Source organism: Sciurus vulgaris (genome assembly GCF_902686455.1).
Source record: "Sciurus vulgaris genome assembly, chromosome: 10".
NCBI lineage: Eukaryota > Metazoa > Chordata > Mammalia > Rodentia > Sciuridae > Sciurus > Sciurus vulgaris.
Window position 1 is genome coordinate 21,668,173 of NC_136470.1, and position 72,089 is coordinate 21,740,261.

Below are 72,089 nucleotides of genomic sequence, written 5' to 3' on the forward strand. Positions count from 1 at the left end.
TAAATATTTATTTGAAAAAATATTGGCAATAATATTTTGTTTTTGGTTTAAAAAAATCTACTTTGAGCATTTATTTAATTCCTTACTCCCACAGTGTTTTATATCTGCCGAGAAATTCTAGTCTTTTTTGTATGTTTGAATGTACTTTCCTATATATAATCTGAGTTTTTTAATATAACCACTGGTCATGAAATATATTTAATTATTGTAGCTTCTATAAAAATATTCAGATATGTCATGTCCTTATTCTCTCCAAAAAACTCTTCAGTGAGACCTTTCTTTTAGTTGCATAGTCTTAACTTCCCTATTATTGCCATAGACTCGACATAGGTTGAACTCATCTTCCACAATTCTGAACATTTTTCTTGCCATAAATTCAATCAGTCAAACTACCAAATAAATATATTTTTCCCCATCACTGAGCATTGCTGGAGAAAGTAATAAAACCTTATTTATTGTTACTTAAGTCAATGGCTTTCCTTTAATGGAAACTCCTATGTCTTTATTTGCCACAATCTGTAAAAGAGACTTATTTTGTTGTTGTTTTTTTTGTTCTGTTTGGTTTTTGTATTAGTGGCTTTTTGTTTCATTGCAATATATTTCATTTTTTTCCCATACACAAACCTCTGACAATAACTCTGTTTGCTACATCATACCTGAAAGAGCGGTGAGGAAGTTTCTAGTTACCCCTCCTCCTCATCTCTTGCTGTTGGTACAGAGAAGTGAGTGAAGACTAAACCATGATTTACAAAATGTGCAGTCTGCTGAGACAAGTGCATTCCATCCAAATGTCTCCAATAATCTTAACTCCTCTAGCCTTAGTTCAAAACTCTAAAGCTTGAAGATGCATCAAAAAGCATCTATAACAGATACAGAGGAGACTCAAGGTAAACTCAACCTGAGGCAATTTTGCCTCTAGTTTAAGCCTGTGAAATAACAAAAATGTGCTTACAAAACTCAATGGTGGTTAGGATAGACATTCCTCTTCTAAAAAGGAAAAATGGGAAAGAAGAGAGGAGAAATAGTTTCCAAGTCACACCAAGCCAGAAAGAGCAAACGATATTCCATCTGAAGTCTTGAGAATAATATTTAGCCTGATGGTGTTCCTGCCTTCCAGACTTACAGAAGTCAGAGGTTCCACTTATAGGACACAGTGGAGTGGAAGTCCAACTTCTCCCACACCCTGGAATGGAAATCTGCTTCCATAACTTTGGGAAGCCCTATCCACCCTAGGTGATCTGGGAATGAACCCCTACCTCAATGTCTGCTCTGTGGTAGCACCACCTCCAAGGTGACTAAACCTAGGTTTCGTACCCACAGCATCTTCTGGTCTAAGTAATTCCCAGTGACTCTAGCAATCTGTGATAGTGAAGTGGCTTTCAATTCTGTTTCACTCAGTTGCTGAGGGTGGGTCTTGAACTTGTGATATACCTGTCTCAGCCTCCCCACTCACCCAGATTTCAGGGATGCACCACTGTGCACAGCTTTATAATAGGTTTTCAATGCCTACCAGGTAAAATGATTTGTCCCTCAGTGTTATTTTCCAACATAATTTTAATTAAAAGGGGCTGTGATTGTTTACATCAAATCCTTAGTGTAATCTTTTCAATGTCTACAAAATTTGCTGGGATTTTATTAGGAATTCATTAAACTTATCAGTAAATTTTGGGAGAATTGATACTTTAATTATGTTGTATCTTCCAATACACTAATATGATTTGTCTTAATTTATTTACATTTTTAAAAATCAATCTGCATTTTCTAATTTGCAGAATGTAGATTTCATGCATTTCAAATGTATTCCTAAGGAAGGATTTCATTTTTGTTGAAGCAATTGTAAATGATACTGAGCCTTTAATTTTTGTTTCCCACATGCTCATTTTTAGTGTATAGAAATGTGCATGTCTATTTGATGATCATATATCCTGAAAGTTTACTGGATTCACTTACTAGTTCCAAGAGATTTTTTGGTAGACTATTTGGGTCTTTCTATGTAGACAATCATATCATCTTCAAAGGAGAGCGATTTTATTTCTTCTTTCCCGTAAGTCCTTCTTTTATTTCTTTTTCTTGTTTAGTGCAGTACCTAGAAATTTCAGTAAAATGTTGAATAAGATTTTGGAGAATAGACATCCTTGCCTTCCTTCTCATATTTGTGAACAAGAATTTAGTCATTCATTATTAACTATTTCATTCTAATTTTTTCACTTTAATGATGTGAAAACTTAAGTTGTTGATTTTGGACCTATTTCCTTTATTATTATTATTATTATTATTATTATCATTATTTTAATTGTACTTATTTTTCGGGTACTGTGTGATAATCTATACATGTGTGCAGTGTATAATGATCAAATTGAGATAGTTAAGATTTCCAACTCAGAAACTTTTTATTAACATGTAATTATTGTTCAAATTGTGAAGCATACTATATGTGCACCTGTATTTATTAATATAGGCATTTCCTTAGCAGTTCCTTTATATACACGACTTGGTTTGAGAGGTTGCATTTTCATTTTCACTTAATTTTGTGGATTTAAAAAAAATTTATTTGATACCTCCTCTGACTCCTTGATTATTTAGAACACTATTTTGCTATTTAATTTCCAAGTATGTAGAGAATTTACTGTTGTCTTTTATTATTGATTTCCAGTTTGACTTCATTATCTATTATGAGGTTAATTATTTTATATTTTGTACATGATTTATTGACCATTAATATTATCTATCTTGATGTTTACTTCTGCTATTTTATTCTTAAGATCTGTAAATTCCATTTAATTATCTTGAGTAACTTTTAATTTTGCAATATTTTATTTTTTGTGACTTTCAAGATAACATTTTATTATTGGTTGAGTTATTTTCATGACAGTAACTTTATAATCCTTTCTCATAATTACAGTATATGAGTCCTCTTGGGTTAATATCATTGGATTTTCTTTTCTTATTTAAGTAGTGAGCTTCTTGGCCCTTGGTATAATAGATAATCTCCATTTTTTTTTTGTCTTTTAGTTATTTTATTAGAGGCACCTGGTCCTCTTTATTTTTTCACTTATTTTTTATATGCTTATTTTGGCTTAGCATACAGATCCTACCCTAATTTGATACTTGTGTTTCCAAGGACCATGTCACTCTTACAGAGTGTGTAATACTATTTTGTTACACTTTTTAAATCTTATGCTGCTGGGATCCAATTAGTCTGTCTCCTGTAAAGGCCAGTGTGGCTTCACCAGCCTTGCGTGCCATTGTCTCTAGATGGGAAAAAGTTTCAGCTTTCAGAGAGGATCTGTGGTTCCCAGGCTGGGTACCTGTGAGGAGGGTGACACCCAGCCACAGTGTCTTTTGATTGTGGAGGGAAGTGTAAGCCTGGCCAAAAGGTGGAGAGCTGTATTCTGCCACTTCCTTTTTTCAAAACCACTGTACTTGCCAGATGCTGAGGCTTTGACTTCCCTTCAATGCAAGTAAGGAGTGAGCCCACATGGACCACCTTAGCGTGATAGTTTGGAAGTCAGGAAATTGTAAATCAGCAATTGATTGACGTCTTTCCTGCATTCCTGGGACCCTTAACTGTTTTGCCTTTTCCTTTCCAGGTTTCTGAGTTCCTCACTTCTTTTTGTATTGTTCCCAATTTTTTTTATTATCATTTTTATTTTTATTTAATTAAAAATTAACTTTTCTTCTCTCTCTCCAGTACTGGGGATTGAACCATGGGGTGCTGTACCACTCACTGAGTTATATACCTAGTTCTTTTTATTTCTTACATTGAGATGGATTCTTGCTTAATGGCCAAGGCTGGCTTTAACTTGGAATCTTCTTTCTCAGTCTCTTGAATAGCTGGGAATAAAGGCCTATTCACACTGGCTCAGTGACTGTACTCCTTAATCCCAGTGGTTTGGGAGGCTGAGGCAAGAGGATCAAGAGGTCAAAGCCAGCCTCAGAAATGGTGAGGAGCTAAGGAAATTCAGTGAGACTCTAAATAAAATACAAAATAGGACTGGGGTTGTGGCTTGGTGGTGGTCAAGTGCCCCTGAGTTCAATATCCGGTACCAAAAGAAAAAAAAAGACCTATTCACAGCACCCAGTTTATGTCATCATTCCTGTTTGGAAGCCCTCAGTCTTAAATTTTAAAGCTAAATCTAGTGAATATGTTCAGAATAAACAAGGGTGGAGCAAGAAGTAAATACACCAGCTAAAGAATATTGTCATTATTTTTTTAGGGAAATATGATGGTATATTACACTCCTTGTAGAAGCATGTAGATTTTGGATGCTATATTCAGATTGAGGGAAATAGACTAAAAATGTAGAAATAAGAGAAGCAAAAGGAAGAGATTTGCTCTGTCAAGACTTGAGCAGTAATAAGAGCAGAGTTGCCATATAGTGTGACAAGGTAAAGAAAGGTGACCCTTTCGTTGGAATTTAGAGTCCAATTGTGGTAACTTTTATCCTGAAAGGTCTATTAGATGCCCAAGAGGTGCTACTAATTATAAAATCCATTTAGGACAGAGAGCTTTGAAAAAATTGAAATTGTAGATGATAGTACAAAAGAATATGTACAAGGCCAGGTCTAGAAAAGCAGCAGCCACCTGATACTTCTGTAATTAGCAACACCAGCTTAATAACAAAGAACCAGATAGTTATCTCTTTTGAAGAATTATCTACCACTTCTATATGAATTCCTTTGCTTCCAAACTTGGAAGGAAGACATATAGGACTAAAAGTACTAGACACATAGATATATGATTGAAATAAATACCTAATGTAAATGTCTGTCCAAGGGAAACAACAGACAGATATATTTGCTTCTGAAGACATATATAAGAATAACATTTTTATTTTTGCTTATGTATTATATATCTGTTGCTAACAATAATTTGGAATCATGTTTGGTTTTGTACTTTAGTTGAATTTTTTAATGTTTCTTTTTTAAATTTTAACAGACTGTATTTGGATTCATTGTACACAATTAGGATACATCTTTTCATTTCTGTGGTTGTGCAGATGTAGATTCATACCATTTGTGTAATCATACATTTAATAGGGTAATGATAGGGTAATGATGTCTGTCTCATTCCACCATTTTTCATATCTCCCTTCCCTCTCATTTCTCTCTACATAATCTAAAGTTCCCCCATTCTTCTCTCACCACCCCCCACCCTCATTATGTATTATCATCCACTTATCTGGGAAAACATTTGGCCTTTGGTTTTTTGGGATTGGGTTATTTCACTTAGCATGATATTCTCCAACTTCATCTGCAAATGCCATATTATTCTTCTTTATGGATGAATAATATTCCATTGTGTAAATATACCACAATTTTTTAATCCAGTTATCTGTTGAAGGACATTAATTTGGTTCCACAATCTAGCTATTGTGAATTGAGCTATAAACATTGACATAGTTGCATTACTATAGTATGCTAATTTTAAGACCTTTGGGTATAAACTGAGTAGTGCGATAACTGGGTCAAAAGGTGAGTCCAAGGAAAATTCATTGTATGGAGCGCATTCCAGAAAAGAATGAAACGTCAACAATTAAATGACCTAACATTACAGCTCAAAGCCCTAGAAAAAGAAGAACAGAATAACAGCAAAAGTAATAGAAGACAGGAAATAATTAAAATCAGAGCTGAAATCAATGAAATTGAAACAAACTATTCAAAAAATTGACAAAACAAAAAGTTGGTTCTTTGAGAAAGTAAACAAAATAGATAAACCCTTAGCCACATGAATAAAGAGAAGGAGAGAGAAGACTCAAATTACTAAAATACATGATGCAAAAGGAAATATCACGACAGACACCACTGAGATACAGAACATAATGAGAAACTACTTGGAAAATCTGTACTCCAACAAAATAGAAACTACCGAAGACATTGACAAATTTCTAGAGACATATGCTCCTCCCAAACTGAACCAGGAGGACATACACGATTTAAACAGATCAATATCAAGCAAAAATCTACCATCCGTGAAAAGCCCAGGACCAGACGGATTCTCAGCCGAGTTCTACAAGACCTTCAAAGAAGAACTTTTTCCAATACTTCTCAAAGTATTCCAGGAAATAGAAAAGGAGGGTACCCTACCGAACTCATTCTATGAAACTGATATCACCCTCATACCCAAACCAGGAAAAGACACATCAAGGAAAGAAAATTTTAGACCAATATCCTTGATGAATATAGATGCAAAGATCCTTAACAAAATATTGGCAAACCGTATCCAAAAACATATTAAGAAAATTGTGCACCACGATCAAGTGGGGTTCATTCCTGGAATGCAAGGATGGTTCAACATTTGTAAATCAATAAACGTAATCCATCATGTCAATAGACTTAAGGATAAGAATCATATGGTTATTTCAATTGATGCAGAAAAAGTGTTTGACAAAATACAACACCCCTTCATGCTCAAAACACTAGAAAAAATAGGGATAGTAGGAAGATACCTGAACATTGTAAAGGCTATTTATGCTAAGCCCATGGCCAACATCATTCTTAATGGAGAAAAACTGAAACTATTCCCTTTAAAAACAGGAACAAGACAGGGATGTCCTCTTTCACCACTTCTATTCAACATTGTCCTCAAAACTCTAGCCAGAGCAATTAGGCAGACTAAAAAAGGGATACAAATAGGAAAAGAGGAACGTAAGCTGTCACTATTTGCGGATGACATGATTCTATATTTAGAGGATCCAAAAACCTCCTCCAGAAAACTTCTAGACCTCATCAATGAATTCAGCAGAATAGCAGGCTATAAATCAACACACATAAATCTACAGCATTTTTATACGCAAGCGACAAAACAGCTGAAAGGGAAATGAGGAAAACAACTCCATTTGCAATAGCCTCAAAAAAAAAAAAATACTTGGGAATCAATCTCACAAAAGAGGTAAAAGATCTCTACAATGAAAACTACAAAACACTGAAGAAAGAAATTAAGGAAGACCTTAGAAGATGGAAAGATCTCCCATGTTCTTGGATAGACAGAACTAATATTGTCAAAATGGCCATACTACCAAAAGTGCTATACAGATTCAATGTAATTCCAATTAAAATCCCAATGACGTACCTCACAGAAATAGAGCAAGCAATCATGAAATTCATCTGGCAGAATAAGAAACCCAGAATAGCTAAAGCAATCCTTAGCAGGAAGAATGAAACAGGGGGTATGGCAATACCAGAACTTCAACTATACTACAAAGCAATAGTAACAAAAACAGCATGGTATTGGCACCAAAATAGACAGGTAGATCAATGGTACAGAATAGAGGACATGGACACAAACCCAAATACATACAATTTTCTCATACTAGACAAAGGTGCCAAAAATATGCAATGGAGAAAAGATAGCCTCTTCAACAAATGGTGCTGGGAAAACTGGAAATCCATATGCAACAGAATGAAACTAAACCCCTATCTCTCACCCTGCACAAAACTCAACTCACAATGGATCAAGGACCTTGAAGTCAGACCAGAGACCCTGCATCTTATAGAAGAAAAAGTAAGTCCACATCTTCAACTTGTTGGCTTAGGATCAGACTTCCTTAACAAGACTCCCATAGCACAAGAAATAAAAGCTAGAATGAACCACTGGGATAGATTCAAACTAAAAAGCTTTCTCTCAGCAAAGGAAACTATCAGCAATGCAAAGAGAGAGCCTACAGAGTGGGAGAATATCTTTGCCACTCATACTTCAGATAGAGCACTAATTTCCAGAATCTATAAAGAACTCAAAAAACTCTACACGAAGAATACAAATAACCCAATCAAGAAATGGGCTAAGGAAATGAACAGACACTTCACAGAAGAAAATGTACAAGCAATCAACAGATATATGAAAAAATGTTCAACATCTTTAGTAATAAGAGAAATGCAAATCAAAACTACACTAAGATTCCATCTCACCCCAATTAGAATGGCGATTATCAAGAATACAAGCAACAATAGGTGTTGGAGAGGATGTGGGGAAAAGGGTACACTCATACATTGCTGGTGCGGTTGCAAATTAGTGCAGCCACTCTGGAAAGCAGTATGGAGATTCCTTAGAAAACTTGGAATGGAACCACCATTCGACCCAGCTATCCCACTCTTTGGCCTATACCCAAAGGACTTAAAATCAGCATACTACAGAGTTACAGCCACATCAATGTTCATAGCGGCTCAATTCACAATAGCCAGACTATGGAACCAACCTAGATGCCCTTCAATTGATGAATGGATAAAGAAACTGTGGTATATTACTCAGCTATAAAGAATAATAAAATTATGGCATTTGCAGGCAAATGGATGAAATTGGAGAATATCATGTTAAGTGAGATAAGCCAATCTCAGAAATCCAAAAGAGGAATGATCTCACTGATAAGCAGATGATGACACTTAATGTGGGGTGGGAGGGGGACAAGAATGGACGAAGGAGGGACTGTATAGAGGGAAAAGAGGTGGGAGGGGTAGGGGGGAAGGAAAAAATAACGGAATGAATCAAACATCATTACTCTATGTAAATATATGAATATGCAAATGGTATGCTGTTACTCCATGTACAAACAGAAAAAACATGTATCCCATTTGTTTACAATAAAAATAAATTAAAAAAAAAAAAAAGGTGAGTCCATTCCAAATTTTCTGAGGATTCTCCACACTGCTTTCCAGGGCAGCTACACCAATTTGCAACTCTACAAACAATGTGAAAGTGTGCCTTTCTCCTCACATCCATGCCAACATCTATTATTGTTTGCATTCTTGATAATAGCCATTCTAATTGGAGTCAGATGAAATCTTAGAGTTGTTTTAATTTGTATTTCTCTAATTACTAGAAATGTTGAACACTTTTTCATATGGATTCAAACTAAAAAGCTTTTCCTTATCAAAGGATACAATCAATAATGTGAAAAGAGAGTCTACAAAGTTGAAGAAAAGATTTTCCATACACACTTCAGATTAGAGCACTTATCTCCAAAATTTATAAAGAACTTGCATAACTTTACACCAAAAATACAAAGAACCCAATCAATAAAGGGGCCAAAGAACTAGATAGACACTTTACAGAAGAAGACATATAGGCGATTACTAAATATATGAAGAAGTGTTCAATTGAATTTTTTGGTTGTTATTAGAACATGAAATTTATTGTATCAAAGTTCTAAAGGCTACAAATTCAAAACCAAGGTAGCAGGGCTATACTCATTGCGAGCCAGTAGAGGAATCCTGTCTTGTCTCTCCCAGGTGCTGGTATTGTGCAGCAAATCTTTAACACTCCTGAACTTGTAGATATCTAACTATAGTCTATGCCTTTTACACCACATGACTTTCTCCATATTTACATGTAGCCTTGTAAGAACATGACTCATTTGGAGTAGGGACCCTTCTACTGCAGTAAGACCTCATCTGATTTCAACAAATTATATCTGCATTGATCTTTAGCTCAATAAGTCTAAGATACTGGGATTAGAATTTCAGTATTTTTGTTTTCTTGTGGAACAATTCACTCCACCAGCCATATTCAGAAAAGATGTTTTTACTCAATATAATTGTAAACAGGTATGGGAAGAAATTGGTTTTTTTCTCCTTGGTTTTCAAGGATCATTTATACAAGAAATCCCTGAGGCAGTTTTGGAGATTTAAACTGTTTTGATAGTTGCACAATACATATGCTGCAGAGATTTTTCACTCTCATTCAAGATGGAAAATTAAAATAACTTAATGACTGGCTGCTTGTGAAATCACTTTAATTATGCTGCAAATTGTAGCAATGTCCCTGAATAGAAGAAAAACTACAATGCAGTCTTCATCTTGCTGTTCAGTATAGTCACACTTAGTGTCTCAACAAAATTAAGAATTTTCTCTTGGTAACAATAAATACTTGAAACGATTCATCAGTGATTGCAACAAACTTGCTGATATTTAAAGTATTTGATTCATGTTCATACTTTCTGAACTGAGCCTTGATTCAGTAGTAAGCATAGTTTATTTTGAATATTTATTTATTTTAATAGATAATGTTACAGAGTTCTTTGTCAAATTATCTTTCACTTATAGAAAGATTTAATTTGTTTTAATTTGGTGAACATTTTGTCTATTAAAGTTATAATTTATATTTCATTTTTGAAATGGAAAACCAGTTGAACTATATACTACATAAAGTAAACATCCTGTGTAATGAGATAATAATTGTGTTAAACTATAGACATTTAGACTAAAATTGTTTAATAGCAAAGTAATGGTTTGTATCCAAGTTTGCAATAGATATTCTGTGTATTTTCAAGGAACTGTGCTGAAGATAGTCTTAATAACCTTTTTCAATTTATTTTTTCCTGAGAATACTGAGGGAACTACACTCCATAATCTAATGATGCTGATCTTTATCTATACCATTATTATAAAAAATGTTGTTAGTTCAGGAATCAATGCCTGCAACTTCAACAATCTGAAGAAAAATCTGCTGAACTAATTTTATTTTAGTCAATTACGTTTGGGCAATGAGGAATAAAAGAGAGATGAGAAAAATTATGCAGTTTATGTTCGGAATAAAGCACTTAATTCATTTCACTAAATTCAAATGATTTAAAGGCTCAAAAGGAAAGTCATTTCTTCAGGGAAGTTTTTATTGTACTTTAAGAATAGAATAAGTAAAGTAGAAAGATAACTTGAGAAATACAGATTTATCATGTGTGTTTCCTATATGTTATACGATTTGACAATTTTACTCAGACAAAAATGGAAAGACAAAATCATTTACTCAAATGTTTTGAAAAGATCACTAAATTATAGTCAGGAAAAACAGACTTTAATTGTCTTTCTCTAAAAAAGGAAATTGTAATTTAAATACCTGCTAACTGTTAGAATTAGGTTAAATGATAATCCTTCAAGTTTAATTTCCAGTCTAACTTTCTATGATTTTTTTGTACAAAGATATTCAGAGAAGTATTTTTAGGCACTGAAATAAGTTTGTGTTTTATTGCTCTTGTTTAAATACATATAAGCACACGTTAACTGAAACTTGCTACTGAAACTGAAATCAATGCCAGATTAAATTCAATTTGGTTAATCACAGAACACCTATTTTTTTCCTAAGAGACATTCAAACATTGCTAAATATCTTAGTGATCTTTGTTGTCTTTTAAACATGAAGTCTCTTTTAGTAAAATTTCTTCACGGATTCTACTTAGTATCTAAATGATCTCTGGGCTAGATAGGCTTCAGTAACCATGGGAAAGGGGAACACTACTGAGTAACTGATTATGTTGCAATGGGTGTTTTATCTTATGTATTGTGATATATATATATTTATTATTCTTCTATGGAAATGAGCTAAACTCTTCATTAAACCCAATGGTATAGACAAAAGGCTGAAATTTCAAATATTTTATATAATCAACCCCTTTAGTCTTTTATCCATAAATATATATGTATTGGAACACTTGAAATGTTCTTCTGCATATGGACATCCAATTTTCCCCGAACCATTTATTAAAATTTTTCTTTTCTCTGACATGCATTTTTGGTACCTTTGTTAAGTTTCAGATGGCTGCAAGTATTTGGGTTTATCTTTGTGTCTCCTGTTCTGTTCCACTGGTTTTCATGTCTATTTCGATGTCAGTATCATGCTGTTTTTGTTACTACAGCTCTGTAATAATATTCAAGATTGGGTATTGATACCTCCAGCTTCATTTTCTTGTTCAGAATTGCTTTGGCTCTTCTAGGTCTCTTATTCTTCTACATGAATTTAAGGACAGGTTTATTCCAGTTCTGTAAAGAATGTCATTGGTATTTTGTTGGGAATTTCTTTGAATCTGTATTGTGCTTTTGGTAATATGCCATTTTGACAACATTGATTAATATATGTGTGTGTGTGTGTATTCTTCATCCAGTTCATTGTTATTATTTATTTAATCTAAAGCAAAAACACTTAGTTCACACTAGGTTAATGTATTCCAGAAACACTAAAATGTTGAAATGACTACCAAAATCTTCTCTGGTTAGTGTTATGTACAATTCTGTTGCAGGTTTTAAATGAATTGACTGTTTTCTTATTTTTAAAGTTTGAGATTTTCTTCTTCAAAACAAATTTTGTTTTTAGATAAATGTCTTTCATTTGTCAAATATGTGCTTTTGAAAATTTTTCTCCGACCTGTTTATTTTTCGTTATCTTAAAGATATATCTTCCTAAATTCTTCATAGCAGAGGTTTTCTTTCTATAAAATTAGAAAAGGAGTTGGTTCAGAATATGCATTTTGTAAGTATTTTTCATATTCATGCTTGTAATTTTTTCTGAGCAGCATATTTCAATGAGAAGTTTTAAATAGTGTTAATTTTTTTCTTTGTAAATCTTGTACTTTATGTTAATTTTTGCCTAATCTAAGGTTAGATAATATTTTTCTGTTATCAAAGGTTTTTTTTTAAGTTGGTACCTAAATCATTTCTTAATTTCAATTGTGTTGATTTTACGTAAGATAGTAGTGTTCATTTTTTTTAATTATATCTAATAGTTTCAGAAATGATTGTTGAAAAATATTTATAGTCTCCAGTGAATTGCCTTACTAACTTTATAAATTTGCTGGGGATTGTATACTAAAACATGACCAACCGGTTAATATGAATAACAAAAATTTATTTCTCTAGAGAATGAACATCCAACATGACAATGTTATCACATTTTATTTCTTCTTGTTGGCTTGCAAATGGACTGCTTTTTAGTGTCTTTTCTTGTGGCCTTTTCTCTAAACATAAGGATCTCCAGTGTCTTTGTCTTTTCATACGGCACTAGTCTGTTTGATGGGGACCCAACACTTATGACCTCATTTATCTTTAATATTTCCTCTAATAGGGGGTTAAGGTTTCAACCTATGAACTTTGAAAGAGTACTATGCAGTTCATAACATCAACTTTGTCAAAAATAAATTACTCAAATATGTATTTATGTTTGGGCACTATTCTATTCCATAAATTTATGATCCTATCTTTTTGACAGTACTACCCTTTCTACATTTCTCTAATTTTACAATAATCTTTCAAAACATAAGTGACTAATACACTTTTACTTTATGCTTTTTCTTTTTGAAAAACTCTTTTTGCTACTCTAATTTCTTTGCATTTGAAATCACCTGGTTAAAAAAGAAAAAAAAAGGAAATACCCTGGCACACTGAAGTGACCTGCCTGATTCTGGAAGTGAAAATGAGGAAAAGTGACATCTTAGTGATACCAAACTTTTCAGTCCATAACAGTAGAGAATACATTTATTTAGAGTTTTTATGACATCAATATTTTAAAGTTTTTATCATTTTGTACATTTTTATAGTTTATAAGCATTTGAAATATCTGGTACTACTGCCTGTGGTATCTCTTTTTACTTCTTTTATATTCCATTTCTTTTTTAATCACTGTAAGCATATAAAAATTGAAACATTTTTATATTTTGACATTATTTTCTGAAATACTGCTAAACTCATCCATTAGTTTGAAGAGTATTTTCTGAACTCTCTGTGATTATCTGTTTATGTAATCATGTATTTCATAAATTTATGTGCATTGCTGCATTGATTTGGACCTTGAGTAAAAATCTTGAGAAAGGTAGACCAAAATAAATATTGTTGCCTTGCTCCTGATTTAACAAAGAGCTATTTTTGTTTTCATCACTTTAAATAATGCTAGCTATAAATGCCTTTGTGAAGAAAAGGATGTCCTTTAAATTTTTTAATCTTTGGATATTTTGTTTCATTAACAAGTGCTCATTTTAGCTACTGAGGAGGTTAATGCAGGAGAATTGCAAATTCGAAGGCAATCTCAGCAATTTAGTGAGACCCTGTATCAAATTTAAAAAATTAAAAAAGGGCCAGGGATATAGCTCTGTGATAACGTGCCTCTGAATTCAATCCTCAGTACTGTGAAAAATTTATTAAAATCTAAAAATAATGTCTTTAGAGAAACAAACACACTTTCATTTTAGTGAAATACATTTTTTTTATTTAAATTTTTTTTATTTTTAAACATGTTAATAGACTTTGGAATACTATTATTATTTATTTCTTGTCTGCTTAACTATGGTAGTATATATAATTTAAGAAATTTATATATTTTACCTAATTCTTTAAATGTATTAGCAAAAGTTTTTAAACAAGTGTTTTTAGTTTCAATGAAATAGATTCCTCTTATTTTTCCAAAATAAATTTTTGGATTTTTATTGGATGTCATGTCTAGGAAATTTTGGTTAAGTAAGTTAAAATCACTTACTTCTATATTTACTTTAGAAGTTTAAAACATTTTAGACTTAGGCCATTATATATGAATAAAGGTACTATTTAAGGGTTATTTATCTATCATGTTGATGTCAGTTTTTCCAAAACTACTTGTTGAAAAAATATTTCATGCATTAAATTTCTTTCTAATGTGTTGAGAATTGGTTGACCCATATGTACATGGGTCTATTTCTGTAGTCTGTATTCTATTCAGTTGAATTACTTGTGTATAAAATTTTGGTAGTACCCCAATGTCTTTATTGTTAGAGCAGGTCTTGTAAAAACTATTGACATAGCTCTAAATTAGTATATTTCTTCATTGATTTAGTTTTTTGTTTTATAAGTGGCTTGTAGGTTTCCACATAACTACCTTTAACATGATTTGTTAGATTTATGACACATTTCATATTTTTGGTATTATATGATATGATACTTGACACTTTTAAATGTTCAGTGTTTCTTTCAAAAATATAGAATTGCAATTCATTTTTTGTATAGTGATTTTGTGTTCTATACCTTGTTAAACTCAGTAATTGTACTCTTTTTTTTTTTTGATAAAGTACAATCTCTTAAATTGAGTTTCTGGAAATTTATTTCTTGCTTTATTGAGTCAGGTTTCTTGAACTCTGTATGGTGATTATTGAGATCATAAAACTCATTTCCTTCCTTTTTTCCTCATTTTAAGGTGAAAGCATATAACCTTGCACTGTTAGTTTGAGATTAGCAGTAGCTATTCACAGATGATTTTATCAGATTGAATTATCTTCCTTTTGTTACTACTTGGGTAAAATTTTTTTATCAAGAATCAATATTTAAATTTATTAAACACTTTTTGCATACTATTGAGGCAATTAAGTATTTTGACTCTGTTAATATCTTGAATTGTATTGATTGACTTTCAAATACAAAATGAGAGATAAACTTCCCTTAAGTTTATGAATTATTTAAAAATATTACTTTATTTCACTTGTTAGTATTTAAGTAGAACTTTGCATCTTTTCTCCTCATAGTCATTTAGATTTCTTGGATTATTTTTGTAGACAAAATTTAATATATTTTTATCCCTTTTATATGTGAGTTGTTTTTATGTTATCTATTTTATTCTGTGTGATCTTTGGTATTTATGTTTTTTAAGTAAATTCATTTATCTATCTTTTTAAATTCATATAAAATCTTTCTTAAATTATTCTTGAAAATATCTTAGAATCTATTCGACGATATGTCCTTGTTCACTCCAGATAATGGCATTGTGTCTCATCTCTTGCTTACTCTATAAATCTGGACAGGTGTTTATCAATTGTATTGATCTTTTGATAATGAACTTTTGGTTTCATCAGTTTTAAGCTTTTAATATTATCGATTTGTACTTTTGTCTTTATTATATCCTCTCTCCTATGTGCTTTGTGCTTGGTTTTCTCTTCTCTCTTGCTTATTATAGTTGAAGCTTCAGTCATTTTTTTTTTTTTTTTTTGTGAGGTGCTCTTCCTTGTAAATTCAGGTGACTGATATTGAAAATATTCCTATGAACATTGTCTTAACTGTTTTAACTCTGCAGTTATCATTTTGTTCATGCAGGTACTATGATTTGAGAATGGTTTATCCTCACGAAAACTTGTGTTGAAACTTGGTCCCCATTGCAGTAACACTGAAGGGTGCTAAAATCTTGAAGGTCATTAGGTCATTAAGAAAGATTAATGCTTTTTTCCCTAGAGTGAGTCCTTGCTTGCCCTACTGGATTGATTGCCCACTAGAGTTGTTACAAAACAAGTCTTGCGCTGCTGCTTTCTCCCCCTCTCAGTCTCTGTCTCCCTCGCATACACACACACACACACACACACACACACACACACACACTTCTCTTCTCATTGCCTGTTTGCCCTTCTTCTTTTTTCTGCCATGTTATTATTCAGCATGTGTCCCTTGCAAGTTCCAGTTCCAAAATCTTGAAGTTCCCAGCTTTCAGAACCATGAAACCAAGCAAACACCATTCTTTATAAATAAGCCAGTCTCAGTCACTCTATTACAGCAACCAAAAAATGGACTGAAAGAACTGTCATTGAATTCATTCGGATTTTATATATCTGAATGGACTTTATTTTGTCGTGTGTGTGTGTGTGTGTGTGTGTGTGTGTGTGTGTGCATGTGCAGAGAGAATTTGAGAAACACACAAATATGTGTGTGTGTGTGTAAAACTATTCAGTATACATAGATACATATTGTTTGGGAGCTTACTTGGGGATTTAAAATTCTAGATTTTCAGTTTTATTTTTCTGTCTTAGCAGTATCTTTCCATTTCTTTCTGTCTCATATTCTATTTTCTTATCCTTATTACTTTGTGCTTAGAATACCCTTTCTAGTTGATGTTCTTCCTGATTTGGGGTCATATTTTTGGCTCTTTTGCATATGTGTTAATTATTGATTGAATTTTGAATATGGTATATTTTACAATAAAGGATAGTGGAATTTTTTTCACTATATTTGGACTTTATTCTGAAATAGTTAAATTACTTAAAATCAGGTGAGTTCATTTGAAGATTAATTTTAAAGCTTGAGGAGTGCAAAACCAAAAATGTGCTACCCATCTTGAAGTTTTTTCACTATGACTTGTTAGAAAACCAACCATTCTTGGCTTTGGTTAAATTTCAGAGGCAGCTTTGCCTACTTCTTTGAAGTAACTCCATAACATATTTCTATTATTTTCTCAAGCAATTTGTACCTATGCAATTAGCCAAATAGTGAAGGAGAGGGCTCTTCAGATGTCAAGAGCTCTCTTTCTCAGCCCAATTACTGTCTTTCTAATTTGTTCTTCTAATTCTAGCCCTCTTTGCATTCCCTCCCTTAGAATGTTTTCTATTTCGCATAGAGAACTCCTGGGAGCTCTCTACTGCTGCTGACCGTAGAGCACTTGTAAACTCTTTCCTAACAGTGAGCTGGAATAGTGTTCAGTGCTCAGACATATCTTCTGTCACAGATCACTGTCCTGCACTACCTTATGTTCATTTTATGTTTTCTAGTTTTATAATTATTCAGCTTGGCAAAGTAAATTGATTCTCAGTTATTTCACTGAAAAGCACCAGGTTGTTGTGGAATTTTATGAGTCTCCAATAGTTTTTAGGTAAGTAATTCTACTTTGGTTTCCTAGTATTTTTGTACATGTAAATAAGAATGCCCATGCTCACGCTCTGCTCTTTTTGTGTAAAAACTGCCTGATGCAAATACAAACCATTAAAATAACTGAATGAAAAGAAATTTCATATGATAATTCTAAAATTGGAAAATGTGTTTCATGACTACTGCTTCAAATAGAGCTTGAGTCAATCAGAACACTTGCCATAAATTTAAATTGCTGTATATGAAAAAAAGACAAAAATTGGGACTGCTGCTAATAAAATAACTTCCCCAAATTGTTACTTCCAGCATAATGTTTTCTCAATGTCCCCAAACTGGGCTGATGAAGGGATTGGAAAAATCACAAACACAGAAAAGATAAAATGGAGAAAGTGGGATCCCCTGGTTAGCTGACTCCTGATAGAGGAAGACTAACAATGAGCAGTCTCCTCACATTTATTATATAGGTTTGTACATCAAAGGGATAAATTGTGAGAAAGTTATCTTAAAACAGAGCCGAGGTCAAAAGTTTGAACAGCCCAGTTACAGTCATCAGCTGGCAACCACATTTCCCCACCCACGGCACTGGCACCTGAACCTAAGCCATGAACTCATAAATTCCACGGCAACCATGAATTTCCCTTTGAACAGGGTGTCACCATACAACTGGGCAGTTTTCTTTGCACTGAGAGATTCCCAAGTGAGGTTTCAGCCTCTCTCTGGGCAGTTCAAAGATCCATAATTCATTTGCTGCTCCTGACACCAAATGGTTATCCTGGCTATTTTGCCACACGTTGTTATTTGCTTTGTGTTTAGTTTTTTCTGTTTTGATATCAATACCTGTCATTTATTGAGAAAATATTGGTTCAAGTTTTCTGAATTGAGAGAGGCAAGATTTCATTAAAATTGAGGATCTTATTGCAGCATAATATTTCCAGAATACATGATAGGAAGTAACATAGCAATAAGTAAATTATTTAGAACCTATTTTTTAAAACATTTTTATTGAGTTGTTTTAGTTATACATGACACTAGAATTCATTTTGATGAAATTATACACGATGGACTATATCTTATTCTAATTAAGACTCACATTCTTGTGGATGTGAGTGGTATTCATGGTGGTGGTATTCAATTAGGTATTTTCATATATGTGCACAGGGAGAGAGCCTATTGATTTATTTTATAATGAGTACTTTTAAGGTTATTTAGAAGCATAATTATTTGATTGAGAATAGCACAATTTTCTATATCAATAAAAACAGTTGTGTCTTTTGAGAACAGGTACAGTACATGGTCTTGTATTTGTATGGATAGTAAAAGTATTCTTTTGATTTTTCCACCCCTAGATATTCTTAATGAGCTTAAGATGCACATCTAACTGTTGTGTCTTGGCACCTGCTCACTAGACTTCTGTATTACATGGCTATTAGGATTTTATGTGGATTTTTCAGAACCTGTCACTATTGATATTGTCAGTCTTTTCACAGAAACCATGAACATTTGACAAGGAGTTTATATACAGACATAATAATAAGCAATTTTAAGTTAGAGGAGAAAGTATATAAAGTAATCCCATTTGCTTGTTCCCATTTCAAAAAATTGGTCCCAAATTTCTTTTAATAGTCTGTTATGATCTTTGATTAATCTAGAGAAAGCATATTTTCAGAAGACAGAAAATTATAATAACTTCCTAAGATTATAATCATCAACTAGAGAAGTCAGAAGTTCAACTGAAAAACTGTAAGTATAAAGTGATTTACCAAAAGTGTATTTATAAATATATTAAAATTGGACTGGGGTTGTAGTTTAGTGGTGCAGTTCTTGCCTAGTATGTGTGAGGCACTGGGTTTAAGTCTCAGCACCACATATAAATAAATAAAAACAAAAGTCTATCAACAGCTAAAACGATATTTTTAAAATTACATTAAAATCAACAGTAGTTTAATATGTCAGCTATGGTATAAATGTTTATGGCTACTAAAAAGCTCAGCCAGGGAGGAGTACAGAGAATATAATATGAAAACAAGGGAGATTCATAACAATATTTAAAGAAACACAACTGTAGCCCTCACCTCTATCTCTGTGTCTGAATCTATTCTTCTTTCTCTCTCACACACACAGAACACATGTATATACACAGTCGTGAGACAAACCCACTCCATCAATCTCAGTATTATTCAAAAAAGTTACTATAAATTTATGCTAAGGCACAATCATCCTCTCTGTTGATCATTTCCAAGCTGACAGAGTTTGTTCCTGTTACCCCTGAAATGCAAAAATCACACAAGTATCACTTAGAAAACAGCTTTTGAGAGTGCCATTCAAAGTCTCCTCTGCTCCATCATGGCTATATTTTTTACTTAGTAACATCACTCACAAAAACTCGGTGTGTTTCAGTGGGTTATTATACAAAAGGTACAGATTCATAGATAATCGCCTATGAATTATTTTATTTTATAAAAGTCAGAATGCATGTAACTATTTTACTATAAATAATTTGGTGGAATTAGTGAAAGCTACTTTTGCTGCAACTGAAAAAATATGAACATTATTAAATATACTGTAGAAAGTAAGGAAAAGAGAGAGAGAGACAGAAAGGAGAACAAAAGAAATGAAGATGATTTAGGAAATATAGTTTTATCTTCCTTAACATATTAATTTAACAATAAGAAAAATAAGATGATAAACATTAATCATTACCTCCACTGGAACATCTGACATCAGATAGGCATGGTTCATTTTAGATGAGATATTTATAAATTAATTTTTTCCTTCTCTGTGAGTTAAATTAGTTTATCCATAAATAGCTGTAAAGTTCCCAGACCCAGTAATCTGATTGAATCATATCCAGCACTAATTGGCTCCCATCACTCAATTCTCTAACAGCTGCAATATTTTCAATACAGAAGATGTAGCTATTTGAATACTCTTTCTTTAGAAGCATAATCTCATTGAAACCTAGAATTAGTCATTCCTTGATATAAAGTCTGATTGCTTTGTTTTTTGTTTTTACTTCTTTTTTCTAATTTTGATTCATTGTACACAAATGGGGTACAACTTTCATTTTTCTGGTTTTACACGGCTTTCATTGTTCTGTGTGGAAACAACAATGGTATATTTGGGTCTCAAAGCTAGCACAGTTTAAGCAAGGCATAAAATGAGCACCATCAGTATTTTGAATGGAGCTGAAGTTCCTTATGAGGTTCCTTACAAGAAAGAGTATAACTCTCTCTGTGTAATCTCCTCCAAGAATGTGAAAAAAATGACATTTTTCATCTTGTGTGGTGATATTTTTCATAAGGTACCAATTTGGAAATCATCTTTAATCTTCTATTACAAATATAAAATTTTCTGGGACCCACTGTAAAATTTCAAACTAATATACTTCACTGATTAACTCCTGAAAAGAAAATTGCAAATTTTTAAGAAGAGAGAAGTGATTATGTTATTTGACATTGAACTATGGCTATTGCTCCTCTTCCCTTATCCAACTTTAAAAAAAAATCACAATATCATTTTAAAATGCCTACTACTATGTTATTTCATTTTTCTCTGAGTCAGAAATGAAAAACTAGAACATTTTATTGCAAAATGTTCCAAATTTATTTTCTACACACACATATACACATACACACAATTTTTTTTTCTTCTCAAGTAATGTGATATGATAACTTATTCAGTCTGAATATTCCAGTGATGTAAATGCTATAGGGAAAAAAAGATGAATATTTATATTCTTGATCCCTAGGAACCATTATTTCATAAAAAGTAAACAATTTTCTCTTTCTGATCAGCATTTCACTTAGCTAGAGGCAATTATTTTTTATATAATTCTTGTTATTTAAATAATTTTTAAGTAATATTCTTAACTTTTAAACTCTACTTAAGTTTTTAACTGAAATTTAAAAACTGGCCTGGTGACTGATTACTTCCCTTCTTATCTCTTTCTCTTTCTTTTCTATCTGAATTGAGTACAGTCAAAAAGTGAACTGAAGTTAACCTATTTTAATATATTTATAAGAAAAAATTATAAAATACCCCTTTCAATAAAATTGCCTGTATAAATCTGCTCCTATAAAACTTTCTCTAACTGAAAATGACACATTTCAATCATTTTCGGATTGTCTTTCTTTCCTTAGATCCTGATAGTCATAAAAATAGTTTCTTTCCCAAACTAATAAAAAGCAAATTTTCAATTTAATCTTTTTTCTATTCAAAACTAACAATAACAAAAATTGTTCCTCTGAAAGTTTGAATAGCTTAGGAGGATTTGTACCATAAATATTAACAATACTTAAATACATCTTTCAAACATGTTGTCTTGACCCCTTACCATACCATATCAAGAAAAACGTTATTTGTATATACATTTTTAAAATAAAACTTTTTTATTAAAAAGATGAGGGAATGCTGAACTAGTAACAGATAATTCAATCAAGTTTATTTAGAAAGTATATTTGCATGAAATTAACTCTGAAGGCTATCCATATTTACTAATGTATCAGTTATAAGCAAAGGGACTTCTGTCAAAATAAATTGGTCTTTTGAGCAAAATTTAAAAGTCTGTAATACATTTGAGCCTATTGTTTGCTAAAGTCAATTATAAATATCTGATAAGGTTTTATGGAAAAATTCCCCAGACTTTGCCTTTTCTTAGCAATTTTCTTTGTAACATAAAGTGGTGTGTAGCTAAGTTTTCAAGGAAAACAACTCATTAACATTACTTTTAAAGAAAACAATTTATTAAGTTTTTAAAGAAATCAATTCATTACAATTTAAGTATTTTGATTTTAGAAAGTACATTCTAGTGTTTCCTCAAATTATGGTAAGTTCTACACAGTTACAAATCCAATTAGGCTTATTACTTGCCCTCAGATAAGCTGATATTCAAAGAAACACACTTAACAACCTTCAGTTACTATAACATAATATATAGTAAAGTGTTAATCTTTTTGAATAGGTAATTAGATAAAAAGCAATAAATAGTGTGCTAATTATATGTGTCTAAAGTGTTAATTAGAAGATCACAGTAGAGCACAACTAGTTGTGAATTGAAAGAAAAGGAAAAGGAAACCAGCTGAGAAAATAAATGACTAAGTAATTGGCATGAAAGAATATCAAATTTCTTTTGTGACTTTAAAGTGACATTGATTTAGCTACTAAATATGTACATAGATATATTATGTTCATTAAATTTTTGAAACATGGAGTAAGAAGTTCTCAAAATGCCTATGTAATATACATATACATACATATATATATTTAATAAAATAATAATTAACCACTTTAGAAAAACAAGTAGAAGTGCAAGGAAAAATGTATCTATATTTGATTCAGTAAATTCACTTATTCCATCATATGCTCAACACCTGTAGATAACTCAATAATAATTTTGAAGTTATCAAATTTTATAATAAAAATAATAAAAATTTGACTTTGTAACCAACTTTCGTGGTTATACTTAATATTAGTTTTCCATCTCATTTCAAAATCATTGGCAGGAATGATTATATTTCTTATTAGTATATGAGATCTATCTGGAAATTTACACATTGTTCACCTATTTGGAAATTTATTGACAGATGAATTTGCTAATAGGACCCAGGTTGCTACCACTGTGAACAAGGAAGGTCTCCTTTACAGCCTTGCTCACCCTTTTTTGAGTGTCCTTTTCCCAATGCTTCCAAACTTCTTATCTTCTTTTGTTACCACACTACAGACCTAACTCTAAGGTTCTCAACAAATAGTTCCAGCCCCTCTTCCCTAAACCAGAGAATGTAATGGTAAAGAACAGGAAAGGAACTTTAATCAGTATAACTATACAGGACAAACAGAATGTTTCCATTCCTGTCTTTAGGGATACTGACATGGGCTTCCAAGTCCCAACTCTGGTCTGATTGATCATTATCTCAGTATGGTCAGGTTGGGGCCTTGGTAAGAAGAAAATTGCTGTTGCTTAGGGTCATTATTTCAACTCAGATCACAAGGTGTCAACAAATTTTAGTAATGGAGCACTGATAACAGTGGATTTAAATTCAAGCAAAATTAAATATGTATGTGGGAATTAGCAAATATTTCAAAATTAAGCAAGACATAAATAATTCTCATAGAAATTTTTTTCAACTTGCAAAGCATTTTTTAATTTTAAACAGAAATTATTTATTGTGTCTTGCTTAATTTTGAAATATTTGCATGAGTAAAGAGGGTTGAATGGCTAAATATCATTCAATAATTACTTGCTTAGAAGGTCTGAACTGAATTTTCAAACATTATGTAGAGTCCATAAAATCAAGAGTAAATCTTCAGAAAGCTTTATTTCCCCAGAAAAGGACTTTTAGTCTGATTTTAAAGTTTATATGAAAATTTAAAGAATCAAGTTACTCTAGCATTTAAAATGTTAATAGAAGTAGAGATATTATAATAAAATTCATTCACGTTTTATAGGCAAGTGTGTGATTTTTTGTCTCTTCTGATCATGGGTTAAACAATCAAGCTTACTTTTATTTAAATACTTTTATTTACAACCACAGTCAACATTAAGTGCTGGAGGTTAATGATAACTCACTTGACTTCCTGGGAAATGAACTTTTACCAGTTGAAATAAAAATACTTGTCCTATGTAATTCACTTTAATTAGTACTGTTTGGTAGTAACTGATAGAAACTGACTTTTAAATAAATTGACAAAATGTACTCTCTCTACAAAAGTAAAAAGGTTAGATATTGAGCAGATTCTTTGTAATGTTTCTTTCTTCTGGTAACTCTGATTTCTCAAAGATTACAAGCAGTATTCATATGATGTGCAAATATACTTCATATTCTGAGAAACAATACCTTAAAGACCTCGGGCACATTGAACTGTGATTTAGCAAAACAAGTCACAGAAATAGTCTTTCATGACCTTGGATATAGAAAAGTCACCAAATCCTTTCTTGCCAAATGAGGAATAGGGGAGAATACACTATTCTTGCTTCCTCATACAAAGTTGCCTTCTTTTTTCACCCATCAGTAAACAAATGGAGAAAATTTCTCATTAGGTTCACAAAGCTCTGGCTAACACATTGCCACTGAAAACAATGAAATGAAGTTTGAAATTATTTTTTAATTCCCTTAATCTGGTACCTCTAGGATAGAGAAGTTAAAAATGTCACATTGTAGAATATTTTCTAAAAAATATCATATGAGTTAGGCACGGTAGCATGTGCCTGTAATCCCAGCAGCTCTGCAGACTGAGGCAAGAGGATTGGGAGTTCAAAGCCAACCTCAGCAATGGTGAGGTCCTAAGCAACTCAGTGAGACCCTGTCTCTAAATGAAATACAAAATAGGGATGGGGATGTGGCTCAGTGGTTGAGTGTCCCTGAGTTCAATCCCTGATTTAAAAAAAAAAAAAATGTCTGTTGTGATAGTTCCCTACTCCCCCACACCATGATTTAAATATCTACTTATTTTCTGGAACCAAGGTACCTACATACTTATATCTGGAAATAAAAAGTCAAAGGGGACGCCCTTCTGGTATAAGAAGTTCTTCTTTCTTTTCTTTTGACCTCACCGTCTAGTTTCCACTGTGTGATGATATTTCATGGACGAAGATTTTGTAAACTACACTGTGCTGTGATATTAAATAAACTAGTTTATTCGTCAGCATTTTGAAGCTTTCTAACATTTTTCTACCAACTTTATTTACTAAAAATACTGTGATTGTGTTTTCTCAATTGTAGTATGAAGCTGATTGACTTTCATAACGGTACTCAAAAGACTGGTAAAGTATGAGCAATCAGCCCTCTGCATACTTCAACCTCCCGCAGGGTTCCTCTTTCTATTTGTTCCTGACCAAAGCTAATGTTCTAGAATAACTAGTCAATCTCAAAATACAGACTCAATCAAATGATTCTCTTGCTTATTGTACCATTCCAATAAATTTTTATTGCATGCTTCTTCTCATGCTCTACTACATGGTCTTGCACCACCTCTCTCTCTCTCTCTCTCTCTCTCTCTCTCTCTCTCTCTCTCTCTCTCTCTCTCTCTCTCTCTCTCCCCAATAATTTTAAATAATTTTAAATGTCTCTTCTGGTCCTACTCAGCCATAAGGATTTTTTTCCATCTTCTCAATTTACTATGATGATACATATTTTTAAGAAATTGTTTCTACTTCTCATACTTTCTCCAAGTATTCATATTGGTACTTCCTTAACTCCAAATTGTATATATGCTATGAACTTATACAAAAGTCATTCATTCATTATGGCCTTGTTGACTGTATCATGAAGTTTGTCAATCTCTCTCCCCCCTGTGCTCACTGTGACTAGAATCGTACTGGGGATATAGGCATCTGCTCCTCTGTAAATAGTTTTTAAATTATTTTAGGTGTCATTCAGGTTAGGTTATTCTGGGGTAAAAATGCAATCCCAGAACCAAAGTCACCTGTTCTTACATACTTAACAACAAGGGCTAATTTTTCTAACGTTCCCTATCCATTTCAGATTAACCAGGGACTGTACTCCAGATCTCTTCAAGTCAGGATACAAGTCATTAGAGCAGCCATTAGTTGAAATTTTTTTGTCACTGAAGCAGAGGAAAAGAGATGTCAATAGGTTTTCCTATTGACAATTTAATGCTCTAGGTTGTTAGTGACTCACAACATTGCCCCTTAAAATTAAGTGTCCTAAACTGATCAGATGGCCCACAAAAACTGAAAGTAGTAAATGCTAAATTATCATCAAGTAAGAAAGCAAAGAGAAAAATATTTGTCAACAAAGCAAAGCAAACATTACATTTTATATTTAATGTGTTAGGTTTACCTAACTTATGACTCTAATCACACATAAAATGGAACATGAAATGGTCTTAACAAATTTATCTGTAAATCTCCATCAGATAAAACATCAGGGGTAGGACTAAGAATGTAACTCAGTGGTAGAGCACTATACTTATGTAACCTGTGTGAGGCCCTGGAACCTATCTTCAGCACCACAGAAACAAACAAATATGTAAATAATAAATGTCAGGAGCTCAGCAAGGTGACTCACTCCAATAATGGAGTGGCTCACAAGGTTGAGGCAGGAGGATTGAAAGTTCAAAGTTGACCTCAGCAAAAGTGAGGAGCTAAGCAACTCAGTGAGACCCTATCTCTAAATAAAGTACAAAATAGGACTAGGGGTATACCTCAGTGATTGAGTGTCCCTGAGTTCAATCCCTGGCACAAAAAAGTGTCAGGGGCACAGAAGTGGGTTCAATTAAGCTAAAATACAATAACTTAATGACTATTTCTTATATTTTTATATTTCCTACAGACAAATGAGGAGCAGAAAGACCATGAAGGGTAGACAGAGAATCACTTGTCTCTTTCTTAATCTTGCATGTTTAGATATATTTTTCTCTCTTTTAATCTAGCTTTATCCTGACCTCCTTTAATGTTTTTTGTGTCAAGACAGAATTGACATATTTACTTTTATGGAATGATCTTTTGATCTTAACTTTTTAGACCTATAGCCACTATCACTATTACCATGCCAATACATATTAATATTATTCTATAGACCTATTGGTTTCCACAAAAGTGGCAATCAGTTGTTGATTGCCTTTCTAGCCCAATTAGTTACTGGTCAACTCCCTTTGAGAAAATAACATAACTGTTTTAGATTTTTCTCCCTTATACTCTTCTATCTGACATAGCATGAAAATTCTGAACATTTCTACCTTTATGGAGATAAATAATTATTATTTTATATTCTAATTTGTCTAATTTTATGAGAAGGTTAAATGTAGGGCATATAAACGAAGGAAATATTTGAGGTTGAGTCATTTTGAGAAATGTCCTAATTATAATGCTGATGCCAATCAATGCTCATTTGAATGGAATTAAATTAATCCAGATTGCAGTAGTAATTAAATCCCTTGTTAGTACCGATTGAGGATACAGAAACTTCACCTTCCCAAGAAAAACAAAGTATGATAGGGTCAAGAAACATTAGCATTAAACTAAAAATGAAAGGGTGAACATACACTTAAAAAAAATCCGCCACAAATAAAACCTACTTCGTATTTCCAACTAACTATGAATCATTAAGCATTACATAATTTATTTTATAGATATCTCATTTCAAACAATGATGAATGAATTTTATGTGTATGTGCATTAAATCCTGCATTCGTAACACAAAAGATAACAGAACATCAGCAGTCTGTAGCAAAGCTCATTGAAATAATAATGCTTTGGGAAATGGCCATCCTAAATGGAGAGTGGATATTTAAAATTCCAATCTGTTATTTGCAATAAGGATATCTTGTCTTCCAAACTATTTTTGGTTCCCAATGTTTCATTTTGTTATATGATTAAAATATTTTAACTCAATTGCCCAGACAATGTTTGTTCTTTTCATTAAGTTTCTAATCTAAATCCTTCAAATAAAAGTCTATGCTTCTGCATTCAGGATTCTGTTTAAGGTTTTTACAGCAAAGATCATTGCAAAATAAATTTTAAATGATATTAGTTTAGTTTTGGCATGGAAAACAATAAACTATTGTTCCTTTCATTTATTTTACCTTTTGTTTTTATCAAGAGAATTCATTAAACATTTTGTGATTCTGGCTATCTGTTTTTCAATATACTATTGTTTTACCTCAAATGATTATCAGAAATAATTTAAAATTCTTATCATGTTTCCATGTGGGATGTAAGCAGTTCAATTAGTTCCAAATAAAATTAAATGCAACTTAGCACAAGTTCCTCCCTTATGCTGTAAGTCATTTATTTTTTTATCATGAAGTTACACAGTTCTTTATGCTAAATGGGGCCTCAGTGCACTTACCTATATTTAGTTGGTTATAATCAAAATGACAAAGATGAACAAATTTCTTCCTGTACCATCATAAACATATCTCTTATTCCTAAGCTGGGTGACATTCATTTCTTCATTCAAATAAAAAATATATATATTATATGGAACTTTGAATCTAGTGCTACTTTGGGATCAAATATATTTCAGTGACGTGGTGTTTATATTCTAGTAGACAGAAAAGAAATACAAAGATTGAATAGAAAATAAAGATGAAGATCCAAGATGGCGGACTAGAGGGGGACTGCATCTCCAGTTGCCCCAGAATCCAGGATTCAAGAAGGGAAGGCATCGAGAGTCTCGGACTAAAATAGAACCACAGGGTGAGTCTCCCCAACCCAGTGAAGCTCAGCTGGGCGGCAGGCCTGGATTCGAGTGGCTTATTAGAGTGGGACAGGGCAGATAGTGTCTCCCTCAGGCAGCTCGGTGCAGTCTGGCGGTGGGCTCTGCCCACAGGGACAGACCCTCCAGCCTCTCGGAACAGGCCCTCCAGTGAGAGCCCTTCTGCACAGAAGCAGCACAGCCAGCTCCGGCCTGCCCGGCTGCCAGCTCCGGCCTGCCCGCAGGTTGCTTCAGAGACCAGCACAGGGAGCCAGGGACTCCCCCAAGCAGCCCAGCCCCCTCCGGTGGGAAGCGCCTCTCTAGGCTAGCTTCCCGGGGCAGACCGCCCAGTGAGAGCCTCTCGATGCAGAGCCAGCCAGAAGTCCCCAAGCCAGTGGAGATATTCGACACACAAGCAGCTTCTGGGACCAGGGCTGGGCAGCCAGAGACCTCTCCAGGCAGCATTGTCCCCCTCCAGCTGCAGGCTTTTTCCACGGGGCGATCCAAGATGGCGGTCTAGAGGGTGACTGCATCTCCAGTTGCCGCAGAACCCAGGATTCAAGAAGGGGAGGCATTGACAGTCTCGGACTAAAATAGAACCACGGGGTGAGTCTCCCCCACCCAGCGAAGCTCAGCTGGGACAGATCCTCCAGCCTCTCGGAACAGGCCCCCCAGTGAGAGCCCTTCTGCACAGAAGCAGCGCGGCCAGCTCAGCCCGCCCCGGCCAACTCCAGCCCGCACCACTGCCAGCTCAGGCCGCCCACAGGTTGCTTCAGTGACCAGCACAGGGTGCCAGGGACTCCCCCAAGCATCCCAGCCCCCCTCCAGCGGGAAGCGCCTCTCTAGGCTAGGTTCTCGGGGCAAATCACCCAGTGAGAGCCTGTCTACACAGAGCCAGCCACAATTCCCCAAGCCAGTGGAGACCTCCAACCTACAACCAGCCTCTGGAACCAGGGCTGTGCAACAAGAGACCTCTCCCGGTCTCTCTCCCTGGAACCAGTAGTGGGCTAGGGGCAGCGTTCTTCGGAAGCACTGTATTATCAAATTAATCCAAGACTTCTGGCTACTGAAGGCTGGTAGGTGACACACTGGAAATCTACAGGGTCACTATAAGCCAATAGAAGAAATCTACAATATCACAGAGTCCCATTGATATCTGACCAATATGAGAAAACAAGGGAAGAAAATGTCCGAAACAAACCTAGATACTATATCAAAAAAACCCAATGACAGCACAGCAGAAGAAATGTCCGAAAGGGAGTTCAGAATGTACATAATTAAAACAATCAGGGAAGCAAACGAGGAGATGAAAGAACAAATGCAGGCATTAAATGAACGCACTAATCAACAGTTAAAAGAACAAATAACGGAAGCAAAACAGCATTTCAATAAAGAGTTAGAGATACTGAAAAAAAACCAAACGGAAATCCTTGAAATGAAGGAAACAATAAACCAAGTTAAAAACGCCATAGAAAGCATAAACAATAGGATAGATCACCTGGAAGACAGAACTTCAGATATTGAAGACAAAATATTTAATCTTAAAAACAAGGTTGACCAAACAGAGAAGATGGTAAGAAATCATGAACAGAATCTACAAGAATTATGGGATATCATGAAGAGGCCAAATTTAAGAATAATTGGGATTGAGGAAGGCTTAGAGAAACAAACCAAAGGAATGAACAATCTATTCAATGAAATAATATCAGAAAATTTCCCAAATCTGAAGAATGGAATGGAAAACCAAGTACAAGAGGCTTATAGGACTCCAAATATGCAAAATTACAACAGACCTACACCAAGACACATTATTATGAAAATACCTAACATTCAAAATAAAGACAGAATTTTAAAGGCCGCGAGAGAAAAGAATCAGATTACATTCAGGGGGAAACCAATAAGAATATCAGCAGATTTTTCAGTCCAGACCCTAAAAGCTAGAAGGGCCTGGAACAACATTTACCAAGCCCTGAAAGAAAATGGATACCAACCAAGAATTTTATACCCAGCAAAACTTACTTTCAGATTTGACGATGAGATAAAATCCTTCCACGATAAACAAAAGCTAAAGGAATTTACTAAAAGAAAGCCGGCATTACAGAACATTCTCAGCAAAATATTCCATGAGGAAGAGATGAAAAACAACTATGTAAATCAGCAACGGGAGGAACTAGCCTAAAGGAATAGCCAAATAAAGGAGAAACCAAATCATGTCAAAAAACAAAAATGAGTCCAATCACTAGGAATACAAATCATATCACAATAATAACTGTGAATGTTAATAGCCTGAACTCATCAATCAAAAGACATAGACTGGCAGATTGGATTAAAAAGAAAAATCCAACAATACGCTGCCTGCAAGAGACCAATCTCATAGAAAGAGATAACCATAGACTAAAGGTGAAAGGATGGGAAAAAACATACCATGCACACGGACACAGCAAAAAAGCTGGAGTATCCATCCTCATTTCAGATAATGTGGACTTCAAGCCAAAACTAGTCAGAAGGGATAAAGAAGGACATTACATACTGCTTAAGGGAAGCATAAATCAGCAAGACATAACAATCATAAATATCTATGCCCCGAACATTGGCTCATCCATGTACGTCAAACAAATCCTTCTCAATTCCAGAAATCAATAGACCACACCACAATAATACTAGGTGATTTTAACACACCTCTCTCACCGCTGGATAGATCGTTCAAACAAAAATTGAATAAAGAAACCATAGATCTCAATAACACAATAAACAATTTAGACTTAACTGACTTATATAGAATATACCATCCAACAAAGAACGAATACACTTTCTTCTCAGCAGCACATGGATCCTTCTCTAAAATAGACCATGTTTTATGCCACAAAGCTACTGTTAACAAATACAAGAAGATAGAGATACTACCTTGTACTCTATCAGATCATAATGGACTGAAATTAGAAATAAATGACAGAATAAAAAACAGAAACTTCTCCAATACTTGGAGATTAAATAATACACAATTATACGATGAATGGATAACAGAAGACATCAGGAGGGAAATTAAAAAATTCTTAGAAGTAAATGAGAACAAAGACACATCATATCAAAATCTCTGGGACACTATGAAAGCAGTACTGAGAGGAAGATTTATTTCATGGGGCACATTCAACAAAAGAAGTTGAAATCAACAAATAAATGACTTAACACTACAGCTCAAAGCCCTAGAAAAAGAAGAGCAGACCAACACCAAAAGTAGTAGAAGACAGGAAATAGTTAAAATCAGAGCTGAAATCAAGGAAATTGAAACAAAAGAAACAATCGGAAAAATCAACAAAATAAATAGTTGGTTCTTTGAAAAAATAAACAAAATTGAAAAACCCTTAGCCACGCTAACAAAGAGAAAAAGGGAGAAAACTCAAATTACTAAAATTTGGAATGAACAAGGAAATATCACAACAGACACGAGTGAAATACAAAACATAATTAGAAGCTATTTTGAAACTATACTCTAACAAAACAGAAAACCTCGAAGACATCAACAAGTTTCTAGAGACATATGAATTACCTAAACTGAATGAGGAAGACATACACAACTTAAATAAATCAATTTCAAGCAATGAAATAGAAGAGGTCATCAAAAGCCTACCAACAAAGAAAAGTCCGGGACCAGATGAGTTCTCAGCCGAGTTCTACAAAACCTTTAAAGAAGAGCTCATTCCAATACTTCTCAAAGTATTCCATAAAATAGAAGAGGAGGGAACCCTCCCAAACTCATTCTATGAAGCCAATATCACCCTGATACCTAAACCGGACAGAGATATATCGAGGAAAGAAAATTTCAGACCAATATCCTTAATGAACATCGACGCAAAAATCCTCAACAAAATTTTAGCAAATCACATACAAAAATATATTAAAAAGAGTGCATCCCGATCAAGTGGGTTTTATCCCAGGGATGCAAGGTTGGTTCAACATCAGGAAATCAATAAATGTCATTCACCATATCAACAGACTAAAAGTTAAGAATCACCTGATTGTTTCAATAGATGCAGAAAAAGCATTCAATAAAATACAGCATCCCTTCATGTTCAAAACACTAGAAAAAATTGGGGTAGTGGGATCATTCCTTAACATTGTGAAGGCCATCTATGCTAAGCCCATGGCCAATATCATTCTAAATGGTGAAAAACTGAAAGCATTCCCCCTAAAAACTGGAACAAGGCAGGGATGCCCTCTTTCACCACTTCTATTCAACATTGTTCTTGAGACTCTAGCCAGAGCAATTAGACAAACCAAAGAAATTAAATGGATACGAATTGGAAAACAGGAACTCAAACTATCCCTGTTCGCTGATGACATGATTATATATTTAGAGGAACCTGGAAATTCCACCAGAAAACTCTGAGAACTCATAAGTGAATTCAGTAAAGTAGCAGGTTACAAGATCAATGCTCATAAATCCAATGCATTTTTATACATAAGTGATGAATCTTCAGAAAGAGAAATTAGGAAAACTACCCCATTCACAATAGCATCAAAAAAAAAAATAAAATACTTGGGAATCAATCTCACAAAAGAGGTGAAAGACCTCTACAATGAGAACTACAGAACACTAAAGAAAGAAATTAAAGAAAACCTTAGAAGATGGAAAGATCTCCCATGTTCATGGATAGGAAGAATTCATATTGTCAAAATGGCCATACTACCAAAAGTTCTATATAGATTCAATGCAATTCCAATTAAAATCCCAATGATGTACCTTACAGAAATAGAGCAAGCAATTATGAAGTTCATCTGGAAAAATAAGAAACCCAGAAGAGCTAAAGCAATCCTCAGTAGAAAGAGCGAAGCAGGTGGTATCGCAATACCAGATTTTCAACTCTATTACAAAGCAATAGTAACAAAAACGGCATGGTATTGTTAGCAAAATAGACAGGTAGATCAATGGTACAGAATAGAGGACACGGACACAAACCCAAATAAATACAATTTTCTCATACTAGACAAAGGGGCCAAAAATATGCAATGGAGAAAAGATAGCCTCTTCAACAAATGGTGCTGGGAAAACTGGAAAACCATATGCAACAGAATGAAATTAAACCCTTATCTCTCACCCTGCACAAAACTCAACTCACAATGGATCAAGGAACTCGGAATCAGACCAGAGACCCTGCATCTTATAGAAGAAAAAGTAGGCCCAAACCTTCAACTTGTTGGCTTAGGAGCAGACTTCTTTAACAGGACTCCCATAGCCCAAGATATAAAAGCAAGAATCAACAACTGGGATAGATTCAAACTAAAAAGCTTTCTCTCAGCAAAGGAAACAATCAGTAATGTGAAGAGAGAGCCTACAGAGTGGGAGAATATCTTTGCCAATCATACTTCAGATAGAGCGCTAATATCCTGAATCTATAAAGAACTCAAAAAACTGTACACCAAGAATACAAATAATCCAATCAACAAATGGGCTAAGGAAATGAACAGACACTTCACAGAAGAAGATGTACAAGCAATCAACAGATATATGAAAAAGTTCAACATCTCTAGTAATAAGAGAAATGCAAATCAAAACTACCCTAAGATTTCATCTCACCCCACTTAGAATGGCGATTATCAAGAACATAAGCAATAATAGGTGTTGGTGAGGATGTGTGGAAAAAGGTACACTCATACATTGCTGGTGGGGTTGCAAACTAGTGCAGCCACTCTGGAAAGCAGTATGGAGATTCCTCAGAAAGCTTGGAATGGAACCACCATTTGACCCAGCTATCCCACTCCTTGGCCTATACCCAAAGGACTTAAAATCAGCATACTACAGAGATACAGCCATATCAATGTTCATAGCTGCTCAATTCACTATAGCCAGAATGTGGAACCAACCCAGATGCCCTTCAGTTGATGAATGGATAAAGAAACTGTGGCATATATATCCAATGGAATATTACTCCGCCATGAGGAATGACAAAATTATGGCATTCGCAGGCAAATGGATGAAATTGGAGGGTATCATGCTAAGTGAGATAAGCCAATCTCAAAAAACTAAAGGACAAATGATTTCGCTTATAAGCGGATGAGGACATACGGGGGTGGGGGGTAGAAGGGGTTAGTGTTAGGGTTAGGGTTAGGTTTAGGGTTAGGGATAAGGAGGGTGGTAAGAATGAGGAAGAAAGGAATGTATAGAGGGAAAAGAGGGGTGGGAGGGGAGGGGGAAGGGAAAAAAATAACAAAATGAATCAAATAACATTGCCCTATGTAAATTTATGATTTTTAATCAAAATTAAAAATTAAAAAAAAAAGAAAGATGAATCATAAAGACCATAGAAGGGATAATTTCTATTTGTAAAATAGAAGATAGTAAAGTAGTAAAGATACTATAGTTCTGGAGGGCAAGTCAACATTTTTGAATAACATCATCCGGGTTGATGTTATTCTTTGAGTTTACATTGAAACAAAGTTTGAAAGGGCACTGGCTTTAGCTATGTGGGGTTAAATGAATAGCAAGTGCTTGGATTTAAGGTAAGAACAGGTTTGAGTGATGGGCAGAAGAGTGTGACTGGAGGACAAAGTAGAGCAGAGAAGAGGAGCTGATGGATGAGAACATAAGCAGAGGAAAGGCTGTCCAAAGTCTTTGAGAATATTGTAAGAACTTGCATTTCTACTCTGAGGAAAGGACAACTGGGTCATTGGTAATTAACAAAAATGGTGCCAATGATACCATGTGACACCTATTTTTTAATGAATGCTATTAATGTTTTGCGACCACTTATCACTTCCCATGGCTTCTTTTAAATGTTCCACACACACACACACACAAAATGTATTTGCTGTTATTTCACTTGACACCATTTGCTATTTAAAAAATGTATAATTTCTTGACAATTTTGTTATAACTTTCTTCAGGGTAATTTGATCTGAAGAGAAATCTGAACATTAAAGAGAGATTTTAAAAATCTGTTTTTATGAATTGAGAGATTTAACTAAGTGAATATAACTTAATGATGTTAACTTGAACTTCTGAAATAATTCTATAATAACTACTAAAATAGTTCAGTAGATTTTATTTGAAAAATAAGATTTTATATACTGTATTGCCCTTTTATCTAAGTAATGATTATCAATTTATGTATAAATTTTATAGTGCCAAATTATCAAACACATGAAAAGGACATACTGACCACCAGTTACAATGATAACACATTAAAAGCTTATATTTCAAAATATACAATGATATATGAAACTAGCATATGGTGAATTAGGTATATTTAGTTCCTGCTACAATTTGGGATTGGTTTGTGTGTTTTTAAAGTTTCCATGTCTCAGATCGTTGGTCCTTAGAGTGGAGATGTGGGAGTGGATGGAACGTTAAAAGATGGGGCCTAGTGGATGGTTCTTAGGTTTTTGGAGGTTCCGTCCTCAGAAGGGAATACTGGTCTCCTAAAGAGGGAGTTTTTATGGCAGTACAATACCTGAATCATTCTCTGGCTTCCCGTTTCTGTGATGTGATCTCTTCCTAATCCATGGGCTTCTGCCATGTTGTGACACAGCAAACAGGGTTCTCACCAGAACCTGGGCTAATGTTTGTGCCTGTAACCTCGAAAAAACTGAACTTAAAATAAGTCTCTTTTCCTTATAAAAACTAGTGTACTTTAAACATTTCACTATAATAATGAAAAACAGAATGACATTTATCTGTGGATGATTAGATGATTATTATGATGGTTAATGCTAAAAATTCAAAATGGAGCTTAAAGATCATTTATGAAATATAACCAAAATATAATCATATTGGAATGGAAAGATACTGATGGAGGGAAAAATGAGTTTAACAATAACAAGTGAGTGTAAGACTGTTTAAGGGACACACAAATTTTATTTTGTGAATTATCATTACCTATGAGTCACATTTAACTTTTCAAAGTTTATAGCCAGAAGCAGACTAATGGTTATATATCAGTGCAAATTAAATGACGTTTCTTTTTATCTCTATTCCCCACGTAGACTCAAAATTAATTCGTGTGCTAGTAAACAGAAAGGCTTTACTCTTTTATCCCAGTGCTTTTAAACAGACGTGGGCTGATTCTCTGAAGATAAAGAATTTAATAATCTTTGACCCAGGTTAACTGAGAACCACTCACAGAGCTACCTATATATATATAAACTGATTGCCAAAGTTATTTAACATGTCTTCTGAGCACAATGGGTATTTATTAGAAAGTAATAATGAACTCCTAAATATTTATTTTTCTAGAAACCCTGTTGAAAATAATACATGCCAGAGAAATCAGAAATACTTTGGATTGCTCAATACATTGAAATACAAATCTTGCAACAACATAAAATTATATGGGATAAGGCTCAGATTGGCTAAGAAATGTTTATCACTTATTAAAAGTGCAGGTGAGAAAAGATTAAGAGCCAGTCAGTAATGTATTCATGCAAAAAATACAATGAAATGTCAGTAACTTAACATCACTGAAATTACAATTAATTACATAATAAAGTTGTGAGTTGAAACCAATGCAATGGGAAATAAATGCCAGCAGAAAATCATCAAGTCAGTACTGGTTTTATCAGTGACATCTAATACAATTCATAAACTGCTAGAAAGACTGAGGCAAATGAAAAGTGGATAACACCTACCCTTCACATTAAAAAGTGTTCCACAATTACTAAATAGATAAAAAGAATATCTTAATTTTAAAAAATGAAAAATAATTGAGAAGGAAAACTTGCCTATGCTATTGACTCTAATCTAGTATTACTTGGGGTGTTTAGTCTTCTAAACATGGAGGAATGTGGTTTCCACTTTCTGCCGTTCATTTACTTGTTCAGTTTTACTGTGTGTGCAAAGTTGTTTTAGAACTGTTCACATTTATTCCCATGAAAAAACATTTTGCTAACTAGAAAACTGTATTTATGTACTGTTAGTTCTTTTGTCTTTAGTCTTACTAAAATAAGCCTTGTTATCTAAAGTTTCTCCAAATTTTCCTCAATCAGCACCTTTTCCCCCATTTTCATTAATGAGATTATTTCATGTATTCTTAATTTAGGTACATTCTACTGCCCAACTTGCATTTCATTCTGAGAACCTACCTCCTTGTTGATGTTTAAAAATATGCACACATTAATGTTTCCTCTTTGTGTTGAAAATTTTACAGATTTTGGGAGATTATTAGCATTTGTTTTCATACTATACTGCCATGTACAGTCCATTTCTATTATATACAAGACACCAAAGCATAGGCAACAAAAGAAAAAATAGAGAATATGACTTCATAAAAAATTTAAAATAATATTTCAAAGGACACTATCAACATAGTATCAAGGCCAATCTTGACTTAAGAGAAATATTTGCAACTCATATATCTGATAAACAATTACCAGAGTATACAGAGAACTCCGAAAACTCATTCTTATCAACAACAAAAATTCCAATTGGGCAAAAGACTTTAATAAACATTTCTGCAAAGAAAATTTACAAATGTCCAAAATATGGATGAAAAGATTCTCCACATGACTAATCTTCAGGGACATGCAAATCAAAAGCATGTTGCTATTATCACTTTACACACTTTAGAATGTCTACAATCAAAAGCCAAAGAAAAAAGAATAAATGTTGGCAAGGTGTTGAATAATTGGAACACTTCAGCGTTATGAGTAAAATAATTGTTATGGTTTAGATATTAGATGTTTCCCTACAGTTCATATATGAGATAATGCAAGAAAGTTTAAAGGTGAAATGATTGGGTTATGAGAGGCTTAACCCAATTAATTAATCTCCTGATAAGTATTAACTGCCTGGTAATGTAGGCTGATATGGTGTGACTGGAGGAGTCATGTCATTGGGGGTGTGCTTTGGGGGAATATATTTGGTGAACTGAGCCTTAGCATGCACTCTCTCTCTCTTTTTCTCTCTCTTTCTACTTCTTGGTGTAATGTCCCCAGTTACTTTCCCCTATCATACCCTTCCACCATGATGATCTGCCTCATCTCAAGCTCCAAGGAATGGAACCCAGTCTTCTGTGGACTGAGACTTCTGAAACCTAAATCCCAAAATAAATATTTCCTCTAATGGTTCTTGTCAGGTCTTTTGGTCATAGCATCATAAAAACTGATTAAAACAACAACGTAGCAACTATGAAAAGCAGTATGGCAGTTCCTCAAAACATTAAAAATGAAATTTCAACATGAATCAGAAATTATAATTATGGGCATATGCCTAAAAAAATTGCAACAGGGACTCAAAGAGATGGTTGCACACCTAATATTCACAGCAACATTGTTTACAATAGCTAAAATATTGTCAAGAATCAAATGTTCATTGATGAATGAACAGATAAATGAAATGTGGCTATATAAAGGAAAGAAGGGAAGAGTGAATGTGGATGAGTTGAGGACATTACAGTAGGTGAAATAAGCCAGTCAAATTTTGTCTGATTCCATTTACATGATGTATTTAGAGTAGTCAAAATCAGGAAGTACACAAAGTAGGAAGATGTTAGGAGCTGAGGGATAGTAGGATGGGGAGTTACTGTTTATTGGGTACAAAATTTCAGAATTTTGTAGATGACCAATTGTGATGGTTGCACAAGATTATGAACTTACTTAATGATAGTAAACTGTGCATTTAAACAAAAATGTGGTAAATTTATTTTGTGTCTTTTTCTCTCCCAATAAAATAAGCCATTTTAAAAAAAATTCTCCTCCACATAAACAAATAGAAAAAGTATTTTATTTTAAAAGAAGAAAGTAATATCAGATTATAGCTCAGTAATACTTTTTGTGTTACGTTAGACTATTTTTGTTCATCTTCTTTTAAAGATTCAAACAAAACATTGTCTTAACAACAGTCATTGAAATAAATGAATGATATTTTCACCAGAGAATTATTAGATCACTAACAGGGATCAAGGCTATCCTGTGGTTAAGAGTCAATTTTAGCGCTAGGTGGTTATAGTGGATTTATGTCAAACTGTAATGGACAATCAGGAAGGTCACCCTTGATGAGGACTAATGTAGAGAGATATTAGCCAGGACATTTTAAATGGACTTCATTCAAACAGTTCCCATTTCTAAGTTCAATGTTCTTGTCAATTTGCACAAACAAACTAGTATAATAAATGCATATGTAATTTTGCCGCAAGTCCTAATACCCTGATTTCATTCTGTTTTATTATACATATCAGAAAACTGTATAAAGCAGATCTGATTGATAGACAAAAGTAGCTATAAAATATTGAAAAAAATTTACATTGATACATAACTCCTGGAAATTTTTAATAGAAAGAGAAAAATGATAAATGTAATTATTTCTGTAAAATATGATTCACCAAATGTAACTTCCATGAAAATAATATTTAATAGATGATTTGACATATTACATATGTGTATGGGTTGGCACCTGCACACATGTATATGTTGTGTCACCAGGCATTTTCATTAGAAGATACAGGAGTACTGTGTTCATAGTATGTAGAGAGAGATATATATAAATATATTTAGATAATATATTTATTTTTATATTTATAAGAAGAGTATGCATGGGAGGTATATCTAAGTAGTAAAAGTGTTCATAGGTGAATTATTTTTAGCATCATGACAAGTCAAACTTTTACTCCCAGGTTTACTTTCAAATATATCATTTGAAAACAATTTTTATTTCATATTGCTAAACATTTGACAGATTTACATAAAGTTAGTAACTTATGAGACTTTCAATTATATTTTAACTTATAAATAACTTTACATAACTTTCCATAGCACTTCTGTACTAACATTTCAAAAAGAAAAATAATTTGGAGTACTCTTTTCTTTTTAAAACATTTCTACCACTTTTGTATTAAAAGAACAAAAAAACTAAATATACTACAATACATAATATAATCAAACAGATACACCTTTAATTAGAAACTCTCTTGCATCAAGTACTCAGTTCATTGTTTAGATCAAAGTATATAAAAGTACATAATGTATAAGTAACTGTTTTCAAACATGCATCTTATGTTTCTAATTGTTTTGCAATCTACATGTGTGAAATTTGAAATAAAGTCCATATTTGATTTTATTTGAGCTTAATTTTGACAACCTTTGTCATTACAGGATTAAAATGGGCAATTTAGAATATTCATAAGAAATGCTGAAGAATAAATACATGTAGTTGTGTGTATAGTACATTATAACTGTCTCAGAATCATTCTTGTTTAAATTGCATAACAGGAAAGAACTTAGTCATGTGTTTGAATAAACTATCAGTGTACCCATGGAAAGTTCTGCAGCAATTTACAGGAGAGCTTCTTGCCCATAATACCATGTGACATTGCTTCCTCCAAAAATGAACTTGGTATCCTTAAAACAGAGCTATTTGGTTTCTATGGATAATTTACTTTATCATGTAATGGGGAAGCAGACAAAAGCATAAATAGTACTTGATCTTCACCTCTTTTGCAATTCTGTGACATAGTTCTGGCTTATCCACCTCATAGTTAACGGAAGGAGAAAGGAAAATATTACTCTTATTGGATACAATCAGAAGGAAAGATTGTTAACCAAGATACAAGCATGAAAATGAAGACTGTTGATCTTCTTCTGCTCCATTCCTCATAAGCAGAGTAATGGCAGTGATGTTATGATCTTTAATTCTGAGCAGGCTGAAAATAAGTCAAGAAATGAGCCTCATCACAACTGATCATATAAATAGGCAATATTCAAATAAAAAAATTATAATACCTTCATCAACAAATAAACTTGGTCAAAAGTAAACACAAATTACTCTTTGGTATCTGTTCTATGTTTGAGAAATGTTGTGCTTTTTTATTAAGTACCTAAAGAGGAAATTTTAATTATTGTGGGTTTAATCAAGGAGAAAAGAATATTTCTATTATTTGTCCAAAAAAAGCCTGCCTTGTAGGAAATTTCATCTTACCTACAAGCAAACAAGCAACTCCCCTACCCCTCCTTATTTTTGACATATCCATACAGATGTTTGCTAATATTCAGATTAAACTTTTAAACAATTAGTTATATAATTATAAATTTCAATAAAAAATCTCATTTGAAAAATAGAGTACTAAGTGTATTAGTCAAGTTTCTATAGAGGAACAGAATCAACAGATGTATGATTATAAAAAGGGGATTTATTAGATTGGCTTACAGAACCAGAAGCCGAATAGTCCTCAATGGCCGTCTGCAGCTGGAGAGCTGGAAGAACCAGTAACTGCACAGTCCAAGAGGCAGAAGCCCCAGAACAAGAGGGATCAACAGTGCTACCCTAGTCTGAGACCAAGTCATCTGGAAATTCCCTGGAGAACCACTGGCAGAGTTCACTTTGAAAGAGTGAAGAAGCAAGAGTCCAATATCCTCAGACAACCAAAACACCTATCAAGAGTTTGTTCAAGAAGAGTGGAACTTGCATCTTCATGGGCTTCCTTGTTCTTCCAGTTTTTATTCCATCCAAGTCACCAGCCTATTGGGCAGTGCTGCCCACGCTTAGGGAGAATCTTCACTATCCCACATTCCAATCATTCCTAGACACGCCCTCATTGACACACCCAGAAAGCTGCTCAATCATCGGCATCTTTTAATCCAATCGAGTTGACAATTCACATTAACCATTATGCTAAGTAACCCATTAATCACTTAATATTAGAAATTTTTTAGGCATAATTTAAATATTTTAAAGTCTGAAGTATGGATCTAGATATTTTATCCACCATTAAAAATTATTGAATCCATTAACCTTTGGCAAAAGGTTACACATTAGCATTATCATACCCAGGATACTGGATAGACAACTTTACAAAATACTAAAATGCCTGAAGTATGATCTGAGTATTTGAATTGCAAAAACTTAACAAATCATTCTAACATGCTATCAAATTTGAGACCAAATTTTGTATTACAATATACAAATCCCTCTGACAAATACAGAATAAACTGATCAACTTTTCTTTTGGGAATTACTCTTCTGCATATTTTTTCAATCAAAAAATATTGTGGGTTCAAAATAAGTATGATTATATGCCAAATTAGTGCCTGAGTATTTCCATATTGCAAAATAATGTGTTAATGAGTTTAGGTTATATTTGAAGTTAACGAATGGAGTAAGGAAAATTAAATAATGGTAGTCTGAACAACTTCATAAACTACACTAAAGCAACTTTTTTGATGGAGAAATAAGGTATGTCTTAACAAAAAGGAAGTAAGTAGGATGTTAAAGAAGACATGCTGAAAATTGAACAACTCGGTAGTTTAGCAACAATCTTACCAAACTGTCAGATCTCCCACTATTATAGTTCACAACTAAAGGTTCCTGAGGCTTCAAAAAAGCCCTGGTTCTGTGCACAGGATGTGTCTGTGTGTGATGCACACCAATTATACAAGTTCAAGATGGTAAACACAAGTGGGTAAACTAAAAAAAAAACTTACTTCTTGCTGTTGGGACTAATGACACGTTAACTAACTCAGGCTGACACCTTACTCCCTGGCAAGGGAGCAAGATCAAGGCCTCAAAGGCGGTTTCAAAGGTTAATGACGATAAATAGGACCACTATCAGGGATTGGTTAACAACAGTTCCGCAAAAGTGATCAGCTTGTGCTTGCCATATAGTCCTATGGGACTCTCCCCTGTGTGAACCCCCATGCCTTGCTGACCTTTAAGCTGATTGGTTCCCGCCTAGCCCCCACCCTACATAAAAGCTGTGTGACTTCCTCAATAAACGAATTCCTGCTGTGACTGGTCTCCCTGAAGCATCTGATTGTCTTCCACCCGAAGTGCTGGGTGCGGGTGATCAGTCGGCCCTGCCTTTCCCGGTCTGACCTTGTTGGGGAGTGTCCCCTTCCCTTGCTGCTGGTCCAGAAGTGCAAAGGGGCTTAAGACCCCGACATCTTGCTTCTTTCTCAAACTAATTTCTACTCTCAGTTTATTATATACATGCCTATTTGAATGGAAGTAGTTTTAAATTTGTGATATAGGTTTCAAATAATGGAAACATCTTCAGTGCAACAGTGGTGAGAGGTGAGAGGAAGGTGTTTTGGTCATGAGGATTCTGACATCATAAATGGATTAATGCAAGTATAAAAATTACTTTAAGAAAATAAATTAATTAAAAATTTTAATTTTAAAGAATGGAAGCTCATATTTCATATAAGGATAGTCATTGTGTCTCTCCCTTCCAGAGGATATAGGATTCAAGGCAACACCCTGAAAGTAGGGATCCAGAACTTCCTTACCTACTACAACTATATCTTGGACTTCCCAGACTCCAGAACTATGGGCAATAAATTTCTGTTACTTATAAATTATAGAATCTCTAGTATTATGTACGATAAGAAAAAATGGGCTAAGATTATATTCTTAAAACAAGAAATGTAAAGTCAGCATAGGACATATTTGCGATTAAAAATATTCATCTCAGAAGGATCAAACATATCATTTAAACAAAATGTTACCATAATATGTAATTTTTTAGATGTGTCCTTAGACATATTTATAACAGCTTTTTCTGTAAATGCAAGAAGCATTTATTTACATACCTGGAATTTTTACATTCCATGAAGATCTTTATCAATATGTTAATCTTGAAATTTCTCTCTCTCACTTTTAACTCAGAAGTCATAAAGTATAAGCAGATCAAAGATTTGAATAATTTACTAATATGATTATATATAACCGATAAAAAATGAAAATAAACATCCTCAATTATTTAAAAATCAGTAGCACAAGGAGATAGTTTTATGCCCTCACTACAAAATCTAATATTAAAATCTTCAACAATATTACATAATGGCTAGAAGATTTTCCACCTGGAGCTTCCTTATATGGTGGATAGGAATTTAGAGTTAGGCAACTGCTTTGGAATTCTATCTGGCTCTTTCTTATAAAGTTAAACATAACACCACCTCTGCATCTTTCAAGTTCTTGATGATGGAATTAATCTCTGAGATCCTTCCAGGTATGTGATATTGTTTTTTATTTACTATTTCCAAAGGTAAGGGCAGTTCTAATTACTTGCATTTGACCTTTTCCATCACAGAGTCCTCACTCCACTGGTTAGGGAACTAACGTGGTTTTTTCTTTCTTTTTTTTTTTTTTTTTTTTAATGCTAGGTATATCTATTCCGGTTATGCATTATGGAACTGGAGAAATAACCACAGGATAAGTCTGAGGACCCACTGGATCCACCATTAGTCAGCCTAAAACTGCATTGATCATCTGATGTTCATAATTCCCTAATTTGTCCAGAGGACCATAATAATGCTTTGCATCTTGTGGAATGAGATCAGTTCAGAGTCAGTGTCTACTTGTCCCCAAAAGGTTTGATCATTGCCTTTTCCCCAATGAACAGTTACCCTGATAAAACAGTTCCCCTTTGAAGAAGGATGGAAGAATAATTAACAGTAAAACATTTTGGTATTGTACCAGGGTCCTTCCTCAAGGGGATCTGACCTCCCTCTCATTTAGGAAGTTTTGGACTGTAAACTGGCTCAAATCTTAAAATTGGTTGAGAGATCATTATTCACTGTTATAATTTAAAGCATACTTTTATACATTTGTCCTGAAAGTTTTAAGCTTAGATAAACTAAGAATTTGGTGGGTTTTCCTGTTTATTTCACTCCTGGGAGCATCACGATTGATTAGCGAATGGCACAGATCCACAGGAATCAGATCATTCTGTTCATTGCTTCTCCTTGACTCATCAGGGTAAGCATGACCACCTGCCTTGGGTGGTTGAGAGCCACCACTTGACCCCTGTCACTCCAAGATCCACTTGTATCCATTGCGTTTAGGTTTCCCATTTGGGTGACTATGGTTCTCATAGTAAGGTCTGCCATACAGAGAAAGGCAATGACAGAATTCTTAAAGCATGCTCACAAATCTTTTTCTTAAAGAGTAGTTGTAGGGCAAATCTTCTGGAGCATCCCAGTGAAGATGATGTCATATATTACAAATCTACTCCAGCTTCCAGACTCTCTAAGTCAAGGGATATCAGCCATTTTCAGCTCATCCAGTAAGCCATCTTTTGATATATACTTCAGCCCACCAACCAAAGTGCTCATATATATTTTTAACAGTATGAGCTACTACATTAAATCCAGAATTTCTGCTTATTGGATCTATATTAATAATATCAACCTGCTCTAATTCTATGTTCCTTCCACTGTTATCCCACACCTTTAAAATTCAGTTCCATACATTTTCCCTAGACCTCTGCTTGCATAAATTAGAAAACCAAAGAAGTTTTTTTGAAGTGTACCACAATTCCTCATGGGTCACGCTATGTACTTCACCTCTAGAGACCTGCTTAGACTTATGTCTAAAGGTCTAGAGGAAAATTTGGGTGGTGAGGGTGGGTCCTGAGGAACACTAGCATTACTTGCTCAGCAACTGAGTTATGGAGATTCATTACCACCATTTCCAGAGACAGTGCAGGATTCATCCCCTCAGGGTGAATTGGAAAGGCCAATAGTACAGAGGGTAGAGATGAGGATGCCCTTCCCACTAAGTTTTGGGAGGCCACTTCCTCTGAGAAATCAGGGTTCTCTTATAAATCTTCACCCCAAATTATAGTATTTCATTCTTTTCTAAGAAGTGCCCTCAATTTAACTCCTTTAACTATGGTGGAGAAGATTTGCCTTCAGAATACACTGAGAAGTCTTTAGGTTGGTTGTGCACATCTTGCACTGAGAAATTACATCTCTGAGTTGATCTTCATGCTTGATTTTTTTATTCAGTGAAGTCAGGAGCAACCAGCCAACATCATTATATGTTTTAGTTTTACAGAAATGTTCAAAAATACCATGTATAGAATGACTAGACCCCTTGCCTCTTGCAAGACTTGGGATCATCAAATTCATTCACTTTGTATATCTCATTAAAGAAATTCGCGATTGAATATTTAGTGCTCTCCCTACTGCAATAAAGACAGTATTTAGCAAATTTAGGCCTAACCAATTCAGAACACCAACTCCCAAAACCACAAAATCAACTAAGGAAAATATACTTTGTAGTAAGTTTTGAAATAAGAACTTATCCATTCTTTTGTATTTCTCCTTTTCATTTATTCTCTTTCTTATGTTAATTAAAAACTAAGATTTTCTTGTTATTATAAATGATACTTTAATTTCACATTATTTATTGTTATTGTGTAGACATGCAAAATAGTTCTATAAACAGAGTCTTTGTATCCTACTAAATTCACTTATAAATTCTAGTTATATTTCTGTGAGTGAGAGTGTGCATGATCTTTAGGGTTTTCTAAGATTATGTATAAGATTATGTATAAGATTGATCATTTGTAAATGTAAAGAAAGTTTTACTTCTTCTTTTCCAATTTTGATGACAATTATTTTTGTGGCCTAATTGCTCTGGGTAGAATTTCCAGTGCTCTTTTATTCTGTTAATACAGTGTTTTGCAATGATTGATTTTCATGTTTAACCATCCTCTCATCTAAAGAATAAATCTCCCTTACTCAAGTTATATAATCCCTTTAAAACACTGCTGAATCTGGTTTGCTAGTATTTTACTGAGGATTATTGCATGTGACCTTGTATGGAACATTGGTCTGAATGGTCCTTTTAAGGTCGTTGGATGTTGTATGAGGGTCATGTTATCCTCATAAAATAAGTTAAGACTATTTCCTCATCTTTCAATTTCTTGAAATCTTTTTATTTATTAAGAACTATTATTGTTAGTTCTCCCTGACATGTTTGGTAGGATTCAGTAGGAAGACCATCCAGTCCAAGCATGAGGCAGAAGGATTGCAAATTTGAGGCCAGCCTCAACAACCTAGTGAGGCCCTAAACAAATTAGTGAGTCCCTATCTCAAAATAAAAATAAAAAGAGCTAGGGATGTAGTTAGTGGTAAAGTGCCCCTGGGTTCCATCTTGAGTAACAAAAACTAAAAAGGAAAAAAAAGAAAAGAAATTATATAGTGAAAACTAAAACATGTTCTAAGGATAATCTTATGATTGACTTAGATAAAGGTTAATAAAGGTTATTAAACATATAAATATGTGTACTGCAAATATCAAGTTATTTATAAATCCATAGACAAAAATCTCAGTGATTCAGTTTCACTTCTACTATTGGTCATAAACATAGCGTCCATAATAGAAACCCTGTTTTGAGCTCTTCAAATAATCACTCTTATACAAATTTAAATATGAGGACTTGTTTCCATCAGTTTTACCTTATTCATTTTATTATATCTTGAAAAAATGATAGTATCTAATACAATTTGTGCTTGAATATGTATACTATCATACACAAAATGGCTTCTTATTTGGTCTAACTAGAGATTTTTTCAATGTGATTAAGCTGAAGTTTATGTAATTTATCTTTTAGAAAATAGATTCACGATTAAAACAAAGGCATGAAGTAAAACATGTTCCCTGGAATAATATTTTTTTAAAAATAATATTAAATCGAAAACCTATCCCTTGTTTCACAACTAATGAGCAAAAGTTTGACTGTGCATTTAGTGACAGAAAAAGTTAACCTAGCCCAAGAGTGATAAGCTAATATGAGTCCACAAAAGATATAACTGAAAAACTCTGCTTATGTCTTCTAAGCTAGATTCATTAACAACTTTAGATCCTTTACAATTTTGCTTATCTTAGCATTGGCTGGTCAATCACTATGACCATTAAAATAATATTAACAATCTAAATTTTATCTTTCTAAAAATATGTTGTTTATAAATACAGTATAGTATTTTCTTTTGGTTTAGTACAAAATAATTTTATTTTATTTATATAATGCTCAAGTAGTGAAAGCCTGTGGAATTTATTTATTAATATGAGGAAAATGCATATGACTACAGCTGTATTTACCATGTGTCTCTTTTTGAGGGAGTATGAACAGCACTAGAGCTTCTTTTCACTTCAAATTTGTGTTGCCTACTAAATAATTTTAAGCATATATTCAGGCATCATATTTTAAAGCAATAAATAGATTCTTATTTTACCCTGTAATGAGTGCAGATATATCACAAAATTTTGATGTTTTTATTTTAGAATCTTATTTGATGCACAGTAGACATTATTGTTAAAATGACATCAATTAATATAAAAAATCTGATTAAGATTGTACTTTACTTATGCAGCATATATTCATTATATAATATTCATTATATAATATTCATTCCCCCTACACTTTACAAACATAAAATGTAGAGTTGAAAATTATTATTACAATGATTGTGTTTTTTCTACTGGAATCAAACTCAGGGCCTCTTGCATGCTCTGCCTCTCCATCACTTCCCTATCCCCTGAAGGTGAAACTATAGTATTCCTCCTCCATATAATGTGTGGTATCTATAACAAGAATTATATGTTTAAATCAGATTTAATGATTCTCTACATAGAAAAACCTTGTTGACTATTTGCAAATCATGGGAGCACCTTATACTTTCATTTTATCCAGTTAGTGCTTTAATTCTGCCAAATATCTCTGCTTATTTGTACTACACATTTCATTGATTAGTTTTCTCAATGCTTTAGATGAAAAGCAGCACCCAAAATGTTTCTCAGTTCTTCTATAGAAAAATGTGTAATACAGCCAATGAAGGAACATCAGTCAAAATTTCCACACACTGCTCTTGTAAAATGTTGCTAATCACAAGTCAGTCAAAGAATTATTTTTAACATCAAGAGAGACAGTATTTGTAACTTTAAGACAAAATATGAGCATGATTTTGTATCGCTTTGCTGGAATATACTTTGGCATAATCTTACAAAAACCCTGGCCAGGAGGGAGGAGTGGAAGACTGGAGTTAGAAAGTAATAAACTATAGATATATTCATAGGACTGAAAATCCTGGAATATAAGATGCCTATTGCCTTCCAGAAACTATTTTTCCTATCTCCGGGATGCTGCAATTGAACAAGATTATCTTGAAGATTTCCTGGATACTCTTGGGAGCTGGTAATATTGAATATCAGTTGATGCACTGAGGAAAAATGAGACAAGTGGTTCTCAAGATGCAGTAAAGTTGTGGCTTTAGGATTAGGAATGGCCCCCTTTCAATAACAGCTCTAGGAATTTTACAAACATTCTAAGGGAAGAAAATATACAGGAAATGTGTTTAATTATATTTTAAAATTCATAAAATCTCCAGAATTATTTTCCAATATTTTAGTCAGCTTTTTTACCACTGTAACCAAAAAGACCTGAGAAGAACAATTTTAGAGGAGGAAATGTTTATTTGTGGCTCACAGTTTCAGAAGTCTCAGTTCATAGAATCTATTGCTCTGTGCTGGAGGTGAGGCAAAACATCAAGGCAGAAGGATGTGGAGGAGGAAATCAGCTCTGGACGTGACAATCAGGAAGTGAAGAGAGTGCTCCACTCACTGGGAACCATATATAAACCCCAAAGGCACACCCTAATAACCTACTCCCTCTAACTATACCCTATCTGCAGGTGGTTACCACCCAGTTAATCCTTTCAACTGGATTAATGCACTGATTAGGCTAAGGTACTCACATCCCACGCATTTCACCTCTGAATGTTCTTGTATTGTCTCACACACAAACTTTTGGGAGACAACTATTGTCTCTCAAATAATATTATATTTGAGAAAATAATAGTTTCTTTTTTCAGTGCTAAGGATGAAACCCAGAGTAAATGTCACACAAACACACTACCACCGAAAAATACCTTCAGCTCCAGTAGTTTCTTATATCAGCAAAGAGTGTAATTATAGTGCTGAGTCTGGAGACACAACTTTCCTTCACTTTTCATAATGTACATTTGTCTGATGATGAGACTACTCATATAATTCAATGTGACCATAATTTTAGGCATTTCAGATATATATACATGACATCTGGTTGCCAGGTAAATGCCTATGAAATCAATCTTCCATGCCTTCTTAAAACCATTTGTGCAAGTTATCACTTTATAAAACTATAATTTTTATGATCAACTGTGTTCTAAATAAAGTACAATTACTCCCTGAAGAACTTTTGCTTCTTCATTATAATAGTCCATGTTTTATATTCAATCTACAAGTCAGACGTACTGATACATAAATTTGTGTTTCTTTTGTTTTAAAATATGCTTTTCTATTTAATTATTTGGAAAATAAGAAAATAATCAATAAGAAGTCCTAAAGAATGACCTAGACCCTGGAAATGTATTATTTAAAAATTCAAGAGACTGGTCTAGGGATGTAGCTCAGTGGTGGAGCACTTGCCTAGCATTCTTGAGGGTCTCAGTTCAATCCCCAGCACTGAGACAGAAAAATGCAGCCTTAAAAACTCAGTAAATGAAACCTAGCTCTACTACTTTCCTTAAAAGATTCATTTTGAGAAATTATGAATGAAAAAGTGCTTAGAAATATGCCTGGCATTAAGTAAGTGGTAAATCATATTTAGCAGTTAACTGCTTTCATTTTCCAATGACAGTGAGTTGAAGTTTTTGCCTTAGTAAATCCAGTGTTAGAGGGTTGCATGGAATAATGTTTCTTCGTAATGCAAGCCAAACCCTGTTAATGGTCATGTAGGCAATTTAACGAATTGTAATCTCACTTTTTAATTAAAAATATATGAAATAGAATAGGCTATATTTGAATAGAATGGAAAATAATTTATGCTGCATAAATTGTAGGCATTTGTTTTCAACTCTTATTTAGTCTTAAATTTTTTACCTTGTATCTATATCAGGTATGCATACTATATGGGTTAGCAGTGCAACTTTTTTCATACTATATTCAAATATGGACAAAATCCACAAATCTTGTTTAATTATCTAAATATTTAATTTAAGAAATATTTTAAAATTTATTCTTAAGATGAAGACATCTAAGTTGATTTGGCAGTGAATTTTATCTATTTATTTGATAATAGTGCTGATGCTAAAATTAAGAAAATGTTTTTCTTTACTTGCTATGATTGTTTACAACACGATCATTTTCAAAAGAACTAAATTAAGTATTGGGAAAGAGTAGCAATGAGAATAAATCATATAGAAGTTTCTGATAATTCATAGATAAAACATGAAAAGTATGCATTAGTAATCACCAGATTCTAACTTATCATTTAGAATTCTATGTGATTATTTGAATTCACAATGTACTTCACAACTTTTGAATATTCAACAGAGTAGTCTAACTGCTGTGTTATTTACCTTTGAAAACAATTTCACTGTTAACATTGAGATTCAAAAAGATGGGTCTTTTATTTTTTTTCTCTTTAAGGTCAATGGGTTTTTGATGGGAAGACACTTTATCTTTCATTTTCATTTTAACTATAAATTATAATTTTACTCTATTAACAATATGAGCAGAAAAAAATGAGAAAAGTGTTCATATATTAACCTGCACTGTAATGTATCTTATAAATATCTATGAGCCTAATAGTGTTTGTAGTAAGTCTATGTGAGCTTAATACTCTTCTAAAAATATTTTTTAATTTAAAAAACTTAAACTTTGAAATGATTCAATTACTATAAATAATTTAATAGGGCTTCAGTTAAAAATATATCATTTAAAATAGAACAACAATCCCTACAAACCAACAGTATAAAACTCTCAGTGTTTAGCAACCAAACAAAATTGTCACATGTACAAACCACAGAAAATTAAGACCCACATACATGTGAAAAGTCCCCAGAGTAGACTAGGAAATAACAAACATGATAGAGTTAGCAGAAAAATAATTAAAAACAACTACAATAAATGTGATACATTTTATGATTCATAAAACTGAGTGAAATGAGCATGTTAAGGAGAGAAATAGAAAAATAAAGATTCAAAGGAAACATTTAGTTATTAAAATTGCAATACTTGAAATGAAAATGACAGTATATATAAGCAGTAACAGATTTATATACTCCAGATGAAAGGACTATTGGATATGAAGATATAAAAAGCTATCCAAAATAAGGACAGAAAGAAAAAAGAGAGGGAAATTAGTGACCTAAAATACCTAGCAGTCTAAAATATGAGTATTTGGCATCTCAGGAGGAGAAGTAATAGAGTGAAGACTAAAAATAATAATAATAATGATAATTTATTTTTAATTGAAAAAAATAATTATTATTTTACAGTTTTAAAGGCTTCAAAATTTCAAATCAACATGCAACCAAAGAAAGATCTGCTGACATACATGATAATCAAACTGGAAAAAATAAAATAAGATGAAAACAATACTCTTAAATGTATAAAAATTTATACCTTAGGTATTAGAAGAGCAAAAGAAGAATGATAGCCAATTTTATCAAAAATGTGCAAACCAGAGAAAGAGAACTGGCATTTTTTTTAATCTACTTTATTTTTATTTATTTATTTATTTTTATTGTAAACAAATGGGATACAACTTGTTTCTCTGTGTACATGAAGTAGAGGTGTACCATTTGTGTAATCATACATTTACATAGGGTATGAAGTTTGATTCAACAGAGGATTGGCATTTTTAGAACATGGAGAGAAAAATACTGTCAACTTGGAATTTATTTTAAGTAAGTAAAAAAAATAAATAAATAAAGGAAAAACACATATTTTGGAATATAAAAGCTGAAATGATTCATGTTAGTTCTGGTAGCTATGACAAAATACCATGAACTGAGTGACTTAAACAACAGATACTTCCTTCAGTTCTAGAGGCTGTGAAGTCCAACAACAAGGTGCCAGCTGGTTCAGTTCCTCATGAAGACTTGTCTGGCTTGCACACAGATCTGACCCTCTCAGACTTGCAGACTTTCTCAGTTGCATCCTCATGTGGTACCTGGTTCCTCTTCACATGGACACTAATCTCATAATGAGGATGCTACCTCTGTCCCATCTAATCCTAATTAGATCCCAAAGGCTCCATTTCCAAACATCATTTCATAGGGATTCAAATTTCAACATATGGATTTTGCAGGGACAGGCATAATCTGGTCCATAGAAATTCATTACATACTGGCATGGAGTACAAGAAATGTTAATGGAAGTTCTTCTGACACAAGGACAATTATTTGGCCTAGAAATTTAGATATGTACAGAAAAATGGAGTGTTATAAATGGTATATGGTTTACTAAATATAAAATGTATTTGACTTTTCTTTAAAAAGTGTATTTAGTGCATTCCATCACTTCTACTGAAAATACTTCTCCCACATCTCACCCTCCCCTGAAATACTTAAATTCTGTACTTCCAGTAATGAAAACAATATTTACCAGGCAAAAATATATTATGAGGATTGTGATAGTGATGATGATGATGAATACCTCTAATTCTTTTTCCTCACAAAATTAGTTGCTAAGTCTGACTGATATTTATGTTTTCTACAAATAATAGATTTATTTGAAATGTATTTATTTATAGCTACAATCACTGTGCCTACCTTCCTCATTCACTCGCAATTTCCCCTTTACTTACGTCATACTTACACTGTACTATTTTTGCTGTTGCACAAGCCCTTTAAGGTGTTTCTACCTGAGGATCTTACCTGCTCTGCAATGATGGAAACTCTTTCCTGGTTGGCTGGACTGCATACCTAGAATGTGCAAGGACCTGGGTTCTATCCCCACCAATGTAAAACAAAGAAAATAAATAAATAAACAAATAATAAAAATAAAAATCTTCAATAGAACTTGTTTTCAACAAATCCTCCAAGTGAGTTGGACAGACGAGATCAGAAAACATTATTTTATTCTTGCCACTGATAGCATGAAATATGCTAATTTGAACATAAAACCATACAAAATTATTTTTTCCTTATAAATATTTTAGGTATGAACCTTTTTAAAGAATGTAATGTGCTTTAAAATTAATTGCTTTTACAAATTATATGTAGTTTTTTTGTTTTGTTGTTTTGGAACACTTGCCTGAAAATACATTGTTTTCAGCTTTCAGTGTATGAATTTATGGAGCTTCTTTTCAATATACAAAAAAAATTGTTAAATGTATCTCATTTTAACTGTAAATTTTAATTTCTGCTACTTAAGATGAAAACTATTAAAATGTATTTTTTGTACTTTGTTAATAAACATTCTAAACACATTTAATTCCATAATTTTCTAAACAAAATCACATAGTACCTTAATATTATTAAGACAAAAGCAATTAGTTTAATAGAAAGAAAAAATAAGAGGTCTTGTAATAAATTATCTTTCTTTAAAATGACTTTTTAAAGTATCTTTTACTCAGAAAACATAGCAATATAAATGAAACAGCAGTGGTTTATTAGGAAAAAGACACTGAATTTAACACATTTAAATTCAAATTTATATGAATGGAAATTACATCAAAGGTAGTATTTCATTGTATAGAGGATGTCTAAGCCTTTTGAATTATCTATTAAAATAATATGTTTAATTAACAACATTTTCACTTTCATCAATTTATAAGGCTTATTATAACTCTTGAAATAAAATTTTAAAGAATAATAATATATGTTTTGTTCCCTAATCTAGGTTGCTGGGTACCATGCTTTACTTCTGAAATGCTTCAGCTGTACCCATGTAAGCAAGCAATCCTTAGGCTTGAAAGAACATCAGTTAAAGCAATCGTGACCTCATCTGTCAAAGTGATATCTCAGTTTCACAAAAACTTCCATCTACATGAGAAATCCATTAACTACTGATCCTAAATAACAGAGCTAACATAATGGATGGCTGAGTCCCTGCTTGCATCTGGGTTTGGTTTAAAAGGCTGAATAAGCAAGCATATCAAACTGAATAGAACCAAGAACAAGTTTGGAACTTAAACAAAATAGACATAAATTGTATTAATTAAAATACTACTTCAAATATAAATCAATCACTATTAAAACTTCAGAATATAGAATTTCATTCGATTGTGTATGGTGTAAATTATTATGTAAAATAAGAATAATATGAGCAAACACTTGCACTATTTTTATGACATGCTCACAAAATATCCCTGTGAATAATTTTGTCATACCATTTTTACACATGAAGAAGCTGAGACTCAAGGAATTGAGTAAAATGACCTTGTTCACACAACTAGAAACTAGAAAGACTAGAATTTGTTCTCAGATATTCAAACTCCAAAAAGTATACCTATAACAATCTCATGATTCAGTTCTTCAAGTTAACCATTAGTAAAATTTGTTTGGTAAAGTAATGCTAGATTATATTATATCTCATCAAAAGTATAAAAAGCACACAAAAATGACTATATGCAGAGAATTATATTTGTTTATAAGAGTGCAATGCATGCACATTTTTCTCCATAAAAATTCACTTAAGTTTTAAAGATTTGAATTACTTGGTTCTGGTATCATATGCAAGGTTTGAAGAACATGATCTAACCTAGCTAAGGCTGCTGCCATTGAAATATCACATAAGAGTTTGATTGGAGGGAATTTACATTAAAAATTAATACATATTCAAGTCCTATTGTTTAACTGAAAACAGATGGTTAATTGATTTTATCCCCATGTGTATAACCTAACAAGAATTGTATTTTGGTACACATGTGTGTGTAAGTTTAGAGAAGTAAAATTACATTGCATTATGGATGATTGCTATATCAGTTAGCTTTTGACACTGTGACAAAATTCCTGAGAAAAATCAGCTTAGAAGAAAGAGAGATTTATTTTGGTTCACAGTTTCAGAGATTTTAATGGTCACTTGATTCTTTAGCTTTGAGGCAAATCATCATAGTGGGAAACACATGGCAGAGCAAAGATGCTTACCTCACAACAGAGAGAGGAAGCCTCAGAATCCCACTACATCCTTCAAGGACAAAGCCCCACCTCCTAAAATTTCTAATACTGCCCAATATTGTCATCCACTGGGGACCATGCCTTCAACACATGAGTTTTGTGGGGGGCATTTAAGATCCAAACCATAAAAAAATTTAATTTTAATGCTGTCTTAAATTGAGTAACTTTCTGATGAATGAAATATGTGCTCATTTATAAAAACAACAGGTTTTGTAAAACATATAAAATATGTCTCTACCTTTATTTTTTCCTTTGATAGAACTCTGATATAATAAAATATTCTATTTTCAAATAGTTGATTTTATAATTTGTAACCATACTTGCTAAGATAATACAATCTTCATTCTAAAATCCACACAAAGTGCTTTGCTAATAAATGATCATTAAGTGTTACAGTTGAACACAGTGAGGATCTGAAACTTACAACTAAACAAAAAGTCCTTCATTACATAATGAAGCCTAATAATGGATATCAGAAAGCATGCTGATTTTCATTCAAAAACCATCTGACCTTTCTTAAATGCAAATCAGTTCATCATTAAACAATCAGTGCACCTGCATAAATATTTTCTATTTCTAATACTCATGAAGCTTTCTGTTTGAGACTAATAAGGTAGCAGAAGGATAAGTGAATTTGAAGTTATTATTCATCTATATCATATGTGTATAAACAGTTTTTCTATAAAACTGCACATGATTCCTTAAAGTTTATAGTATAACTTTAGACGCATTTTTAAAACAATCTTTTGAGGATATTGTAACACGAGATTATTTCATTAAATATAATAACATCTATGAAGTTTTTTTATACCCTGCATATTTTAAAGGAGTGAAGATAACAAAGTAAATTTTAAAATGGGAGATCGGAAATTTAGATTTGTGTATAGAAATAAAAAATAATGTAAACACGCTCGCAAGCACATACACATAAGCACACACATACACACAATCACATATACAGTATGTATTCAAACTTGCTTTGGAAGAGAGTAAGGGAAAAGTGATGCAGAAAAGAAAATAGTTGAGTTTACATTCACATACATTAGGTGGAATAATATAGAGAGAATATTCAGAAAAACAGGACTGAAATACAAATCATGGATATGCTGAAAGTGCTGTTTATATATATATATATTATATATGTAAATGATATATATAGTTTTCACAGTAAGAATAGAAATGATATATATAGTTTTCACAGTAAGAATAGTTAGTTTTAAACTAAGAATAGTTCTATTAATTTCCAAAATAAAACTGGCTTGGATTATGAAAGTTCTTGCATGACAAGTGAAGAACTTGTGCCTTTATACATATAGGGCATGGGGAAATATTGAAGGATTGACATAGGATATATACACATATACACACATACATCGGAATATGTGACATGTCTTCAGACACCTATGAATATATTGCATACTCACCAGTGTTCTTCATTTGATAAGGATAGATATGATCGAGGGATGTATATGATGAAGTACACAGCTATGGGAGAGTTACTAGGCTGCTGCTGAGAATACAACAGAGCTCTGGACAGTGATAGTGGGAACGAAGTGAGGAACGACATCTGAGAAACATAGGTGTTTGGGACACCTATCTATACTCTCAGTAAATGAGAAAGATATGAAGAAAACTGTAGCTATGATGATGTATAACAACCTCTCAATTTCCAAATTGTCTTATTTCTTTTTATATGTTTTTTTCCAACAAGATAAAGTTGGTTAAAAAGCAAGCTAGAGAGCATTTTTGATGATCTATTCATTAGACAAGCTTTCCAGAACAAATAATTATATATGCATTTATTGATGACTTTCCTTGAAACTTGATAGAAAAATAATTCTTTTATATGAAGTTTATTATTATTATTATTATCATTTGGTTACTGGAGATTAAGCCCAGGGGCACTCAACCACTAAGCTATATCCAACAACCCTTTGATTTATTTATTTATTTTTATTCTGAGAATCTTGCTAAGTTTTCCATACCAGCCTCAATTTTGAGGTCCTCCTGCCTCGGGTTGCACCTGTGCCCAGCTGAAAATGATGAATTTTTAACTTGCATTTATCCTGATTTCCTTTCCTCCTCCATAAGAAATGTTTTAGAAAATTATATGAAGGAAATGATTTTTAACCAGAAACATGGCATTATTTAGTATTTATTTATTCATTCCTAATAACAATTAGTTTACGGTTCTGTTTACCTTACCACATTTAATAATGAAGTATGTAAAGAATGACTCATTTGAAGTATTCAAGATCATGGTCAGTAAACTCTTACATCTTATAATGTAGAGAATAAAAACTTTCCAAAGAGGTAGAACTGAAAGATTTCATGACACAAATATTTGTGAATAATGTCCATATGCTTTGGAATTACAAAATAAGGTTTGTTAACCAAAGTATTTCTAATTCCTTAAAACAAAAGAGAACACTCTTTTCATGGTCTTTTTAATGTGAACAACAAATAATTTTATTAGTAAAATTTTCTCATTAAATCATTTGAGAAATAAAAATAATACATCTCTGTAACACAAAATTAACACAATAAAAATCTATTGATGTTAATGCCTTGGTTGGTAACACTGATATAAGAAGTTAAAGGAGAATAATTTTTATCCTAAAATAATGAACATAAGGAAAACAAGCTCTTAATCAAGGGGCATATCAATGAAATTATTTAAGATGAAGTCAGGAGTAATTTCTATCAAAATTAACTGGCTATTTCACACAGAAATAACTGGTAAACTCTAAATTAAAAAGACAAGGTAGTGTCATTAGTACTTCTTAAATAACTATTTTTAGAAAATAATTTTACTGTCTGAATTAAAAAATCTTAGACATATGAATTTCACAGAATGGAAAAGAGTATTATGATTTACTTCAGGTTATTATTAAACAGACCTGAGAAACTTACCAGGCCAGGACATCATATTTCTTACTGACATTTATCCTTAGTTTGTCCCTGCTACTTTCTCTCCTCTTGTCTCTTATATAAATAAGCATTCTCTACATTGTGGAACAACAGAAATAATTCAGTATTTATATCAAAATCCTAGTGAATAATTTGTAACATGAAGATTTGTATTGACTGCTTGAACCAATGACTTTGGTGAGAAGACTGAACACTATGTTCATATATTCAAACTCAGGTCACTTACCAATTCTGATACACTGGTTAGTGGCAGGGACTGAGTGCACTGATAGAGTAATGAAACACAACTGAGGAAGCAGCAGCCTCTAAATATGAACAGGCAAGTGGAGATGAGAAGTTAAAGACAGCAGTGGGCTATAGGAGTCATTTAAAAATTATATGGGAACAAAAAGCACCAGATAGTAACAACAAAACAGACAATGTAGTGATGAGGGTCAAATTGCAAGCCACTAGGCACATCTTAGCTAAGTGAAACAGCATAAGAGATACTAAGTCACACAGTGATTCATATTAACATCAGTGATTAGTATTACCATCTCCCATTATTTATGTTTTTGTAGGCTTTGAATATATCTCTTCTAGTTATTCATAAAATATATAATGATTTATTGTGAATTATATGTAGTTCCCCAGCCTATAGAATGCTACTGTACTACTTCTATTTCATTGTATTTGGATACCTGTTAACTACCTCCCACTATTCCTTTCCCCCAACCCTTTGCAGCCTGTAGTAATCACCATTATATAAATTCCACAGTCTATCAGAGTGCTGTGGTGTATTGGGAACTTTATAATGCACAATGCACAATCTGCCTATTACAGTCCACAAGACACAACTGCCTTCTGCTCTGCTTCTCTCCTGAATGAGGGCTACATGAATTCAATACTCACATTAACAGTAAAATTTAAGTCGAGATACTAGGGAATGAGTTAATCAAATTATGTTATGTACATGCAGGAATATGGCACATTAAATCCCAATATTATGTATAACTATAAAGTACCATTAGGAAATAGCATAACAAAACTCACATCCAAGAACCAAATGAAAAGTCATGATTGAAGTTCAGATTTAGATTATCAAGTCTAACAGCATTATTCGTTTGCAGTTAGTCGTCTATTAGAAGATCTACTGGTAAGAGGAGGTTGGAATCAGCGCTGAATTAATCCAATCACATGATCTTCTTTATTGGAAAAATTGCCTTTCCTTGAACAAAATGGCTTAAAACCATAATTCACAAAAAAAGAATTTATTTTTTTCTTTGCAGAATCCTGAACATGATGACTTTGGAATTTTTAAAAGTGGTTTTTGAAGTAGTAAAATTACTTTCAGATTTTCTTTTGCTCTGTGTTTACACCTAACAGATAATTTTCCATCTTCCAGCTTAGACTAAATGAAACTAAAACTAGTATTCTATAAATAAAATCCTCTCTTCTTCAGTTATTTCATTCACAACAAAAAAACACATCAAATCAAATGCTAATGAACATTTCTTAAAATTGATGATTTATTACAAGAATGACTGTTCATTTGAGAATATTTTCAGTTTATAGAGTTTAATAATTTCCTCCGGAATTAAAAAATAAACCCTAAATGCAAAATTTATCTATGTGTATTTTTCAAAACAAAAGGTGGAAAATTTCATTAAATTATTTAAGGAGCCTATCACTATCTTCTTGTTAAAAACAGTACACTTCTGAAGGAAATTCTTTATACTTATATAAATTATTAAGTTATTCTGAAATTATCAATTCAAAAGCCCAAAATAACTGAGTAAAGTAATCCTCATATTTGCATTTAATGTAGTAATGGCATAATAAAAATATATGAATCTAAGTTTAATGAACATGTATTAACATGCAAATACATACATATATGTGTATATATGTATATGTAGAGTGATATATATAACAGAAAACTATCATTTTTATAAAAATCAACTGATTAAAACTTCTTTAGCCCAAATTTTGAAATTCAATTGTAGAACAACAGCTAGAAGCTTTTCTACAAAACATATTCTTTTAACAATAATGCAATTTTACTTTGAGTTGCAAAAAAAACACTATCTACTTTTTAAAATATCATCAGTAATATTTTGAAAGGTTGACATATTTAAGCACATTCCCTATTGTCTTAAGTGGTGGTTCTATTTGGCTAATCTAGCTGACATCTCTTTCTTATTGGACTATCTGTTATGCTAGGTCTGTCAGGCAAGGATGCTTTCCTTTTCTAGCAGGATCAAAACTTTAAATCTGGCATTTAACTGGAAGTGTAAGTTCAGACCTAACTGCAATGATCAGGTGAAATAAAAGAAGCAGCAATTTGGGAAACTGAAATTGGAAAGTTAATAGGAATTTTGAACTTTAAATGTTTTCATATTACTAGATATTCATCATAGAGCCTTTGACTTATCTGTTTATGGTGAATTTGGAAGTAAAGAAATAATGAATGTGGTAAACACTGCTAGTAAAACACTTGCAATTTAAGTATAAAATGATAATAATTTTATATGGTATTGATTCACTTAAATATTTTCTTTTTCCTAATAATTATTTATTATTGAAACATAAATTTTCATGAAGAATAGACCTCAGCACATTCCTTTTAAGAATCTGAATGGTAGGCATTGTAAAATTTGATGATATTCAGATAATGAAAGTTTTATATGTTGAATTTCAAAGCCTTTGCTATTGTATCATGATTAATGTAATTTAAAATGAGAAGTATTCATTTAGTTTTTCTATCCTGGCATATGGTGTTGTATTTTCTTAAAAACACTTGAAAACATAATACATAGGAGATGTAATATACAAGTGCCAGTTTTTCAAAAGCTCATGTTGTAATTATTAAATGACAGAAAATCACAATGTGAATATCAAGCTCATCAACATAATATTAATACAATATTAAGACTTTCACATCTTTAAAATTTGGTAGCAATAAAATTGTGGAAGTAAAACACAATCTTTAGATCTAAATCTTACCTTTACTGTACTTCATGGTCTTCATTTCAAGACCTCTAAATATTTGCTTTTGAATGCAACAATACAGGCATATTTATTGTCTTATATATAAACTTAAAATTCATTTCTTATCTTCTTTATTGAAGTACTTCTTTTTCTGCAAATGCACTTGCTTGTTAGCCAGGTATAGAAAGGACTTTTTTTTCAATTTTTTTATTTGTTCTAATTAGTTGTACTCTCACTTATTGGACATGAAACCCCTTGGAAAAGCAAAGGAGAAATGGAAATGCAGAAGCTGAGCAGAATTCAGTTTTAACTGGGTATTTAACCAAAATATAACACAGGTTGAATGTTCAAGTTGCAGGCATCTCCATATAGTTTAACCTCTTTTAGTCTTTAGTATATTCCTTTGAAACCTTAGACAAGAGCAAACTGAAAATAAGCTAAATATAGTTACTTAAATGTATATAACCATTTTCAGAGGAAACTCTCAACCCTACAGGGTTAAATAAGCAGGTAAATTGCAGACATTGAAAAATATCTTTTGGAGTATATGGTTACCTACCTGTCCTCCCACCCCACCCTAAACTCCCCCATTACCTGGTCCTGCCCACCAAGAGGGCCCACCAAACGTAACTAATGCCTCCTATCATCTGGCTCTACTAAGGCCATATAGAAGCCTACAGCCATTCCTCACCCCAAGACGTGCACTCCCCCAGTGCTGAATAAAGCATGGCTTGTCCATGAGGTCTCCCTCCATTTTCTTTCTTTCTTCCTTCCTTCCTCCCTCCCTCCCTCCCTCCCTCCCTCCCTCCCTCCCTCCCTCCCTCCCTCCCTCCTTTCTTTCTTTCTTTCTTTCTTTCTTTCTTTCTTTCTTTCTTTCTTTCTTTCTTTCTTTCTTTCTTTCTTTCTTTCTTTCTTTCTTTCGGTATTCTCTTCCATGTGCTTTCATTTGGTTCCCTGACCAGGAATGGAATGTTTTGTGGGTACTTTTTACCCCTCCTGATTCCAGCCAACCTCCACTTTTTCCCTCTCTCCATTAGATCTTGGCATCAGAGGCTACTTTCTGCCATTTTGTTCCCACATGCAACACCAGCATTCTCATTCCTCAGAGAAATAAAATCCCTTCCAGTCTCTCAAAGAGGCTCACTGTCTGAGACCCTCACCTTTTGACTTGTCCAGACCTCAAGAATCCCCCACCACTGAGACTGGAGAGAAGACCTTCTCTCATTCTCCAGTGGAACTATCCAATGACCAAAGATATCCAGGGACAACGTTATCTCAACAACCACCCCAGTTAAACCTCTCCAACATGGGAGCTACCCAGTCCATTCCACAGGACTCCCCCTTAGGTTGCCTCATTCCTTATCCAAAACCCAGGCTTCCTCCACTGATCTGGCCACAATCTAAATTAGACAATCTAAGTCAATGGCCCACATTTGGAATTTGTGAACTTTGACCCTCAAATCCCCCAAGATTTGGACAATTTCCTTCCACAAAATGGCAAATGGCCTGAGATCCCTTTATCCAAGCTTTTTTTAAACCTCTGTTCAAAGCCCTCCTTATGCCAAACTTGCTCTGCTCTACAACTAATTTTCTCTAACACCCTGCTCCATAAGCCCCCTAGTTCAAGTCCTGACCCTCATCCCTCTTCTTCATTTCCTGCCCCAGAAATAGCTGTGTGCCAAACTGGCGTTTGCTCACAGGTTGCTGGCATGCATCAGTGCCAGATGCAGCACGGTGCATGTGTTGGGGAGAGCTCCCGATCACTTTTGGATCACAGTCTGATCCTAGCAGTGGCACGCCCACGTGGGCTGGTCCCACTTATCTACTCCCCCTCTGGAAGCCCCTGTCTGTGCCACGTGGCTCAGGCTGCTCTGCCAGTCACTTCCACCCACACCCACTTCACCAGGATGGGATTGCTCCATGGTTCTACTTCCCAGGGATGTTTGCCCTCGTGTGACCCCTGGGAGGCAACAATGACTCTTTCAATGTAATTAGCATCCTTAAAGTTTTACATTCTCAAATAAAGGCCTTGTTATGGAAACAACTTAGCTCCTGCACCTCCTGATGAGAGATCAATGGTTCCCAGCATCTTCGTGATATTCATTGACATGTTCCAGATGCTGCAACATTTATTTTGTATTACTCTCATTCCAGTACTCTTGTCTTTTGTTTCTTTCATAGAAGCACCCAACCCCCAGATGACTTTACAACCTGTTCTTTCTGAACCAGGCTTTTTCCAGACACTCCTCGACCGAAATGTCATTTTTTAAAAAGGGAAACCCAAGTTGTTGGGAGCCACAAATGAGTTGTGGGCTTGGCTGAGCCATCTCTATGTCTAGGTTCACCCCTGGGAGAACTCTCTGTGTCATCTCACTGATCTGAGACTGCCCATTGGCCTTGGCAACGTCCTGTGCAAAGAGGATTCTGTGATACTGAGGAATTTATTGGTTCAGATAGCCTTAGGTTCATATGAAACTCCCTGGAAAATGAAAGAGATAACAGTGAGCCCAAATAACCCTCAGACTCCAGCTGCCTGGAGGAGGAAGAATTACTGAGCAAGTGAAAAGGTTCCAATTGGGAACTTCCTGCAGCCTCTCATTTCTTAAAATGTTTTTCTCACAATAAATCCTCCTTTGATGTGTTTCACTATAAATAAAGCATTCATGGGCCTTTTTCCTTTGTTAGAATCAGACCCATCAGGTTTTTTCCGCTCATCAAGTCCCCACTTTAACTGTATTTCTTGTGTCTTTTGTCCTTATTTCTTAATACTCATTTTTCAGCCTTTTATTTCCAATTGGCCCACACTTCCATACTGTTTACTTATTCCCTCCCTGCATAGGATGAGTTAAGACCAAACTGCTTTCCCCACCCTGCTCAGCTTGAAGCAACTAGACCAGTCATCATTCAGTTAGTGTAGGTAAAAATGGTTGTGTCGGAAAGATAGGGACTAATTTGGGAGGAAATAAAATTAATCTTTAGGACCCTTGCCCCTCTTTCATCTGTTATCAACTTTAGCTGCCTCCTGGTGAATTGTTTCTCCCCAGACGATATTGTTAAGGAATGAATGCCTCCTGGGTCACTCACTTCCTGCCTATACCCCTGAGTTCCTTCATTCCTGCCCTTGGATCACTCCACCTTTAGTCCACTTTTTATTACTAGTCACATAAAGATGGGGGGGTGGGAGAAAAATCATACTAAATGCTGACCCCCACATGCTTTCTTTTCCAAGAAGTAATTTACCTGCAGCCCTGCCTGGCCTCTGAAGACAGGATGTGTCACATTCCTTAGTAAACTACTTGCTCACTGAAGGAAAAATGCAGGCCCAAACTAATGTTAAAAAGAGGAACCAAGTTTCCCTGACGGAAGAGTCTTTTGTGACCAGATCCTGAAACTCTGGGAGATTCTCAATATAGAGTTCCCTTAGCATTAAAATTAGACTACCTTCTCTAGACTCTCATAAGTAATATGTTCTCCTGTACTCCCCTTACCTGGCAGAAAAAAGACCAGAAATTTGTCTCAGTTAACGAGAGTAAAATGGTCCCTCATCTCTCCTAGTTCAGTAATCCAAATTGTTTATTTTCTCTAGTGGAGACGTCACCCAGAGCACTAAAATCTTGCCTCTCACTTCAAATCGAGGAGCATAATTTGAAGTTTATAGTCCTGTGAGTATGAGAACCCAAAGGACAAAGGGAACATGTAGGAAATTTTAAGGGGCACAACTAACTGGTAAACGTCCTCCCTTAAATTGCCCCAGCCAAATATCATGGAAGAAAAGGCAGAAACTGCTGATCCCTGGAGAAAGGTTCATAGAGAACTGATTTGGAGTCCAAATGGCTGGCTTATGTCCCTCCTGCAATCTCATTATCTCATATTTACAAGTATCCTTTACTTAGAGAATCTTTACCTAAGGATTTCAGGGTTCTCTCTCATTCTTTTAATATCTAAACTAATCTGAGCAAAAAAGTGAACTCTGATCTCATAACAGCTGTCCCATTTTTTTAGAATGTGTTTCTAAATTTTATATTTTTGAGCTCCCGGTTTTATGGTGAATTCACATTTGATCCTTTGTGCCTAAATTAGTATTTTTGTTGTTGTTGTTCAGTTTTATTTTACCTAATTATATAGGTTTTACACTGTTTTTGGTAAAAAAAAAATCAGAGGACAAATTTTTCAAGGGTTAGCTCTCAATCTAATAGAGGTTTTAATGAATGTCAGTAGCATTGCAGTGGAGATCTACCTATGAAAACCTGCAAGATCTTTGTTTTTTGTTCATTTTATGTATGTGTGCACACTTGTGTATTCTGCAGTCTCCATATGTGCCTATGTCCATATGTCATGTATATGGTATCAAAATTGGCATATAGATAAATGAGCACTCATAAGTTAAAATTTAAAAAGAAAAATGGATTCAAATACCTGAAGTTCACATGATTACAAATAAAAAGTTCAATTTAAATTAGGTAAACAAATAAATGAGAGTAAAGATGGTTTTAAAATTACTAACTCACAAGTTTTTCTAGGTGGTCAGACAATATAAATAGAATGTTGATTTCTATAAAATGTCCAGAATTTAATATCCATTAGTTCTAGGATTTTTGCTCAACAAGGAAGAGATGTTAACTACACTTGTCTGGTGTTTTGGTTTTTACAATTAAAAATGAGTAAATTGGATTTAACTTAAATGGGATTAATCGTAATTGCTTTTGTTGGAAACATCTGGTTAATTTACAGAGTTGAAGTGCTAACTGATAATGATATTTAAGAAAGAGGCAAAGATTACTCAGAAATAAAACACTTTACCTGAGATTTGCCAAAAGTCCCACCTCATCTGAGTTAAGACTCTGGCTCTCACCTTATTCCACATTAAGAAAATTTCTAATTAAATAGACTTAAACTCATATAAACTTATGTTCAAAGGATAAGTGTTTGTCGTAAAGAATACTATGAGAAACAGGAAATATAATATTTAACTAAATAAAGTTTAAGATTATAAAAACTATGGTTCTTAGTCCATATTTATGATACCAACTCAATTGTTTTTACTCTTGTTAATTTCATTTTGTGTTTTTCTTTATCAACTTTAAATGTCATCCTTTAGTGCCTTACAGAATTATGACTTTTAATATAACAGCCTGAGTTAATTTGAAATAATAGATCATCATCTATAGACAGAGAAGATGTCAGGTTAACTTTCAGTACTAATATGGACCCCTATTAAATAGAAGGGGTAAATGACTGAAAAGATATGCATATTAAAATTTAAGCCCAGTATTACTTTAAGACTCGTGAGATTGGTTTGCTATAAGTTTAAGACAAAGACTTCATGATTAAAGTTAAGGAAGTAAAATGTCCCAGAAAGAAACCAATATTTGGCTCTTGCCCTCTGAGTCATCTTGAACCCAGGGAATAAAAAGGACTTCTGTAAGAGTTTGTTACTCTTGGCCACATGACCTCCTGATCAGGGGAATCCAACAGACCCTGGAGAACAGAAAGATGACCAGTGCACATGCTGCAAAAGAGGAGGGTCTTTAGAAAAGGGAAACATTCCTGATGCTTCCAAAGGAAGTCTCATGTTTAACAAAACCCTTGACCTATTTGGCAGATGGAGTTAAGAGGATGCTCATAAACTTCCAAGAGCAATGCCCTGAGGGGACTCAGCTGATTAATAATAGCTAGGAACAAGGTCAATTTGACCATCTGGGTCTTAAACACCTAGGAAAAGCAGTTATAACCAAGGTACAGGTATACCGGGGCATTTGAAAGAAAATGTAATAGTTATTTTAATGAAACATAAGATGTTTACTTGTGTCAGCCCCATAGCCCTGTGCCCCACAAATTTTGAGGTAATTTTTTTTTTTTACTTTTGTGAGGCTCATAATTACCCCTGCCTACCAAAATTTGGATTGGTCTCTGTACCTTGGTCTTCCTTATTCCTCAAATTGACATTTTACTTAACAACCAAAAGTTTGCCTATCCAGATAATAGCACATTCCAGACACAAGACAGCCCTTCAGTTTATTCCCTTACTCAGGGTTAGAGATATCTACCAGGATTTTCACAGGATTAGCAGGATTAGGAACTTCTGTTCACTTCTATAAAAAAGTATTATCAGAACAGGTTATTGAAGATATCCAATAGGTCACTGATTTGGTACTGATTTTACAAAGTAAATTGGATTCCCTGGCATATGTTGTCCTGCAGAATCATCAGGGCCTAGATTTCCTTACTGCAGAATAAGTTGGCCTCTGCCTCATCCTAGGGAAAGAATGTTGCTTCTATGTCAATTATTCAGGACTGGTAACTGATAAAGTTAAATAACTACAGGACCTATTAGAACAATGGAGGCGAGAACTAGACAATTCCTAAAACAGTGGACTTCCTGGCTTCTCTCTCTTTTAACAGTATAACACTCATTTTCGCTTGTAATAACCTTTTCCCCTTCTTTGTCAACTTTAGAAAGAGATAACTTCTGGACAAGTTTACCTGTCTAACCCAGACCACCTTCCAAGAACATCTAAAAGTCATCTTCCTTCATTCACAGTGTGACTCTCCTGAGCCCCATAAGATAGGAATCACTGATGATGATGTTCAACTTTCCTCCCTCTACATCCCCCTCATGCCACAACTTCCAGGCCTGTAAAGGAGCCTAAAATACCCCCCACCTTCTTATTCTTGTCCTGATTTTTGACAGGAGAACCCCTAGTTTGCCCTCTCAAGCAGGAAGTAGCCAGATATGTTGACTTCACTCAACCCCATCATACCCCTTTCAAAGTCTGAAATGAAGTATATAGTTACCTACCAATCCTCCCACCCCACCCTAAACTCCTCCCATTACCTGGCCCTGCCCACCAAGAAGTCTTGTCAAAAGTGACTAGCTCCTTCCATGACCTGGCTCTGTTAAGGTCCTATAAAAGTCAGACCCTCATGGTGGTCCACTGCCAGTTTTCCCCAGAAGATGTGCCCCTTCAATGCTGAATACAGTGTTACTGATCCATGAGGTCTCCCTCCATTTTTTTCTTTTTGTATTCTATTTCATGTGTTTTCATCTTTAAATTGAGCTTTCAGAGTTAGAACATTCCTGTCTGATATCTATATAAAGATAGGACATATGACATTGACGTAATAAAGCATTCATGACAATTTATAAGTATACCCATATATAAAATTGATTGGGACACTCTTCACTGGTGCAAAGTATTAATATTGTATATATTTGTTCACTAATACAATTTTTGCAAAAATAGGCTTCTTCATATGCCTCTCAGTGGCTCCCATTGTTATTGAATACTACACATACATTAATAAAATCATTAAAATATATAGCCAAATTCTAAGTGTCAGAAATTTTGTTAGCTATTCTATTTTTCAATTGGTTATTATTTTCTGGTATCCTAAAAGGAAGGGTTATCATCAACGTTTTACTTATGTAGATCTTGATGATCAGAGAGGTAGAGGAAGTTAATCAAAACCTCACATCTACTTTTACACTTTCATAAGCAAACTGGAAATTAATCCTACTCTGTGTAGGCATAATATCTATACATCTTTTCTTGTCCATTGCTTAGAGTGAATTTCTCATTTGAAGAAAACTAAGAAGGAAATTGTGGGAAGCCATCTATGAGCAGTGTGTGAACTGAGTGATTTTGGAACCATTAGGCAGGGAAGCCTGGTTTTGGAAACTTCCAGTCAGAATCCACTGGTTCAAGAATGCCCAATTCACATGGTGTCCTGTCCCAGCTCACTGTTCATGTTCAAGCATAGCCTTGGAGATGGGAGTGACCAACTAAGAGCCAAACAGATTGCTTATCTCCACTCATATCCTGTTTTTCATGAAGCAAACCCTGAGACAAGACTCCCCCCACACTGAAACCTTATACCTACAAATCCCCTTCTATCTCTACCACAATAAATAAAGCAAGAGCAGGCTTCATCTTTGTTAGAAGCCATACCCCTCTGGTCAGCTTGACCTATCACTGCCCCCATTCTTTAAAATATATTTCTAGTCTTTTGTGTCTATTATGTTGTTCTACTTTCATAGCTTTTATTTCTCAGCTAGCCCAGTCCTCCAATGGGAACCCTTTCCCTCACCCACGCAGATGGTGAGAAAGAGGAAATGACAAAATTGTATTCTACTCTTCAGTTTTAGCTAAGTGATCCTAAGATAAAAGGACAAAAAGTGTTAGAGAAAGGACTTGAAATAATAATTTAAAATGAATTATAGCAAAATGTTAATGAAAATATTGTGTTTTGAATATAAAAATCTGTTAAATTTCTCTACAGCAATACTTGGCAAACACCCCACTTTTTAAAGAAAGGACAATATTAATAGTATTTAGTATTTCATTATAAGCTAATTATTCAACCTCATTTTGAATGTATTTTTATATGAAAATAATTTGTTTGCAAACATGGATTAAGTACTTAGTGTGTGTTAGACAACATTTCCATTTTTACCTTGTCACATTTTACAACATACCTAATGCAATATTGATTTTCAAATAAAGTGCTATGAAGTGAGGAGAATAACATAACTTTGTTTTAGGAAGGAAACAAGGAAATGGAAACTGTACCAACTATTTCATCTATTAGAATTTGCATGTGGATCAAAATCTGTTTAAGCAAGTTTTAAACTAGATTAAAATTTGAACCAATGAGATATCCAAGTTTATAAGTAATGTCAAGTCATTCACAACATCAATTATAAAAATAAAAACAAATTTAACAAACATTTTTGATGAATTATCAAACTTTTCTAAGGTAGGGTAACATTTTATACTTCATTTTAAGGGCTCCATTTTCTCCACATCCTAATCAATATTTGATATTATCATCATTTTAATTATAGACATTCTAAATTTTATGAAATGAAATCTCATTATGGCTTTGCTTTGAATTTCCTTGATGGTTATTGACACTGAGCACTTTTTTTTGTCGCTGTTTGTTCATTGGGTATCATTTCTGAGAAAGCATCTATTGCTTGTCTTTTATTGGGGTTGTTGAGTTGTTAGAGTTCCTTATTTATTCTGGATGCAAGTCTGTTTTCAGATACATGTTTTTTACAAATACATTTTCCTATTGCAATTAATTCTCATTTGTTTTTGTTGATGAACTTTGAGAAACATTGTTTTCTTTTAACTTTGATGAAAATGTATTTATTTGCAGTGTCTAAGAAAGCTTTGTTTTCAGTAATTCAAAAATCACAAAGATTTACTACTGTAATTTTTTCTTAAGAATTTCATAGTTTTAGTTATTACATTTAGGTATCTGATTAATTTTGATATATGGAATTAGTTTGAATTTATTTTACCCCATCACTATTAGTTCAAAATATTATTCTATTTTCATGAAATTATCATGCTACCTCTAAAAAAAGAAATATATTTTAAGAAGCAGTACACACTCAATAATGGAAAAAGAACACCAATTATAAAACTGCCTTCAGAGGTATTTCAACACTGTGCAAACTGAGGAACATGTGCATTATGTTTAGAAAACACTAAGTTGCTTTATGTTTCATGAAGATCAATCTGTAATTCCTATAGGGTGAATTACAAAACAAAAATGTAAATAAAATATGGAACATTTTTTATGTCATTCTAAGAGACTCAATTTCATCCTATAGATAATGGAAAGCACTACCAGCTCTAGCAGAAATGTGACCTGGGATGCATGTGAAAGATCAGCCTCAGGTGGGATAAGAGGATTGTAAAGGTAGAGGAAATGTTATTATTTTATTTTATTTGAAAACTGAAGATTTTAGTTATGAATATACTTACCCAGGATTGTTCATCTTCGTGAGGACTGGGCTCTCTATCATTATGTTTCTTCTCTCTTTACTCAATCAAATTATCAGTTTTGATATTCAGGTTTATCAGATGTTAATATAATTTCATCAAATCTAGTGAATCATGGTTGTATAGAAAACTTATGTAATCATTTTCCCTCTTTTCCAACTATACATTCCTATTGAAAAATTATTACTTCTTGTACACAGCATGAAGATGATTCTGTGCAAAAGCACGCAGATAT